The sequence below is a fragment of the Enhydra lutris genome, unplaced genomic scaffold, assembly GCF_002288905.1.
Source record: "Enhydra lutris kenyoni isolate GAN:26980312 unplaced genomic scaffold, ASM228890v2 scaffoldscaffold34, whole genome shotgun sequence".
Taxonomy (NCBI): domain Eukaryota; kingdom Metazoa; phylum Chordata; class Mammalia; order Carnivora; family Mustelidae; genus Enhydra; species Enhydra lutris.
In genome coordinates, this window is record NW_019154118.1 from 24,592,933 (window position 1) to 24,665,021 (window position 72,089).

A 72,089-nucleotide genomic window follows, 5' to 3' on the forward strand; every position below is an offset into this window, starting at 1 on the left:
CTCTGCCTTCGGCTTAGGTCATGATCTCAGGGTCCTGGGATTGAGCCCCGCATCAGGCTCTCTGCTCAGCAGGGAGCCTGCTTCCCCTTCTCTGCCTACTTGTGATCTCTCTTTCTCTGTCAAATAAATAAATAAAATCTTTAAAAAAAAAATACACAGATAAACTATACTTCATTTCTTTTCTACCTCCTAGCCAAAAAGAGTACCTCAAAATACTATCCTTTGACACAAATTAGCAAATGTTTTAACCCACTGAGCCACCTAGGTGCCCCAAATTAGCAAATGTTTTAAGCCCCAAATATCATTCCTTACTATCAGTTATCTATAAATTGTGAGAATAAATGTTCAGTTACATCAGTTTTTAAATCAGAGTAATGCCCATGGATAGTGCCTTTTTTTTTTCATTTTATTTCTTTTCAGTGTTCCAGCATTCATTGTTTATGCCCCACACCCAGTGCTCCATGCAATACATGCCTGCCTTAATACCCACTGAATCATGGAACATACATCAATAGCTAATGATATACTGTATGGTGACTAACAAAACTAAAAAAGAGTTACAATTTATTGAGTAGTTACAGTCCTAAATGCTTCTCCTGTAGTACCTAATTTAATCCTAATTCTGTGAGATACAGATACTATGAGTCCCCATATTTCACAGATGAGGAACTGAAGCTGGAATAAGTTAAATAACTTACATAAAATCACACAGTGAAGTATGAGGTAGAATTTTTTAAAGATTTAAACCCCCATATTGCACCTCTGTGGCTCAGTGGTTAACCATCTGCCTTCAACTCAGGTCATAATCCCAGGGTCCTGGGATTAAGCCCTGCGTCAGGCTCCCCCACTCAACGGAGAGTCTCCTCCTCCTGACCCTCCCCCCACCACGTGCTTTCTCTCTCTTGTTGTCTCTCAAATAAATACAATCTAAAAAAAAAAGATTTAACCCCCCATGTATCTCACTTCAGACCCACAGACTTAACCTATATCCCCATGCCTCCTATATTATTAAAACTATTTGATAGGTTTTTATAGACACTTTCTCCCTATTAAAAATGTTAATTTTTAAAACTCAACAATAAATACAGTTAGGAAGAAAACATTAATTTTAAGCCTAAAATAAACATCAAAAGAAAACAACAAAACATTTTTTCTTTAATTTTTCCTATAAATGGCATATCCTATAGAGAATTTTTCTCTTTGGTCTTTGTCTCTCTAAATTAAATGCACGTATTAGTCAATGTCTGTTATATATTTCATTACTTCAGGGATTTGGGATTTATAAGTTTCACATTTTGAAATAACAGTTCAGGATTTTTAAGTTGAGCACAATTTATTCACTTAGTTTGGACTATGGTAAAGCATCTCAGAACCATATTGCTGGTATAAATGTAATGAATAACATTAGTTATACTGGGAAGTATTAGTAACAGAGATTAAGTAAAACCCATGGTTCTCCCTGTGTTCATTGCAGGACCCTCCCCCCACACACTTTTTTTTATTTAACTCTCGGAGCACTGTGTTCTTTATAATGTAACCTCACAGAATTGTGACACTGAAAGTGCCTTTGCAGTTAATTTATTGCAGTGCTTTATTTTACAGCTAATGAAACTGAAGGCTAAAGATGTTGAGCCCTTTGTCTCCCATCCAAATACTAACCAGGCCTGACCCTGCTTAGCTTCCGAGATCAGACGAGATCGTGCGCGTTCAGGGTGGTATGGCTGTAGAGGAGCCCTTTGTCTAAAGTTACAATAACTAGCGGTGTGAACTAAAACTGAACCGCATGGGCCGTCTCTTAGTTCAATAGTCTTCCTTCTATAGTTCCGTGTACAAAAACTTTTGCAAACAGTGGGTTACTTACGAAGCTTATGTATAATTTGTATTTCTTCTCCTTATGTATACTGACAACAAAGAGAATTGTTGTACATAATTTATACAACCTAGAGAAACAAAATTCTTGCAGTACACTTTTCTGATAACACTGGAGCAATATTGGAACAGTTTCATTATTTGACCTAATCAATCATTTAATTTTGAATGACATCCTTTTTTAAGATAACAAATGCTTAAGCAGTATAAGAATTGAACTTCCTACAAATTTTTTATGTATGGTAAAACACGCAAAAAGCAATATTAACCATCTTAACCACTCGTGAGCATACAGTTCATTGGTATTAAATACATTCATAATATTGTGCAGCCATCACCACCATCAACCTCCATAACTCTTTTCATCTTGTAGAACTGAAACCCCATACCCATTAAACCGTAACCACCCTGTACCCCCACCATGACACTGGCAACTACCATTCTGCTTTCTGTATCTATGGTTTTGACTACTGTAACTATCTCATATAGGTAAAATCATGTTATTTGTCTGACTGGTTTATTTCAATTAGCATAATATCCTCAAGGTTTATCCATGTTGTAGTGTATGTAAGATTTCCATTCTTTCAATGACTGAATAATCTATTGTATGTCTGTATCACAGTTTGTTTATTCATCCATTAATGGACACTTGGGCTGCTTTTATGTTTAGCTATTGGGAATAATGCTGCAATGAACTTGGGTATACAAATTTCTCTTTGAAATCCTGCTTTCACTTTTTCATATACACCTAGAAATGAAATTGCTAATTCACATGGTATTTTTATTTTTAGTTCTTTTAGGAATTGCCATATCCTTTTCCATAGTGGTTTTACGATTTTATATTCTTACCATCACAGTGCACAAAACTGCCAATTAGTCCACATCTTTGCCAACATTTCTTATTTTCCATTGTTTTTTTTTTTGTTTTTTAAATAGTAACCATCCTAATGGGTATGAGGTGGTATCTCATTATAGTTTTGATGTGCATTTCCCTAATAAGTAGTGATGTAGAGCATGTTTTGTCTGATTATTGGCTGTTGGTATATCTTCTTTGGAGAAACATATATATTGTCCATTATTAAAATCAGGTTGTTTGGTTTTTGTTGAGTTTGGGGAGTTCTCTGTTCTGGAGGTAAACCCTTCTCAGATACATTATTTGTAAATATTCTCTCCTACTCTGTGAGTTTCTTTTTTATTTTGCTAGTATCTATTGATGCATAGAATTTTATTTTATCATGAAGTCTCATTTGTCTATTTTCACTTTTGTTGCTTATTCCTTCGGTGTCATAGCCAAGAAGTCATCACCAAATCCAATGTTGTAAAACTTTTGACTTGTTTTCTTCTAAGCATTTTATGGTTATATAGTCTTATAGTCAATAATTTGATCCATTTTGAGTTAATTTTTGTATGTAGTGCTAGAAAAGAGGCTTTCTTCATTCTTTTGCATGTGTATATCCAATTTTCTCAACACTCTTGAGAAGATTATTCTTCGCCCATTGAATGGTCTTGGCACCTGTCAAAAATCATTTGGCATGTATATGTAAGGGTTTATTTCTGAAGTGTTTATTCAGTTAGTCTGTGTGTTTGTCTTTATGCCAATGCCACACTGTTTTGAGTTCTGTGGCTGTATAGTAAGTTTTGAAATTGGAAGTGAGTCCTCCAGCTTTTTTTTTTTTTAATTTAATTTTTTCAGTGTTCCAAGATTCAGTGTTTATGCACCATACCCAGTGCTCCATGCAATCCATGCCCTCCTTAATACCCATCACCAGGCTCACCCAACCCCCCACCACCCTCCTCCAAAACCCTCAGTTTGTTTCTCCGAGTCCACAGTCTTTCATGGTTCATCTCCCCCTCCAATTTCCCCCAATTCACTTTTCCTTTCTTTCTCCTAATGTCCTCCATATTACTCCTTATGCTCCAGAGGTAAGTGAAACTGTATGATAATTGACTCTCTCTGCTTGACTTATTTTACTCAGCGTCACTGAGCTTCTTTCTTTATCAAAGTTGTTTTGGCTATTCTGGGTCTCTGGAGATTCCATATAAACTTTGAAGTGGGCTATTGTGTTTCTGGAAAACAATGTCATTGGAATTTTGTTAGGGATTGCATTCAAACTGTAGATCATTTTAGGTGGTATTGACATCTTAAAAAATATTAAGTCTTTCAATCTGTGAACATGGAATGGCATTTTCATTTATTAATGTCTCTTTAATTTCATTGTTTTGTAGTTTTCATTTTACAAATCTTTCACTTCCTTGATGAAAATAATTCCTAAGTATTTTATTCTAGTTGATGCTAATATGTATAATTATTTTTGTAATTAGTATCTCAGACTGTTCATTGTTATTGTAGAGAAATGCAACTGATTTTCATTTGGTGGCTTCATATCCTACTACCTTGTTGAGTTCATTTTTTAGTTCTAAAAGTTTTTGTGTGGAATAATTAGGTTTTCTATTTTTAAGATCATCTTATCCAGAATAGAGATGATTTTACTTCTTCCTTTCCCATTTGAGTCCCATTTATTTGTTTTTCTTGCCTTATTTCTCTGGCTAGAACTTCCAGTACTATGCTGAACACAACCAGTGAAAGTAGACTACCTTGCCCTGTTCTGGATGTCAGAGGCAAAATTTTTAGTCTTTCACCACTGAATATCAGGTTCACTATGGGATTTTCATATATAGTTTTTATTACATTGAGGCATTTTCCTTTTATTTCTAGTTTGTTAAGGGTTTTCATGAAAGGGTGTTCAATTTTGTCAAATGGTGGGGGTTTTTTGTTTTGTTTTGTTTTGTTTGCAGTGGAGATGATCATGTGGGCTTTTTCTTTTACTCTGTTAATGTGGTGTATTACATTGATCAGTATTTGTATATTTAATCACCCTTGCATTCCAGGAATAAATCCAATTTGTTCATTGTGTGTAATTCACTTACATGCTGCCAAGTTTGTGTGCTAGTATTTTGTTGAGGATTTTTGCATCGATGTTAATAGGAATGTTGATGTGTAGTTTTCTTACGGTGTCTTTGTCTGGCTTTGGTATCAGGGTAATGCTAGCCTCATAGAATCAAGGTGTTCTCTTCAGTTTTTTTGAAAAGTTGAGAAGGATTGGTATTAGTTCCTTAAATGTTTGTTAGAATTCACAGTGAAGTCAAGTTTAGGGCATTTTTAGTTGGGAGATTTTTTATCTGATTTATTAGTTGGGAGATTTTTTATCTGATTTAATCTCCTTATTCTAGTTATAGGTTTAATCAGATGTTCTATTTCTTTGTGTTTTAGTCTTGGTAGGTTTTGTGTTTTTAGGAATTTGTCAGTTTCATCAGGTTATCAAACATGACTATGAACTATGATTCATTGTTCATAGTACTGTAGAACCAGTAGTAATAGCCTCATCTCATTTCTAAATTACCAAAAGTAATTTTTTTTAAAGATTTTATTTATTTGATAGACAGAGATCACAAGTAGGCAGAGAGGCAGGCAGAGAGAGAAGGAAGCAGGCTCCCTGCTGAGCAGAGAGAATCTGATGTGGGGCTCAATCCCAGGACCCTGGGACCACGACCTGAGCCGAAAGCAGAGGCTTTAACCCACTGAGCCACCCAGGCGCCCCCAAAAGTAATTTTTTTCTCTATCCATCGAACTAAAGATTTGTCAATTTGAGTGATCTTTTCAAAGAATCCATTTTGGTTTCATTGATTTACTCTATTGTTTTTCTGTTCTCTATTTCTTTTATGTCTGTTCTAATCTTCTCCTAGCTCTGGGTTTAGTTTTTTGTTTCTTTACTAGTTCTGTAAGTTGTAGATACTGATTTGAGATCTTTCTTGTTTAATGTGTGTATAGTTCTAAGTTTCCCTCTTAACATTGCTTTTACTGCTTTCTATAAGTTTTGATATGTTGTGTTTTAGTTTTCATTTTCCTAATTTCCTGTGTAATTTCTTCTTTGATCCACAGTTTTATTTCCACAAATGTGTAAATTTACTTGTTGCTGGTTTCTAACTTCATCCTATTATACTTTGATAAGATACTTTGTTTGATAACTATCTTTCCAGAATACATTAAGACATAAATTTGTGGGGGCGCCTGGGTGGCTCAGTGGGTTAAAGCCTCCGCCTTCAGCTTGGGTCATGATCCCAGGGTCCTGGGATGGAACCCCGCATCGGGCTCTCTGCTCTGCAGGGAGCCTGCTTCCTTCCTCTCTCTCTGCCTGCCTCTCTGCCTACTTGTGATCTCTGTCAAATAAATAAATAAAATCTTAAAAAAAAAAAGACATAAATTTGTGGCCTAATACATAGTCTGTCCTGGAAAGTTTCCCTTGTGCACTTGAGAAGAATATTCTGCATTTGTTTGATCAAATTGATAGATTGTGTTGTTCAAGTCCTCTGTTTCCTTATTTATTTCTGTCTGGTTATTCTATCTATTGTTGAGAATGAGGTATTGAAATCTACAACCATTATAGTAAAGCTATATATGTCTATGGCATATATATGTCTATTCCTCCCTTCGATTCTGTCATTTTTTTGCTTCATATATTTTTGCTGGTCTATTATTAGATGCATAAATGTTTGTTATATTTTCTTACTTCGTTGAACCTTTTATTAATGCATAATGTCCTTTGTCTATTTTAAACTTTTTTGATTTAAAGTCTATTTTGTCTGACAGAAGATAGCCACCACTCCTTTCTTTTGGTTACTATTTGCATGGAATATATTTTTCCATCTTTTCACTTTCAGTCTGTTTGTATCTTTGAATCTAATATGAGTCAATTTTACATAGCATATAGTTGGATTTTGTGTTTTTATTCATGCTGCAAATCTCTGTATTTTGATTGGAGAGTTTAAACCATTTACATTTAAAGTAATTAGTGATAAGGAGGGCTTTACTTCTGTCTTTGCTGTTTGTTTTCTTTATGCTTTTTAACTTTTTTTTTTTAATATTTTGTTTATTTGACAAAGATCACAAGTAGGCAGAGAGAAGGGGGAAGCAGGCTCCCTGCTGCGCAGAGAGCCCGATGCAGGGCTCAATCCCAGGACTCTGGGATCATGACCTGAGCCAAAGGCAGAGGCTTAACCCACTGAGCGACCCAGGCGCCCCTATGCTTTGTAACTTTTTAAAAAAAGATTTTATGTATTTATTTGTCAGAGACAGAAAATGAGTGAGCACTAGCAGGGGGAGTGGCAGGCAGAGGGAGAAGCAGGGTAAGCAGGGAGCTTGAAGTGGAATGTGAACCCAGGACGCAGCAATCGTGACCTGAGCTGAAGGCAGACACTTAACCAACTGAGTCACCCAGACGTCCCTGCTTTATAACTTTTTAATCATTTCCTGCATTACTATCTTCTTTTGTGTTTAGTTGATTTTTTGGCGAAACATTTAAATTCATTTCTCATTTCCCTTTGTGTATACTCTATAGCTGTTTCCTTTGTGGTTACCATAGGGATTACATTTAACATCCTAAAGTTATAACACTCCATTGTGGATTTATGCCAGTTTAACTTCATTAACATAGAAAATTCCTCTTTTATAGCTCCATCCCAACTCCTTTCAATTGTTGATGTTACAGATTACATCTTTATGCATTGTGTGCCCCAAAACACAATCTAATATTTTAATTATATTTGTCTTTTAAATTAAACAGTATGTGGAATTACAAACCAAAGTTACAATAATACTAGTTTTTAGAATAATAATTTTTAAAAATACATTGTTCTCTTAAATTATGTTAAAAAATAGAGTTACAAATTATAGTTACAATAATATTAGCTTCTATAACTACCTGTGTATTTACTTTTCCTGGAATTTCTATTTCTTCATATAACTTTGAGTTACTGTCAAGTGTCCTTTCATTTTTCCCTGCAGCATTCTCTTGAAGATTTTTTGCAGGGCAAGTCTAGTAGCTGTGAACTCTTAGAGCTTTTGTTCACCTGGGAATGTCTTAATTTCTCCCTTACTCTCAAAGGACAGTTTGCTAGATGGTCTTGGGTTACACTTTTTTTGTTGTTAAACATTTTGAATATATTAACCCACTGCCTTCTGGCCTCCAAAGTTTCTGATGAGAAATCTGTTAATGTATTAAAAATTCCTTGTATGTCATGAATCACTTTTCTCTTGCTGTTTTCAATAGTTTATCTTTCACTTTCAAGAGTTTAATTATAATATGTCTTGTTGTGGATATATCTTTGCATTGATCTTACTTGGAGTCTGTTGAGGTTCTGGGATGTTGATATTCATATATTTCATCAAATTTGGCATTTTTCAGCCATTATTTCTTGAGATACCTTCTCTTTCCCTTTCTTTTCCTCATCTCCTTCTGGGACTCCCACAATGTGCATGTTGATCTCCTTACTGGGGTGCCATAGGTCTCTTAGGTTCTATTCACTTTCATTCAATCTTTTTTTCTATTTTTCAGATTTGACAGTTTCCTTTGGTTTATTTTCAGGTTTGCTGATTGTTTCTTCTACCTGTTCAACTGTGCCTTTGATTTCCACTAATAAATTGTTCCTTTCAGTTATTCTACTTTTCAGCTTCAGAGTTTCTATTTGGTCTCTTTTTAGGTTTCATCTCTGTATTGATATTTCCATTTTGTGCATCATTTCTTGACTTTCTCCATGTCTTCCTTTAATTTTTTGAGCATTTTTAAGACAGTTGTTTTAAGGTCTTTGTCTAGTAGATCTGCCATCAGGTCTTTTTCAGGTTACGTTTCTTTTGATTTATTTTTTTCTAGAATGAGCCATCATTTCGTGTTTCTTTATATGCCTTGTTTTTGTTGTTGTTGAAAGCTGGAAATTCAAATTTAATAATACAAGAACTCTGGAAATCAGCTTTCTTTCCTTTCCTCAGAGTTTACTATGTTTGGTATTTTTTTTTTTAATTGCTATAGTCTGTTTCTGCAGCTTACAAGGATCAGACAAGAATCAGCCTGAATTTTAAACCTAAGATCTTCTCAGTTTTCTGAGTCTGTGCCTTTCCCTGGAATGACTGGTCACTTTCTAATTTTCTCCATATATGTAGTTATTTTTGAATGTCCTAGTTTTGAATGCCTGCCTTCCAAAGAGGGGAAGGGGAACAACATAGCAGGAAGGAAAAACCCTTTAAATTCCCTGGAACTTGCTAGATGGGAAGGGCTTGCAACAATGGTAGAGGGTGGACATACAGCACCAATGACTGCCCTCCTGTTTGTCTGCACCTTTGTGATCAGAAGCAGCAACCAACAACCCCAACACAGATCTCCTATATTTCCTGGACAGAGTCCTTTCTCTCCACCCCCACTCCCACAAGCTGTGTGCAAGTTGTTCCAGGAATATGTACACAGCTGCTGCTGCTAGGGCTGAGGTGAGGGAGTGGATAGCTAGGACTGGGCTAAGAGCCAATATTGACCCGAGTTAACCACAGTTTACCCCCCAAGCCTTCCAAGCCTTCAGTAGCTTCCAGAGTTCCAAAATAGTTAAATTAGATTTTGCCAGTGTAGTTGTCTAGGTGGGGAAAGAGATCCCTGGCACTTCCTATTCCACTTTCTTCCTGGAATCCTCTGTCTACTGCAACTTTTTAAAGGACTCATAAGCTATGATTTTCTGACTTCTCCCATTACTTATTTCTTCACAGTATTGATAAAAACTATGGATAGAACTAGTGGTTTTGTTTTGCTTCTTAGTGGTCAGGCTTCATCTCTTTTTCTGACAATTTAATGCATGATTTATTAACTTGTCAACACATTTATGAGTTACACAGTAAGAAAAATTCTATAGCATCTGTAATTCTAGGTTAGAAGCCTGGATGAATTTGGAATGAAGCTGTGCATGTTGATTAAGAAAAGTTTTTTGGGGGGCACCTGGGCGGCTCAGTTGGCTAAGCATTTGCCTTTGCCTCAGGACACGATCTTGGGATCAAGCCCCATGTTGGGCTCCCTTCTTAGCCTGCTTCTCCCCTTCCCTCGGCTTCTCTGCCTGCTTGTGCTCTCTCTCTCTCTCTTTCTTTGTCAAATAAATAAATCTTAAAAAAATATTTGAAGTCATTGAATGGGGGACATGAAAGGTCATGGATTCGAGAGAAACTGACCTGGATTTAATACTGGCTTAGTCAATCACTATTTGACCTTCGGCCTTGAAGTGCAGTCTCCTCATCTCTAACACAAGCAAATTGGCAAAAATCTGCTATGCAAGATTGTTGTTTAAATTAGAAAAGAGAAATTGGAACATATAGGCAATCAATAGTAGGTAACAATTTTTATAAAATACATAAAATAAAAAGTAGGTAATAATTTTTATAAAATTATTTTGATACCAAATCTCATCTGTATTATTTCCTTTATTAATCTTCTGTTTTTCTTGAGTTCTAATGAGTTTCATAATGGAGTTCATAAAAAAATTTTGAGCATACGTTTTTTGCTTCTTTTAGGTCTTTCAAATGCCTTGGGAAGAGGAGTCAGAACTTACAGAGAGGGATGAAGCTGCCAGAGTCATTCAGAAGGCCTGGAAGTGTTTCCTTGTGAGTTTATTTCATTTTTTGCAATTTGATTACAATATAATTTATATATCATAAGGTTCAGCTGTTCAATAGTTTTTAGTATACTTATGGATTTGTGTACTACCCTTTGCTTTCAAAGCACACATTTTTTTAGAAGGTCAAAAAGTTAACAATCATCTTGTTAACCTCACAAATCCTTACTAGCTCCATATCAGGGCCAGGCCTTTTGATAATGGCTATGATCAATGTAAGTATCACTAATAAGGTTATTTGGCTTTCACCTTTAAAACTTTATTTCTTGACTCAGGAATCAGGTTTTTGAGCAGGTGTTAGGGATACATTCACTCATTAAATATTTACTGAGTACCTACTTTTGAAGACAATGTTTAAATAATGAACTGTGTCTGAATTAATACATTTATTCATCATGCTTTAGTATGGGCATAGCTGGTCACATTGGTGTAAGGATTATTCCAAGTTGATTTACCTGGTTGGGTGAGAGCCAACAGCTGAAATGACTCTGCTCTTTCCTCTGTGACAGCAGCAACATTGTCTGTGTTTGATAATTTTGTGTGAAGTGGTATGACTCTGTTTCTGGCACACAAGAATACCTTTGTATTCTTTGTATTGGCTCATCAAATCTTGCAAAATAGCTTCCATTAGTTGTTTCTTTTGCCTCTTTCAAAGCCATAAAATCCATAAGTATTGATTTCTAATATAAAAACAATTTGCTTTCAAAATCTATCCCTTTGATGGTTTCTACTTGTTAGCTCGGCTTAAGCTTTTCTGTTATTTGTAACTTCCTTTATCCCACATCCAAATCCAACCAACATTACCTTGTATACTTTTTATATTCCTAGCGAAGAACTTTACAATACCTCCTTGCCCTTAAGGAGTTTTAGTAGAGAAGCCATGTATATAAACAGACAAGCATGTGTATATATGTATCTTAACAAGATGGTGGACTGAGCACACATCTTTACTTTTTGTCCGTGCAGAACCCTATTAAAATGACAATACACAAAAAGTTAACCCACACCAGAGAGAAGGGACTTCATGAGCAGATTAATTTTATCTCATTTTTGGAAAACCAAAAATAGATAGTTACATCCATTTGGACAGAACTGTGTAGAAGACTTGCCTCGCTCCAGTGAGAGAGCTGGTTTGTCACTGGGACCCTAGAAAGCCTATCCATTCGGAGTTAGCAATTTGAAAGAACTGGAAGGAGAATGACCGTAGGCAAGGGGGTTAAGTGTATGTAGGACAGCTGTGACAGTTGTCTGCCCTGTCACTTCAATCCCCAAAGCAGCAGGTAGATGGATATTTACCATAGGTCAAAAAATTTGCTCATAGATGGATATGTACTCTAAGGGGGAAAAACCCTGATGACTTATCTCTTTTTTAAAAAATTAAATGAACTATTTGGAAAAGCTAATTCTTTTGCAGATTTGGCGCTCCACAGTAAAAGTCTCTTAATTTTAGTATTTGAAAGACACCCTGCTTGATTGCTGGCTACCTAACCATACCCCCGCCAAAAGTCTGTTGATTATCTAATTCCACACACATTACAAAGCTCCAGACCATCTTCCCATTCATGTGTGAGAACAATGGCGAAATAAGAGACTTTTAAAAAGCCCAGGATACTCCCAACTAGTTCCCCTGAAGAATTGACACAGACCTTCATTCTTTTTTTTTTTTTTAAAGATTTTATTTATTTATTTGACAGACAGAAATCACAAGCAGGCAGAGGCAGGCAGAGAGAGAGGAGGAAGCGACTCCCGCTGAGCAGAGAGCCCGATGCAATGCGGGGCTGGATCCCAGGACCCTGGGATCATGACCTGAGCTGAAAGCAGAGGCTTTAACCCACTGAGCCACCCAGATGCCCGCAGACCTTCATTCTTAAGTATTAATGCACAAGCAGGGATCAACTGATATTTAAGAGAAATAAATGATGTTTAAAAAAAAAAGAGAGCAAATGAGAAAGGAAAAAATGAAGGAAATAAAAATGGTGATCAATTTAGATAAGATCAGTATGTTGAATGGCTCTAAGAGGGTGTATTTGGAGATAAAATGGTACCTCCTGCAACAGAAGGTATGACTGCACAGTTACATTTGAAAAGTGGTTAGAAACTGAAAAGAAGCTAACCATGGAAGCCATGGTTCAAATATAAGGATAATTAAAATAGTTCTGAGATTCAAAGAGAACACATAAGTCTAGATCTTAAGTCTAGAAACATTCTGTTTCAGGTGGTTTAGAGGATGACTTCTAAATAAGGAAGCGTCATTTTAACATATTACATGGCCCTATAAATGAATAAACTGCAGAGTCAAACTAATGTAAATGAAGGTATTTTCTTACATTTGAATATTTTAACCCACTGATCCACCCAGGCACCCCAACATTTGAATATTCTACATCAAAATAATGTATTTTTAAGTAAAATAGTGTAGAAGAACTTACAAATAAAAGCACTTCTTTTAGCCCCTCCTAGTCTTCTCTACCCTCATATCCTTAAGGCAACCACTTTTAACCATTTTTTGTTTTAGATCTTTAGTAGTAATTTCTGTGTTTCTGCATAATATGCTTGGATAATTATCTTTTATTTACCAACTTTAGAAGTGACCTGTTGACCTTCTGCAAAGAAAATTGAGAGCTTATCTCGCTTATCCCTTACACAGTACCATGTGGGATTATTTTTTTAGTTCCTCTATTTGTTACCTTCTTTCTTTCTTATTTTTGTTGTTGTTACCTTCTTTCTTTAAAGGATATTTAAGCCTTTGTTTCTTGTTCCATCATGCTAACATAACATTATGTGACTTCTAATTATATATGATGAGGATATAAATATCCCTACCCCACTCTTTTTAACCTATGCTCCCAATCTTCAAATCCACAAATCCCATCACATCTACTATTACACTGCCGATATTCACTTGGAGGAGTCTCTCAGATATCCTGAACAGAAGTCCTTTATTGAATATGTGTGTTGCAGATATTTTCTTCAGACTGGCCTCATTTCATTCTTTTTTTTTTTTTAAAGATTTTATTTATTTATTTGTCAGAGAGAGTGAGCACAGGCAGACAGAGTGGCAGGCAGAGGCAGAGGGAGAAGCAGGCTCCCTGCCAAGCAAGGAGCCCGATGTGGGACTCAATCCCAGGATGCTGGGATCATGACCTGAGCTGAAGGCAGCCGCTCAACCAACTGAGCCACCCAGGCATCTCGCCTCATTTCATTCTTAAAGGTGTTTTTTGATAATGAGAAGTCTTGAGTTTTCATTAAATCCAATTTATCACTTGTTCTTTATGGTTAGTGTTTTCTGAGCCCTGTTTAAGCAATATTTGCCTAGGGGGACCTGGGTGGCTGTCAGTTAAGTGTCCAACTCTTGATTTCGGCTTAGGTCGTGATTTCCGTGTAGTGAAATCAAGCCTCATGTCGGGCTCCACACTCAAAGTGGAGACTGCTTGAGATGCGCTCTCTCCCTCTGCCCTCCCCTCTTCGTGCTGTCCTTCTCTCTCTAAAATAAGTAAATAAAACTTAAAAAAAAAAAAAAAGAAATGTTTGCCTAAAGATGTGACATTGCCTCATAAGAAGACCAACTAGCCACTATCCATAGAAAGCATTCTTATGAAAATCCCAGAACCAAGGACCAGAGAGACAAGGACCACATTAGAAGGATAAGAGGAGGGTTTTCACTTTGATCACATCACTTGGCACAAGGCAGCCCTAAGGAGCCCACTGGGCCTTTCCTTTCCCCAGTGGGGAATGAGATCCCAAGGTGGACACCTGACTCACCCAGCACAATATTACATGTCAAATATTTGAAATAAATCTGAGGGGAGTGTTTATGTAACCTGAAGCCAGAAGATATCCTTCTGTTTTTTTGTTTTTGTTTTTGTTTATGTTTTCCTAGAGGCTTAGTTGCTTTAGTTGTAGATTGAGATCCAGTATCCATCTCAAATTAATGTTTGTGTATGATAGGAGGTATGGACAAAGTTCCTTTTTTTTTTGAAAGATTTTATTTATTTATTTGACAGAGATCACAAGCAGGCAGAGAGGCAGGCAGAGAGAGAGAGGGAAGCAGGCTCCCCACTGAGCAGAGAGCCCGATATAGGGCTCGATCCCAGAACCCTGGGATCATGACCTGAGCTGAAGGCAGAGGCTTTAACCCACTGAGCCACCCAGGAGCCCCACAAAGTTCATTTTTGTCTTTATGGATAACCAAATAATCATTTGATTATTATAGGTTCACCTTTACTGAAAATGCCATCCTTTCCATAGTAAATCACAGTGGTGCCTTTGTTTAAATCATGTAATCATATGTGTGAAGTGTTTCTATAGTCTCTGTTTAGTTGTGTTGGTCTATTTGTCTTTATTTGAGTCAATACCACACTGTCTTAGTAACTGTAGCTTTATCAGAAGTATGGGTATATGGCAGTACAGTCCTCCAACTTTGATGTTCTTCATGATTGTCATAGTTATTCTAGAGCTTTTGCATTTCCATGTAAATTGTAGAATCAATTCATTAATTAAAAAGAATTATTATGGAGATTATATAATTAGAATTAAATTGAATCAGTAGATCAGTTTGGGACAAAACTGAATTTTTCTACACTGAGTTTTCATGAACATGGTACATATCTTTATTTATTAGATCTTTAAAATTTTTTCTCCCAGGGATGCCTGGGTGGCTTAATTGGTTAAGTGTCTGCTTTCCGCTCAGGTCATGATCCTGGAGTCGTGGGATCAAGTCCTGCATTGGGCTCCCTGCTCAGTGGGAAATCTGCTTCTCCCTCTGCCTGCTGCTCTTTCTCTTTCTCTCTCTCTCTGACAAATAAATAAAAATCTTCAAAAAAAATTTTTTTTTTCCTCCAGGATGTTTTGTAGTTCGCAGTGTAGAAATCTTAAACATCTTTCATTTTACTTCTGGGTATTTGACATTTCTTGACACCACTGTAAGTGGTATTATTTTTAAATTCTATTTTCTGATTGTTCATTTCTAGTTTATAGAAATGTAGTTTATTTTTACCTGCTGACCTAATATGCACTTATTTCTAATTGCTTTTTTATAGATTCCTTTGGATTTTCCACTTAAGTATGTCATCCTTGGATGATAACTTTTACTTTTTTCTTTGCAAACTTTATACCTTTTGTTTCTTTATTGCACTGATTAGACCCTCCAGTGCAAGATGGAATAGAAGCAGTAATTATGGACATTCTTGCCCTTTTGTTGAATGCAGAAAGCATGTAATATTCCACCATTAGTTAAGATGTTACTTGTAGTTTTTTTGTAAAAACTTACCATCAGTTTGGGGAATTTAACTTTATTCCTAGTTTACTTTTTATTCTTGTTGTTATGAAAACTCTGAGTGTTGAATTTTATCAAATGCTTTTGCTGTGTTTACTGTATGATCATTTTGTCTGTTTTCTTCATTCTTTTTATGTGGTGAATTTCATTGATTGATATTCAAATGTTAAACCAGCCTTGCATTCCTGGAAAAAATTCTACTTCACTGATGTTTTATTACCCTTTTGATATATCCTGGATTTGATCTGATAAATGTTATTGACACAAATGAACAAACCTGTTAGAATTTCTAGGAAAAAAAGAGTTTCATTCAAACCCAAGTTAGAACAGCTGTCCTGGATACAATCTTCACAAAGAAGAGAGTGCTTTGATAAGGGAGAACATTTGGTGTAAGGCTATATTCATTTTATACATAAAGAGTTACAAATTATTAGACAAAGAACATTTTAGGAAGTTGCAGACCTTAAGTTTCCTGTATATGCAGGGCTTAGACTTCAGTTTTAGAGGAATCAGGGAAGTTCCTTCTTTCTCTTTCATGTTCAGAATGTTCCTTTCTGGTTATTTTCTTTAACAAAGCAGATATACAGTGTGTACTCAGGGAAGAAATAGAATCCATGCTTTGAAGTTTTGCCTAGTTACTTTCACCTTGGTAAATGTTAAGGTGTAGCCTCCCCGGAGTCCAGGAACAGGACCCATAGGCATTAAAAATAGAAAATTTCTTTTATCAACTTTCATTTAGGATTTTTGCATATTTGCTCATGAATGTAATTTTTCTTTTTTGTCATATCCTTCTCAGCTGTTGATATCAAGATTATGCTGGCCTAATAAAGAGAGTTGGGAAATACTTCTGTTATATTATCTGAAAGAATTTGTGTGATTAATGCTATTTCTCCTATAAAGAGGAGAATACGTTGGCAAAATATTGTGTGTAGGAGTTTTCTTTATGAAAAATTTCTAATTAGGGATTCTATTTCTTTAATAATACAGGACTATTCAAAACTGTATTTCTTCTTATGCCCATTTTGATGTTTCTTTTCAAGGAATCTGTCCATTTTCTTAAAATTGTCAAATTTATTTGCCCAAAATTGTTTATAGTCTCCTCTCACTATACTTTTAATGTCTATAAGATCTGGGGTGATATTGCTCATATGTGTTTTCTCCTTATTTTTCTATATCTGTCTTAATCTTTAATAAAAGAAAAAAACCTGGTTTTGGCTTTGTTGGCTTTCTGTTTTAACTCTACATTTCATTAACTGATTATCTTTATTGTGTTTTCCTTCATTTTTTGAGGGAGTTTGATTTGCTGTTCTGTTTCACACTTCTTGAGAGGGAACATTAGATCTTAGATTTACACATTTATTCTTTTTTTTAAAAGATTATTTATTTGACAGAGATCTCAAGTAGGCAGAGAGGCAGGCAGAGAGAGAGGGAAGCAGACTCCCTGCTGATCAGAGAGCCCGATGCGGGGCTCAATTCCAGGACCCTGAGATCATGACCTGAGCTGAAGGAAGAGGCTTAACCCACTGAGCCACCCAGGCGCCCCCATTTATTCTTTTTTAATAATATATGTATTTAAAGCTATCAAGTTCTCCCTGAGCATTCCCTTAGGTATATCCCACAGGTTTTGATACGTCATATATTTATTACATTTCAGTTTAAAATATTTTATAATTTCCATTGTGATTTTTTTTGATCCATGATTGATTGATTGATTTTAAGGATTTTATATTTAAGTAATCCTTCCACCCAACATGGGGCTCAAACTCACAACCCCAAGATCAAGAGTGCATGTTCTACCAAATGAGCCAGCCAGGCGTCCTGACCTGTGAGTTATTTAAAAGTGTGTTGTTTATGGGTTCCTGGGTGGCTCAGTGGGTTAAGTCACTGCCTTTGGCTCAAGTCATGATCTCAGGGTCCTGGGATAGAGCCCCACATTGGGCTCCTCACTGGGTGGGGAGTCTGCTTCTCTCTCTCCCCTTCCCCTTGCTTGTGCTTTATCTCTCAGATAAATAAATGATTTTTTGGAAAAGTATGTTGCTTAATTACCAAATATTTAGGAGTTTTCTAATTACCTTTCTGTTATTGGTTTTCAGATTTAATTCCACTGAAGTCAGTTATTTATATGATTTCAATAACTTGAAATTTTTTGAAACTTGCCTGGCCTAGAAAAAGTCTATTTTTGGAAATGTTCCATGTGAACGTGAGAAAAAAAGTGTATACTGACATATTTAGGTCAAATTAGTTAATCATTTTATTCACATCTTTGGTAGCTGTGTTAATCCATTTGGGCTATTATCACAAAGTACAATAGACTGGGTAGATTATAAATAACAGAAATCTATTCCTTACAGTTCTGGATTCTGGAAAGTCTAAAATCATGGCACCAGCAGATTTGGTGTCTGGTAAGGATCCGCTTTCTAGTTCATAGGTGAACAGTTGTCTTCTTGCCACGTCCTCATGTAATGGGAGGGGTCAGGGATCTCTCTGAGGCCTTTTTTTTTTTTTTTTTTTCTTTAAGAGAAAAGGGAGGGCTAAAGGGAGAGGGAAAGAGAGAATCTTAAGGAGGCTCCATGCTCAGCATGGAGCCCAACATAGGGCTTGATCTCACAACCCTGAGATCATGACCTGAGCTGAAATCAAGGGATGCTTAACCAACTGAGCCACTGAGGGGCCACTGAAACGATCATATGGTTTTTATCCTCTCTCTTGTTGATGTGATGTTTCACATTGATTTTTGAATGTTGAATCACCTTTGCAACCCAGGAATAAGTCCCACTTAATTGTTGTGAATTATTTTTTTAATTTATACTTGGACTTAGTTTGCTAATATTTTGTTGAGGGGATTTGCATCTGTGTTCATCAGAGATATTATCCTATAGTTCTCTTTTTTAGCAATATCTGTTTGGTCTTGATATTAAGGTAATGCTGGCCTCATAGAATGAATTTGGAAGATTTCTTTCCTCTTCTTTTTGGAATAGTTTAAGAAAAATAGGTATTAACTCTTCTTTAAATATTTGGTAGAATTTGCCTGTGAAGCCGTCTGGCCCCGGACTTCTGTTTTTTGGGAGTTTTTGATTACTGATTCAGTTTCTTTGCTGGTTATCAGTCTGTTCACATTTTTTGTTTCTTCTTGTTTCAGTTTTGGGAGCATATATGTTTCTAAGAATTTCTCTATTTCTTCTAGGTTGTCCAATTTGTTGGCATATAGTTTTTCACAATATTCTCTTCTAATCCTTTGTATTTCTGTGGTGTAAGCTGTTATTTCTCCTCTTTCATTTCTGATTTTGAGTCTTCTCTCTCTCCCTCTCTTTATTTATTCCTTCCTTCCTTCCTTCCCTTCTTTCTTTCTTTCCCTTTTTCTTTCTTTCTCTCTTTTTCTTTCTTTTTTATGAGTCTGGCTAAAGGTTTATCAATTTTATTGCTCTTTTCAAGGAACCAGCTCCTGATTTCATTGATCTATCTACTGGGGGTTTTCCCCCCAGGTTTTAAAACTTTTATTTGCATATTTAAAAATTGTGCATTCCAATAATTAAAATCATTTGAACAAAAAAAAAAAAAGGCACTTCACAGCTTCTAGGACACGTTGGACCAGCTTTCACTGTTGCCCTACTCAGCTTCTTTGTTCACCAGCGTACAGGTTCTTTTCCTTCCCTGACAGCCAGATAGGCAGATGGGAACGGCAGGTGTCTTCCTTGTGGGTAGTTATGTTTTGATGTGAGCTGCACCATTGCCACAGGCAGTTGCCTTGGGGCTTCACATTGTCATACTGGTGTTGTGGGTTACTTCTGTTAGAATTGATCTGAGTTGATGTAAGCATAGTGAGGCAGGGCGGACTTTTACCGGGAGTTACTGAGGGTTTGGGGGTGCATAGGGCATAAGGAGAGTGTTACCAAAGAAATAGTTTTCTGAGATAGAATTGTTTGGAGTAGTCTGCCTAAATATTATGCTAACACGAATAGTAGATTGGGTTTGTAAGTCAGTGGCATTACTATAGGAACGAGGTTCTGTAATGATAGTAAGATAATAATTATTTAGTGGTTTTTTGTGCCAGAAATTATTCTAGGAGCTTTACAAATATTAACTCATCAATTCTTCACCATAGCTGTATGAGATACCCACTATCATTCTGGTCGTTCAGCTGCTTAGCTTGTCCACGGTCACATGGTTAATGGGAACCCAGATAATACTGTGCCAAACTCCACGTTCTTAACCAGCAGGCTGTTTTGTCTTTCTCCCGGTTTACTCTGGCAGCATAGAAGTGACTCCACCAGCATTCTGGGTATTTGATTTATAGTTGCTAATGTAGTTCCACAATTAAGGGTAAAACTCTTTGTGAGAATAAAACCAGTATTGCCTAGCTTGCCAGAGCAAACCCTGAGTGGATAAGATTTCTAAAATCTAGTTTATATACATAAAGGCTATTTTTACGGTTTTTACTTATTTTGCCCTAGTTAGGCACAAAGCTTTAATTAGAGGTAGAAAATCCAGTTTTGACAATAGAATCTTATGTGCTTGAACCTTTAGAATGTCGCTGTATTCCAACACTATAAAGGACTGATTGATATCAGAAGACAAGGGGAGCCACGTCAGATAGTGAAATATATTGATCCTAAAGAGGTGAGCATGGTATTTATTCATGCGGCAACTGTTTTTTCCCTGCAAAATGTGTGAGTGCTCTATAAATGTGTTTGTGTTTCTTTTTAAAAACTTTTTCTTGAAGTGTGACCCACACATGGAAAAGTTCTTAAAACACAAATGTGCAGCTCGGTGGGTCATCACAAGCCCCCCGTGCAGTGATCACCCAGATCAGAGTCTCAGATGTCAGACCCCTGGCTTGTGGCACTCTGCACACCTCTGCATGTCACAGCCAACTCCCTGCTCCCAAAAGGCAACCACTAGGTTGAATTGAAGTTTTTTTGTTGTTTTTTTTCAGTCTTCTCTATTCTTGAACCACGTGTAAATAGAATCCTCTGGTGCGCTTCGCTGTCTTATTCAACCTTGTGTTCATGTCGCTGAATTCTATTCATTTTCTAAAAAATAATGATGGTTATTTAATTTTATGAATATACTACTGTGTATTCATTCTACGGTTGATTGACATTTGTGTTGTTTTTCCAGTTTGAGTCTGCTACAAAGACTGCTTTTGGGAAAATATTCTTACTCATCTGTCCTGTGCACGTGTGCACGGATTTCTGCTCCACCCAGAAATGGAATTTCAAATTCTTTTCCAAAGTGACTGTACAATTTGTATTAACCATCATCAGTCTTTTGGAATTCTTGGTGCTCTGCATCCTTACCAATGCTTAATATTATAAGCTTTTTAAGAACAGTCCTCCCTTTAGACATACTTAAAGTTTTGGTCCCAGCGCCTGCCTTCTTAGTTCTCTATCTGAGGCTTTGGGCTGAGGTCTTCAGGCCCCTGTGCAGTCCCACTCTGAGTGAGTCCACTCACACTCTCCTTCCTACTGCCCTCCCCACCCCTTCACACCTTGGGGTCCATACAACTGCTGGAGCCTGTTGAAAGTCAGGCAGTAGTTTTCTGAGATAGAATTGTTTGGAGTAGTCTGCCTAAATATTATGCTAACACGAATAGTAGATTGGGTTTGTAAGTCAGTGGCATTACTCAGCAGTGAGAGGACTCCCATATCTGTGCTGCTCGGCCTCATTCTCAACACTGCAGGGCAGAGGGTGGGGGATGGACCAGGGGGAATCGTTGCCTCCTCCACTGTTCAGGGCTCCAACTCTTACGTATTACCACTACAGTAAGTAATTAAAAGCTTTCTTTCCCTTTCGGCTTGTTTCCTTCATTGGCTCTTCTGACACCCGACACCTCAACAACTGTTCTCCCAGGTCAGCTGAGCTCCTGACATTTTTTTTTTTTTCATGTCTTTTATGTGTATATTGTCTCTTACTCTTCCGGGCTTTAAGCAGTTCTTTATGTGTTCTTCATACAAACCCTTTGTTGGTTTTCTGTGCTGCACATGATATTTTTCATTCTGTGATTTGACTTGTCACTTTTATGGTCTTCCCACCTTTTTTTTTTTTTAATCGTGAAAATTATCAAACATATACAGAAGTAGAAAGAGTAAAGTAATAAACCACATGTACCCATCCCCTAACTTCAGCAATTAGTAATTTATAGCCAGTCCTGCCTCATCTCCATTTCCTCCCTCTTTCCCCACCTAGGTTAATATTTTGAAACGAGACTTCATTATTGTGGTGAACAGTGTTTTGGTGAACAGAGTTCTTAATTTTAAAGTAGTTTAAATTATCAACCTTTTTGTATATGGTTGGTGCTTTTTATAAACTGCACTAATCCTGAAGTCATAAAAGTATTTTCCTATATTATATATAAACTTTACCAATTTGCCTTTTCATATTTAGATCAGCAGTACATGTGGGGTTGATTATTTTGTATACGGTATAAAGTAGAAGTCACTTTCATATTCTTCCCTATATATATCCAAATGATGAAACACTATTTTTTTTAGAGATTTTATTTATTTATTTGACAGACAGAGATCACAAGTAGGGAAGCACAGAGAGAGAGGGGAAGCAGGCACCCTGCTGAGCAGAGAGCCTGATGCGGGGCTCCATCCCAGGACCCTGAGTCCATGACCTGAGCCTAAGGCAGAGGCTTAACCCACTGAGCCACCCAGGCGCCCCAGAAACACTATTTTTTAAAAACATAGTCCTTTCTCTACTGCTCTCCATGCCACTTTTATCATAAATCAAGTAACCATTTTTGTATGGGTCTGTTGATGCATTTTCTATTCTCTTCCATTGTCTATTTTCTACCCTTGTCATAATTATTATAGGTTTGTATTAGTATAGGTTTAAAACAAGTGTTTTTTATGGTAGAAGAGTACTCCCATTTTGTAATTCTTCAAAAAGACACTTCCAAGCTATTGTTAGGTGCTTTGTATTTCCATGTAAATTTTAGAATTAAGTTGTCAGTTTATACACATAAAATCCTCCACCATCGGGAAAATAGTGGACTAGGGAGCTCTTCAAGTAACTGTTAGAATCACCTTTATTGGAATTCTGGAATCCAATAAAGGAAACATAGGGCCACTAGGAGAGTGCTTCATGAAGAAAAAGGCTGCTAAATTCATGAGGAAGCTTTGTCGTGTTTATGTTCACCCACCCAGCATGCCTCCTGCCTCAGCTTGTTGGTAGCTACGGAGACAAACATTTACATTCTTGGTGTGGCTTTCTAGGGCCAAGGGGTCAACTAGAGATCTTATTCTCAAAAATTGTTGTTGTGGACTTTGACCTCTCTGGCAGTTGCTTTAGGGACCTGCACAGAGGCTTGCCTTTGTTTCTGCTCACCGCCAGGCACCCCCAGGGCTGGGCCAGCTCCCTGCCCACAGACAAGATACAGGAGGTGCCAGACAGGTCAAGAACAGGCAGACCCAGAGCCTGGGAAGGACAAGACTGAGGATGAACATACAGGGTGTCTGAATAAATAGAGAGTATATTAAAAAATAAGTTAGTGATTGTCAGGTGCTGGCTGGGGAGGGAGAGTATGGGGAAATGGGGAGTGACTGCTTAATGGGTATGTGGGTATGGGGTTTCCTTTGGAGTAAAAAAAATATTCTGGAAATAGACAGTGGCTAAACAATGTTGTGAATGTATCAGATGCACTAATGGTAAATTTGTGTTGTGTGTATTTGACACAATTTTATTTTATTTTATTTTTTAGAGAGAAAGAGTGGCAGGAGAGGGGCAGAGGGAGAGAGAGAAAATCTTAAGCAGACTTCATGCCCATTGTGGAGCCTGATGTGGGGTGCAATCTCACAACCTTGAGATCATGACCAGAGCCAAAACTGAGAGTCAGATGCCTAACTGACTGAGCCACCCAGGTGCCCCTAACAAAATTTTTAAAAATGTTTTAAAAAATATTTTAGAATTTTAATTGGGATTTTATTGAATATTTATATCAGTTTGAGGAAAATGGACTTCTCAACTCTTTTGAGAGCTCCGGTCCATGAACATTTGTAGGAAACATGGTGATGTACTGCCCAGATTCCTCTTCACAAGGAGAGTTAGTACGCAGTTCAATCCCAGGGGCTGTGATGAGCAGAGAGCCTCCAGCTCTGAGCATCTTGTTTCTACCTTATCTGGGGAGAACTGCCTCAAGGTCAGTCAGGTATTTCCAGGGCAGTTCATATCCAGTAACCAAGCAGTGTAGGGTAGAGTAGGGAAGGGGGCATAAAGTCTGACCTGAGGTAGTCCAGTTTGGCAATATTCACTCTAGAAGCCCCGGGCTTGGATTGCTCTGCATAGTAACACAAACTCATCCTTCCTCTTCTTTTCTAGGTGTTGATCCCTTATTAACATGGGGCACCCAAATGTCGTTTCAGTATCTTCTTCTGGAAATCCCAATCCATAACATTATTTAGTTGTTCTATAATTTCTTTCAACAATGCTTTATAGTTTTCTGTGTAGAGAATTTGCACATTCTTTCTTAGATTTAGACCTTGCTTTTTCAAACTCTTTTTAAATAGTAATTAGAAAATTTTTACTAACTTTGGGGCACCTGAGTGGCTCAGTTGCTTGAGCATCCCACTCTTAGTTTTGGCTCACGTCATGATCTAATGGTTAATGGGGTTGAGCTCCACTTCATCGCTGGGCTCCATGCTCTGTGGAGAGTCTCCTTGAAGATTCTTTGTCTCTGCCCCTCCTCCCACTCATGAACATTCTCTCACTAAAATAAGTAAATCTTTAAAACAAAAATTTTTTTTACTGATTTTTGTTGCAAATACATAGGGAGACAAGTAATTTTTGTTTCTTAGCTTTGTTTCAGCAAGTTTGCTCCCTCATTTATTAATTCCAATAATTGGTACATAGATTCTTTTGGATTTTCTACATGAACAAGCATGCCAAATTCAAATAATGAGTTTAGTTTTTCCCTTTCCAAATATACAATTTATTTACTTTTCTTATACTTGCGCATTAACTAGAGCCTTCAGTAAATTGGTGAATACAAGTGGTAACCACTGCCATTCATGATTTCAAAAGGAGAAGGCTCAACAATCCATCAAGTATATGGTATGCTATAGGTTTTTGTGTAGAAAACTTATCTTAGAAAGTTCCCTTCTCTCTTTGAGCAAAAACAAGTTTTTCCCCCAATCCAAAAAATGGATGTTAAATTTTATGACATTTCTCTGCTCTTATTGAGATATTATTATTTTACTTCAATGTTAAACTACTTAGCATTTCTGGAATATATACATTTTGGTCAAAATGTCTTATCCTTTTCAAATATCACTGAACTTAGTTTGCTAGTACTTTGCTTAAATTTTTGTACCTACATTCAGGCAGACCATGTAATTTACTTTCTTATATTGTTTCTGTCAGATTTTGGTATCACATTTAGTTGGCATAGTAGCACAAGCTGAGAAATGTTCCTTCTCGTATTGTGTGTTCTTTCTTCTGTAAATGGAAGGATTTACCAGGGAAGCCAGAAGTTTACTTGGTGGAAAGATTCTAAATTACAGAATCAGTTTATAGTTATAGATCTATTCCTATCTTATATTTATTTTTGTGCTAGATTTGATAAGTTGTACTTTTCTGGAAGTTGCCCATTTCACTTAAATTTTCAAGTTTATTTACTAGGATTATTTATAATATTCTTGAATGATCTTTATAATGATTCTTTAATGGTCTATTATAGTTTCTCCTTATTTTCTGCCTATTCACTTTCTTTCTTTCTTCCCTCTTAACTGTATTTATTGAAGTATAATTAACATACACTGTTACATTACTTTCAAATTTACAACATACTGATTCCACAATTTTATATATTAGTCAGTGCTCATCAAGATAAGTGTAGTGTAGTCACCATACTATGTCATTACAGTGTTACTATGTTCCCTATGCTGTAGTTTTCATCTCCATGACTTATTTATTTTAAAACTAGAAGTTGTACCTCTTAATTCCCTTCATCTATTTCACTCATCCCTTCATACATCTCCCCTCTGGAAACTACCAGTTGGTTCTCTGTATTTAAGAGTCTTGAGAGAGCAGGAAGATGGCAATGGAGTAGAAGGACCCTAGGCTGGTCTCATACCACCAATACAAGTAGATGACTATCAAAACATCCTCAATGCCCTAGAAATCGACCTGAAGAGCAACATAACAAATTCCACAATTAAAGGAAGAGAAGAAGCCACATTGAAGAAGGTAGGAAGTGCAGAGACATGGTTTAGAGGAAAAATAGTTCACAGGTGCTGTGAAGTGAGCCGTGGTCATGGAGAAGGGCAAGAGCATACAGGGGAACACACAAGGAAATGTTTCCCCAAAGCTATTGGCTTGGAAAATGAGAGGGACTGAATTTTGTGTGTTCCTGTAACCACCAGGGCTTAAAGTCGACTTTTAAAGGTCAGCAGGCTTGGCTGGGGTAGAGCCTGGAAGGCACTGCTACTCCTGGAGAAAAGGCAGGCAGACAACCCAGGAGCAGACAACTTGGAAACAGCAATCTTAAGAATACCTAGGGCACTCAAGGGCTGATTATTTGGTCTTCTCAGAGTGTGTCCCTCAGAGGCAGCATTCACAGAGATACCTCTCTGGGAACAAAGGAGCTGGCCAACACCATTTCCCAACCCTGCCCCTCAGCATAAACACAGAGCCACCTTTGGGAAGTAGTGCAGCACTGATACTGGCTGCCTAACTTGCATACACCAAGTCCTACACCACTCCTCACCCCCTGGCCCTGGTGGAGCTGTCCTTCTCAGTCACACTTGTCTCAGTCCCAGTGTGGTGGACCTCTCCCCAAAAAGACCAGCACAAACTCCTGCTCATACAATGTCTTCCTACCAGAGTTTTGCAGGGCTTCAGTTGTGGTGGAGGTGATAATGGGTTTCATTTCAGAAGCAGACCTAGAGCACACCTAGTTAAAACTCTCCACATTCAGGCCAGGGACCAAACCCTTCCCATAGCAAGCAAGGAGAGCCTCTTGCCTAAAGGACAGAGCAGAGAACATGACAGCAGAATGCATAAAACACACACTGGAGATATTCCCTGAAGTACCAGACCCTGGATACTATAGAGCCTCTTCTTCATAAGGCCATTACTTTTAGGAGCAGGAGACATAACTGGCTTTTCTAACACAGCAAATAAGGCAGAGACTTAGACAAAATGTGAAGACAGAGGAACTTATCCCAAATGAAGGAACAAGGTAAGGCCACTGCCAGAGATCTAACTAAAACAGATATAAGTAACATGCTTGATGGAGAATTTAAAAGTAATGATCATAAGGATACCCCCTAGGCTTGAAAAAAATAATTTAAGACCTCAGTGAGACCCTTACCACAGAGAAAAGAGTTAAAAAAGAATCGAAGATGAAGAGTGCAATACACAAGATTAGAAACACACTTGATGCCATGAACAGTAAGCTGGAAGAAGCAGAAGAATGAATTAATGACCTAGAAGACAAAGTAATGGAGAGCAATAAAGTTGAACAAGAGAGGACAATTATGCAACATGAGAATAGACTCAGGGAACTGAATGACTCCAATAAACATAATAACATTTGTATTATTGGAATACAAAAGGAAGAAGAGAGAGAAAGGGGGCAGAAAATTTATTTGGAAAAATAATAGCTGAAAACTTCCCTAATATGGAGAAGGAAACTGACATCCAGATATAGGAGGCACAGAGAACTCCCATCAAAATCAACAAAAGCAGGCCAACACCAAGACATATTATAATTAATTTGCAAAATATAATGATAAGGAAAAAAAAAAGCTTAAAAAACAGCAAGACAAAAGAAGTCCTTAACTTCCTATAAAGGAAATAAAGGAAAACCCATAAGGATAGCGGGAGATTTTTCAACAGAAGCTCGGCAAGCGAGAAGAGAATGGCATGATGTATTCAAAGTGCTGAATGGGAAGAATCTACAGCCAAGAATACTCGATGCAGCAAGGCTGTCATTCAGAATAGAAGGAGAGATGAAGAGTTTTTCAGACAAACAAAAACCAGTGGAGTTCATTACCACTGCAAGAAATATTAAAGCAATTCTTTGAGTGGAAAGTGGAGACCAAAAGTGATGGTATAAAGGCAGGAAACACAAAAGCAGTAAAAATTAATATTTCTCTAAAAAAATCAAAGAACTCACATAAAAAGGATATAAAATATAATAACATATACCTAAAATGTGGGAAGGAGAGGGGAAATGAATGGGTTCCAATTTAAGTGGCCACCAACTTAATATAGGTTGCTGTCTGAAGAAGTTATATACAAATCTAATTGTAACCATGTATTGAAAACCACTAATAAACACCCAACGAATATAAAGATAGAGAAAGAAATCCAAATATCTTACTGAAGAAAATCAGCAAAACATGAAAGAGAGGAAGATAAAAAGGATCAGAGAAAATTTCCAAAAACAACCACAAAACAAATAATAAAATGGCTGTGTGTGTGTGTGTCAGAATGGTTAAAATAAGACCCATCTTATTGCTGTATACAAGAGATTCATTTCAAACCTAATGATGTCTGCAGATTGAAAGTGAGAGGATGGAGAAACATCTATTGTGCAAATGGGTGTCAAAAGAAAGAGGGAGGAGCAATATTTATATTAGACAAATAGACTTTAAAACAAAGACTGTAACCAGAGGTAAAAGAAGGACACTATATTCTAATAAAGGGGATAATCCAGCAAGAAAAACAATTGTAAATATTTATGCCCCCAACATGGGAGCACCTAATATATGAAACAGTAACAAACATAAAGGAACTCATTGTTAATGTAGTGGATAATAGTAGAGAACATTAACACCCCATGTACATCAATGGACAAATCATCTAAAAAGAAAATAAACAGGGAAACAATAGCTTTGAATGACCAACTGGACCAGATGAACTTAACAGATATATTCAGAACATTCCATCCTAAAATAGCAGAATATACATTTTTCTCAAGTGCACGTGGAATATTCTCCAGAGTGGATCACATTTTAGGTCACAAAACAGGCATCAACAAATACAGAAAGATTGAAGTCATGCCACACACCTTTTCTGATCACAATGCTATGAAACTAGAAGTCAGCCACAGGAAAAATGAAACAACCACAAATACATGGAATTTAAACAACACACTACTAAGTCATGAATGGGTCAAACAGGAAATTAAAGAAGGTTGGGGGAACCAGGTGGTGGGTATTAGAGAGGGCACGGATTGCATGGAGCACTGGGTGTGGCACAAAAACAATGAATACTGTTATGCTGAAGATAAATTAAAAAAAATTAAAAAAATGTTGAATCACTAAATTTTACAACTGAATCTAATATTACACTGTATGTTAACTAACTGGAATTGGAATTAAACTTTTGCTTGTGGATGTCCAGTTTTTCCAGCACTGTTTAAAACTATCCTTTCCCTGTTGAATTGGCTTTGGTCTTTCGTCAAAGACAAGTTGACTGTATACAAGTTGATTGTTTGTTGCTGGTATATAAGAGAGCAATTGGCTTTTGCATGTTAATGTAGTATCCCCCAACATTATTGTAGTTGCTTTTTTGTGCCAGGAATTTCTTCATTGATTCATTGGAATTTTTAATATAGACAGTTATGTTATCTGTGAACAAAGACAGATTTTTTTTTTCCATTTCAATTTGTATACCTTTTATTTCTTATTGAATTAGCTATGACTTCCAATATGACGTTGAATAGAAGGGGTGAAGGGATATCTTTGCCTTGTTCCTGCTCTTAGCAGGAAAGCATGCAGTTTAAAATATGATAGGTGTGTTTATTGTAGATACCCTTTGTCAAGTTGAGGAAGCTTGTCTCTATTCCTAGTTTGTCAAAATTTTTATCATGAATTGGTATTGAATTTTATCAAATACTTCTTCTGCATTGTTGATATGATCATACAATTTTTCTTCTTTAGCCTTTTGTAATTTGATAATGACCTTGCGTACCTGGAATGAATCCCACTTGCTCATATAATTCCTTTGTTGAATTTGACTTGCTAATATTTTCTTGAGGATTTTTGCATCTATGTTCCTGAGAGATAATGGTCTGTAATTTTCCTTTCTTGTGTCTCCCTCTGGTTTGGGTATTAGGATAATGCTGGCCTCATAGAATGTGTTAGGGAGTATTCCCTTTGCTCCTGTTTTCTGGAATAGATTTCAGAGAATTGGTACAATTCTTTCCTTAAATGGTAGTGTTCATGACTGAACCTATTGAAGCTTGGTGCTTTCTTTTTTGAAAGGTTTATTATTGATTCAGTTTCTTTAATAGGTCTATTCAGATTTTCTGTATCTGCTTGTGTGAGTTTTGTCAGGTTGTGTCTTTCAGGGATTTGAACCATTTCATATAGGCTATCAAATTTGTAGGCATAGAGTTTTTCTTAATATTTGTTAATTATCCTTTTAGCATCCCTGGAATCAGTAGTGATAGCCCCTCTTTTCTGATTTTAGTCATTTGTGTCTTCCCTCTCTCTCTTTTTTCTTCTTCGTTTTCCTGGTCAGAAGCTTACTGATTTTATTGATCTTTTCAAAGAACTAGCTTTTAATTTCTTTTATTTTTCGTATTGGTTTCCTATTTTGATTTCACTGATTTCTGCTTTAGCTTTTATTATTTCTTTTCTTTTGCTTACTTTTGATTTAATTTTCTTTTCCTAGAGTCTTAAGATGGAAGTCTTGAATATTGATTTCAGGTCTTTCTTGTTTTCAAATATATTTATTCAGTGTTATAAATTTTCCTCTAAGCACCATTGCCTCTGCATGTCATGAATTTTGATAAGCTGTATTTTCATTTTCCCTTAAGTCAAAATATTTGGAAATTTCTCTTGAGACTTCTTATTTGATCTATTTGTTACTAAGAGTGTATTGTTGAATTTCCAAGTTCTGGCCTTTTCAGCTATCCTTCTGTTCCTGATTTCTAATTTAATTCCATTGGCAACTGAGATCATACTTTGTATAATTTCTATTATTTTACAGTTGTTAAGGTGTGTTTTATGGTCCATAACATGTTCTATCTCAGTAAATGTTCCATATGAGCTTGAGAAGAATGTGTATTTGCTATTGTTGGATAATGTGTTTTAGAAATGTCAGGTCTAGGTGGTTACAACAAGTGTTGTTCAGTTTCATAATGGATTTAATGATTTTTCTGTCTACTGAATATGTCAGTTACTGATAGAGAGGTGTTGAAATTCTCCAACTATAATAGTGGATTTCTCCAGTTCTTATAGTGCCTTGCATATTTGGATATTCTCTTGTCAGGCATAAATACTTTAGGAATTGTTATATCTTCAAAGAGAATTGGCCACTTTATCATCATGTAATCCTCCTCTTTATCACTAAGAATTTTCCTTGCTCTGAATTCAGCTTTTTCTGAAATTAATATAGCTCTTCAGTTTTCATTTAGTTGGTGTTAGTGAATATGTTATGTTTCTCCATAACTTTGCTTTTAACCTGTCTGTGTCTTTATATTTAAAATATTTTTTATAGACAACATACAGTTAGATCTTATTTTTTTAATCTATGTTTATAGTCTCTGCCTTTCACCTTGTATATTTAGACCATTGATATTTAATATAGTGATTGATATCTAACATATTTGTTAATGTTTTCAGCAATGGAAAGCAATAAATTTCTTGCCCTTGTTCTTTGTTTCTTTTTTCATATTCTTTTTCTGCCTTCTCTGGCTTTAATTGAGCATTTTATATGATTATATTTTCTTTCAGTATATCAATTATACCTCTTTTTTACTAATTTTTGGTTTCCCTAGAGTTTGCTGTGAGTATTTACAACTAGTATAAGTCCACTTTAAATAATGCTATTCCACTAAATAAAATTTCCAATGGGGTTAGGAGACAAAGTCATGCTAAAAAGAAGGGAAGTGCCTCAAATACCCAGCCAGCTCTCATCCCCATCTGAGTTTGTAAATGGTCAAAGGATAAAGAAGTAAACTCAAATCTTCCCAAAAGTACACCTGGATTTCCCATAGGCTTTAGTAGTTGAGTGGATAGAGACTTGCCAGGACCACCTCTGAGAAGTAGGGAAAAACTAGAAATGGACAGACCAGATATGAATTACTAAAGCAATAATCCATGCTTGACCCACTTCAATTTCTGATTGGATTGACATGATAATCCTCTCACCCTAACTGACTAAAAGAGGAAAGAAAAAAATCCATGAAGCTGTACACTTAGGATTTGCCTACTTTAGTGGAGATAAAAGTATATATATAGTGAATTTTGTTTAAAAATTATATACAGTGGACCCTTGAACAATTTTGGGATGGGACAGTGACCCCCCCACCCCTGCCATGCAGTGGAAAGTCCGTATGTAACTTGTGACTCTCCAAAAAGTCAACTACAAATAACATAGTGTTGACCAGAAGCCTTACTAATAACATAAGTAGTCAATTAACACATATTTTATGAGTTATATGTATTACATACTTTATTCTTACATTCAAGTAAGCTAAAGTAACATGTTAAGAAAATCTTAAGGAGGAGAAATTACTTTTACAGTACTGTACTATAGAACATCTTCATATAAATTGACCTGCATACTTCAAACCCATGTTGTTCAAGCATCACCTGCATAAATTTTATGAATTTTATAAATAAAAGTTTTAGATCCTGTTATAAAATGTATTTTTCATGTTTGAATTGTGATCCTATATATGTATACATGTGTATATACATTCTTTAGTCAGGAGAAAATTGTGCAAAACTTCGTGTGGTCTTTCAGGCTTTACATGAATGATTTAGGATAACATGTATTTTCTCATCTAATTTAATATTATCAGGAGGTAAGATCAAATTGTCTTCTGATTGAGGACCCAAAATTGTTTTCTCTACTTTGCATTTGGTACAGGGCACTAAAATTTAGAAGACCAGTAATATACAATTCTTATAAAATTTAAACATGTATTTTTGACCTAACAAAAGCTAGTTGGGAAAGGTCATTTGGTGTTAAATTAGCCAACCATAATTTTTTCCCTGAATTTACCAATAAAGTAATATTTAATATGTAAATCATGTATTTGAGGACTTATGTAAAATTTCTGTCTTGTGAATAACATATCAGTTGGTTTTTATACTTAAATGTTGCACAGAAAATAAACACAATTTGGTATCATTTTTCCAGTTTTCATGGAAGATGTTTTATTTATTGGATGCTGTAAGAAATTAAATCTTAAAATATTTTTTAATTTAAAAATAATTATTTGAGGTTTATTTGATCTATTTCATAAATAATATATGTTCAGCAACTATTTTAACATGATAGAGTCAGAAGTAGTGAACTAATATATACAGTGTTGAAGAGTAATACATTTTTTTATAGGCAGAGCTTCTAGATGCTGCTGCTGGCGTTCATGTACGATTCAGATTAGGTGGTGTAAGTATGGATGAATTCTTATTTGATAGTTTTAAAGCATATTTATGTGAAATTTAAAAGATGTAATTTTAAAAATGTAAACCATTTTTTTGGTAATTAGATTACAATGGTCCTTTGAACTTCTTCATATACAGGTTAAATTTCCACCTGATATATACTATAAAATTTTCACTCATAGACATATTGAAGATCTGTGTGCTAATAGCCCTAGAAATTATACAAAACTTCCATCAAAATATACATCTCATATTAAAAGTGATGATCTTCAGGAAGAGAATCATAGTGGCTGGTATCGTCGTGTAGAAAACAATGGCTGGAGGCCTGTCACCGATACAGTAAGAAAAGAGAAATATTAATAATTTTGACTCTTATATATTTAGAAACTCATTTGTCTTCTTGAAAATTAATTTTAAAACAATAAATTTTGATAATTTGATAAAAAGTGATGACATTAACTACCAGATTACTAATAATACTTCAAGATCAGCAGTATATCTTTTTTTTCTGTACCTCTGCTTTTAGTAATCAGCTTTGATCTGGGTCATCTTTAGACCCAGATAACAAAGCAAATTTGAAAATGTTGTTGAATCTATATTAATTAATCCTTGGACTAGAGCTGGGAATTCTTGAGAAAAATATAATGTTTTCTCTTATAGAGCTTGTAACAGCAGGGACTAGTGGGAAGTAATTTGGGTCGTCATGGTGTTTGGAACTTTAATATGTCCTCATTAACTGAATGGAATGATTTTAACTGTACATGGTTCTGATTTAGGGACTTTTCCATAGGCACCCAGGTTTAATGTCATTTCTGTGGAGATTCTAAGGATGTTTGTAAGCTTACATTTTGCAGGTTAATATAATCAGGTTCTACAGCTCTAGATGTCTCTTTGGGCTCATATCTTCATTCAGGTCCTTAGTCTCTGGTATGCAGATTATAGAATTGATATATTAAGTATACTAAAAAGTGAAAATGATCAAGGTGTGAGTTCATACATTCATTCAACAAACCTTATTGCATACCAACTGTATGTCAGGCATTGTACTAGATGCTAGGGATACAATGGTAGATAAAATAGTCTCTCCCCTCAAGTGTTTTTCCTTTTTAATTTAGGAGAGAGTCAAGTAAAAAGAATATTTCAGTACAGTGCTGTAAGTCTGTGCTTTAAGAGGGACAGATACACAGTGTTACAGGGGATAGCAAACTCTCCTCCTTTTTCTTTAATGTGTATGTGGTAAAGAAGAGGAAATGACTTCAAAGTAAGAAAACAGACAACTGGTTAGGATAGCAGGTCACACAGGGAAACCACAAAGTTTTGGAGCGTAATGATGAGACTGTTCTTGAAGGGTGCCTGTACTCCTTGAGAATTAGAGTCTTCAGAAGTCAACAGCACAAATAGTAGGTAAGGTCTGTTATGAAAAACAAAAAGAGTACTGGAGTATGTCTATGCATTTATCTGTTCAACCAGTAGTTCTTATGTACCTCAAGTTACGAGTGCTTTGTTAGTCTTTCTGTAACATGTGCCTTTGAAAGTGCAATGTGCAACTCACCCATGGTATCATAAGAAGTACCTTAAAAGGGGTGTATTCACTCCTCTGTTTCTACCTTGACATATTCCTACTGAACTCACAGAAATTCTTCTCTGTAACCAGATAACCTCACAATCAGTATCTCAGCACTTTGTGTACTCATTTTTCATTTCCTCAATAGTTTTGGATGTCTACTGAAAATGCAGAGGTAGGAGAAGAAAAAGAAATCGAATTCCATTTCTCTAAACTGAAGAGAAGGCAAGATATGGAAAAGAAAAGAAAAATTAGAAAGATAGAATGGATGAGGAAAATGTAAGTTGAAAAGTTGATGAAATAGTTAGACTTACTAAATATATCCTATTTTAAGTTCTTTTAAAAAATGCTATCACTATTAAAATGACTACATGCTATTTTTCAAAGAAAATGTAAGATTACAGTTCTGTTTTTAAAAATGCATAGAAAGCAAACATTTAACAAATGTGTGCTATGTGTGAGATACTGTTAATCTCTAGGATATAAATGGGGAAAGACATGTTGTCTTTGACCTCAAGGAAATTACAGCCTATTGGAATATCAGATACGAAAATAAGCATTTACTCTTATATACCAAATAACTTTTATTTGGCCCTCCAGATCCACTCTGTACCCTTCTTAACCCTTCTTTTTGCCCTAAGACCCTGACCTGTATGGATTACACTAAAAGTCATTCTGTACATGTCTAACAAATGTTAATAGCAAGCGAAAACATCAAATTGTTTACAAGTTTACTTCACTCCATACACAGAACAAATCCCCCAGATATTTAAAGTAATACAAAAACTCCAGGATCCCAAATTATGTAAAATTCACAAGATATTCACGAGATACAAGGTGGTCATGGGTCAGAAGACTCCATATTGTTAACATGTCCATTGTCTCCGGATTGATTTGTACATTTAGTTCAGTCACAATAAAAATGTTACAGCAAGATTTGGGGGAAAATTGGCAAGTTGATTTGAAAATTTTTATGGAAATGCATAGGAACTAGTTTAGCCAAAAACAATTTTGGAAACATAAATTTGGAGAATTTATACTACTTGATTCCAAGACTTACTCCAAAGCTACTATACTCAAGAGATTATATTATCAGCATAAATATAGACATAGGTTAATAGTACAGAATCAAGAGTTGAGAAAAATGGATACACATGTACACTGATGAGTTTTAACACAGGTGCTAAGGCAATATAATTGGAAAATGATATTCTTTTCAATGGATTGGATATTTAAATACAGAAAAATGAACGTTGACCCTTATCTCTCACACCATATATGTAAAGTTTTATATCTCAAAAGAGATCACAGATCTTAATATAAAAGCTAAGGTCATAAAATACCTACAAGTAGGCAAAGGAGAAAATCTTAGTAACCTTAGTTCTGGCAAAAATTTCTTATGTAGGACACAGAAGGCATGACATATAAAAAAGTTGTCAAATTACACTTCATCAAAGTTAAAAGCTTTTGCTCTCTGAAAGACACTTAAAAAAATAAAAAGACAAGCTACATGTATATTAGCTAACTGGAATTTGAATAAAATCTTGAGGAAAAAAAAGACAAGCCATAGACAGGAAGAAACCATTAGCGAGATATATATACATACATATATATGTATGTATATATACTTATATATATATATATATATATATATATATATATATATATATAAAACTACTCATGTATATATATGTGAATAGTTGTCAGTAGTTGTCTGGAGATAGGGGTTTAGGGGAATGAAGGGAGGAAAGGATGAGAAAGGGACACAAGGAACTTGGGGGGGTGATGGAAATGTTCATTTTTTACTATAGTGATGGAGTCACAGGTGTATACTTATGTCAAAACTCTTCATGTTCTGTTTAAAGATATGTTACTGTACATCAGCTATACCTCAGTAAAGTTGTAAAAACTTTTGTGACCCCCCCACCCATTTTGTCCACCCCCCCAACCTTTGACAGTCACCAATCTATTCTATTTATTTATTATTTATTCTATTCTATTTATCTGTGAGCTTGTGTATTTTTAGATTCCATATGTAAGTGAGACCGTAGGGCATTTTATCTTTCTCTGTCTGACTTGCTTCACTTAGATAATGCTCTCAAGCTCCATTTGTGTTACTGCAAATGGCCAGATTTCATTTTTTTATGGCTGGATAATATTCTTGTGTGTGTATCACATTTTCTTTATCCGTTCATCCATTGATTTTTATAAGAACATGTGCAGACATTCAGAAAACCTTGATAAAGTAGTTCTTCATCTCTCGTTCCTGCAGGGTGAGTTGGGGGCAGCCCAGTTGTAAGGGTCGTAGGGTTACAGTGCTTACAATGCAAGCAAGTACTTAATGCTCTCAGGTCCTGGGCACTAAGGTAAGGGCATGAGTGGTGAGGAAGTGGAACCCAGAGACCTGGGATGGGGGCATATGGGCAGGCATGGACAAGGCTGAGAACTTTGAACTTAAAACTCCCCTGTTGGTGGTGGAAATTCTTCCTGCCTGTTCTGTGGGACCCAGGCCTTCTCTGCATAAAAGCGTTCCAGCCCCTGCACCTGGCATAGTTGCTGCATGTGCTCATGCTGCTTCTCCTCAGCATTCTCCCACGAACATTGCACGTTGCCTCCAGCCCACGGGGAGAGTTCTGTCTCAGAACAGCCCAGACACAGAGGTCAAGGTCTAGTCCAGGAGCAGATTGCTTATTAATCAAAAGGCTTACAAGAATTTACCAACCTTTCATAGGAGCCTTGGAAACATGTGAGAGTGGATTTTCAGGTTGTGAGATCAGAAGATGATTGGGTTAAATTTACTGATAATGATCACATTCATTTAGGATTATGAATTCAATGTGTTGGCTTGAGATGCAGAAATGATGTTAAATTGTCTGGTTGATTAATCAAAGCCTGAACTCAGCCGAAGCTCTACCATTGCAAATGCCTGCCCTCCTCTGGTGTACTGTAGAGAAAAGGATTTCTGGTCTCAGGAATGCATGTCTTTGTTCCTCTCATGTGCAGTCTACTCAGCTACCCACTAGCTATAACCCCAGGCCCTAGAAGACAGTTCTCATCAAGTCACTAATACATGAGAGGAGCTGCAGAGTTCTAGATGAACTCCATGGTAGCTGTTTTTATAGACCGGTGGGGAGAGCGGTCTATAAAAATGACAGTGGGGAGAGCTGTAGTGGAATTGGTACCTTTAGTTTGCTGGGAATAATGGAACTCTGAAGTGGTAGGGGTCGCAGCTAAGCTTCCAGAAGCGTTTCCTCTAATGCAGCAAGTCAGGACAGCCCCTGGCCCCTGGGATGCTGCTATTGGCCTGACGCATGTTCTTTCCCATCCCAGCCAGCAAGCAGAAAGAGAGGCAGTTTGCATTTACATGGAAAGAAGAGGATGTGCCTTTCCTTCTTATTCTCAGAGCTGTGTCTGCTCTCCTGCTGTTTTCCCTAGGGGCTCATACATCTCCATTCCCACAGACCATCATGCCTGTCCTTGCACTGGTGACCTTACACTAATCAGATGCAGTGAGCAGAAATAACTCCCCGGATGACTTCATAGGACAAATGCACACCAGAGGGAGAGAGAGAATTTTGCAAAATGCTAAGGGTTTGCCACATGACTAAAGCTTATGGACATTTTGGGATATCCTTTCTAAAGTGAGAGACAAGTTTCAGTACGTTGGCATGTCTGTCTTGAAGGCACACAGCACTTACAGGGCGTCTCTGGATTTAGGAAGCTAAACGTGCCGCATTGGGGTGTGCTGCTCCAGCCTGTTTTCGTGGTAACCTAATGAGGCTGCTGGGCTCCAGTGGGACAAGGTGTAAGAACGAACATGGTAGCAGGTCCACAGCGTGGTCACGGTCCTCCCACTTGGCCTTTAGGGCCAAGCAGTCCCAACAGTATTGGACATACAGTGAAATACTATATGGGGCTTTTTGTAATAAGAGGATCTCAGCACAGAGGGTTTAGGAGTAACATAATGCCCTCTTCTGCCAACCTCTATTTTAAATTTGAAAATCAGTTCCAGTTCTGCTACTGGGCTGTGGGAGAGACTGGATGCTTGGCAGTAGGACTCTAAGTGCTCTGTGATTATGAGCTGACCTGGGTTTTATCTAATCCAGTGAACCATAAAGCTGAGAGTATACAGCATCATCTCAGTACAAAGTAGATGAAGTGCAAAAGAGAATGGGTCTGAGAAGGTCCGGAGGGCTGTGGTAAGCTGTATGAGCAGGCGGCCCGGAGTCCTTCCACACCCACTTAAGCCGTATGGGTGCTGCTTTTCTGCGTGCCTTCGGCTTCATGGGGAGTCCCCTGCGGCCAGCTAACAGAGGAGAATATATTAGGTCTAATTCACCAGGGATCAGCACAGGATTCTGGCAACATCCAATATGGACAGTCACTAGATTACAGCCCCCCAGTAGGCTCAGAGAATGGTCAAAGGTTGTCCTCCCAGTGAGCACAACCGGTTTTCTACTTCATATATAAAGGAGAAACAGCTTGAGACAGGAACCTTATTGTCTGTGGGCAGTAACTGAGAGCTTCTCCGCTGATTAGGCACTTAGGTGGGATTAAATGGGGAAATTGGAATTAGATCTGGGGCAGGTATACTCATAATGGGCATAGCGTATGTTTGTGTCCTTGTGAGTGCCCTCCCAAGGGCCCAAGAGGCAGAAAGCGCTAAGTATTCAGATGGACAAGGTGACCCAGCCTGTGGATGTCCGTTTCTCACTGACCACCTCAGTGGCTGCCCAGTGGAGCCGTGCACAAGGCGGCCGTGGGTGCAGGGATGGAGGCTGCATACAGACTCCTAAACTTGGTCTTTTCCTCACTGAGGTTGTTACCACTACATAGTCTCAGCTGACTGGACAGCAAAAGCCATTGCTCTGCCTCCGACAGCGTGCTGGCTGCCTGGTGGCAGGCTGACTAGTCCCTTCACCGTCAGGTGGCATCTCTTCGTGTTCGCAGTGATAGACAAGCATTCTGGATGTGTGTTTGATTTCTCTGCTTGCGTTACTTCGGTCAGCAGTACCATTTATCACAGAAGCCTTATCCATCATCATTTTGTTCCATTCAACATTGCCTCTAACCAGGGGCCCATGTACAGTACAGGAAGTGTAGTACTAGACTCAGAACAACAAAATACATGCACCGTGTGTACCATCACTGGAAGCAGCTGGCATTGACGGAACATTTGTATGATTTGCTGAAGCCCAGGCATAGCATGGGGTGGGGTGGGGGGTGGTGGGGTGGGGTGGGGAGGACACCTGGTAATAAGCCAATGCACATGAACAATAATCTTTCTTTTTTTTTCCTTTCCTCTGTTTACTCTCAAAACAATCCTCATCCATAACTGAGCTCTGTATTTCTAATTACACAGACATTTCTATCTCAAACTCAGCTGGTCTAACACTGAATTTCTTATATTTCTCATCATAAAAATTGTTTCTATTACATATTCCTCTTGGCCTCAGGTTATGATACCATCATTTACCCAGTCATCCAAGCCAGAAATGTAGGGGTTTGCCTTGACTTCTTACCTTTCAAAAGCTCCCATGTGTCATCTGTCATAAAGTCTTATCAGTTCTACTTCTAAACACTCTCCCAAGTCTGGCATGCCTGTCCCTCCCCGACTGGAGCTCTCAGTGCTCTCGTCTCTACTTCACAGGCAGAGTCCTTCTGCTTGCTCTCTTTGTCTCTAGTCTTTTGCCATCTCTGTGTAAACATTAATGCCATGTCTCAAAAACAGATTAAATCCCTTCCTTACCTGAAACATATTAGGGGCTCACTGTCCCTACATCCCACATGATAGTCCCTCTCCCCAGGTTGCTCTTTTCTGGCTCGATTCCATGGCAACAAGGCTTTCACCTTTTTTTTTTTTTTTTTTTTAAGATTTGATTTATTTGACAGAGATCACAAGTAGGCAGAGAGGCAGGCAGAGAGAGAGAGGAAGGGAAGCAGGCTCCCTGCTGAGCAGAGAGGCCGATGCGGGGCTCCATGCGGGGCTCGATTCCAGGACCCTGAGATCATGACCTGAGCCGAAGGCAGAGGCTTTAACCCACTGAGCCACCCAGGCGCTCCAGCTTTCACCTTTTGATATGTGGCTCAAACATCTCCTTCTGAAGCCTGCCCTGACTTAGCTAGGCACTGGCACTTTTTTTGGAGGTGCCTTCACAGATATATAAATACTCAGTTGTCACACTTTTGCAAATCTCCTCATATTGGTCTGCCGTTTCCACACTTTGAGCTCCTGAAGAACAGGGACTCTGATCTATTTGTCAGCACAGGGCTGTAGACATAGTAGATGCTTAACGAATACGTGTTTTTTGTTGAATGAATTGAGTGAGCGAGCGACCGAGTCAGGCATTCAGTCCTTATGGCTGGATGTGGTTGTAATGTTTCCTTTATGTAAGGTTGCAGGGGGTGAAGGAGAAACGTTACTTGGTGTGCTTTGTTCACTGATGGCATCCTCTACCGACCTTTGCTGAGAATCCGCAGTGAACAAAATAAACAAAATCTTCGTATTTTTTAATCTCTCTCTTAAGTAAAAAAAAAAGTGTGTTTTTTATATTCCTTTCCTGTGTCCTACAGATCTTAGCTCTTCTTGACTTCTTTTCCAGTTTAAACTTTGATTCTTAGTAGGTCTTTTGCATTTTAACTTCTCTCCCTGTTGGTATATTCAGAAAGACATTTTTATAATTTTTTTCTCTTTAAAATTTCTATCTTAGAATAAGAGATCATTTTAAAATGGATATATTGCAACATTACCTTTACAGCCAAATTTTATATTGTTTTTGTTTTAAATACCATTTTTTATAAAACAAGTTAAGGTTATAAAGTGATCTGTATTTCTGGTTACTATTATATTTGAAGTTCTGTTCTACTTGCTAGCCTATCGTTGTTTGATTACTGTTCTAGCCCCCTTAACTATAAATAGTGACTAATGTTTAAAACAGAATTAAATTCTTGGAATAAGTATTATAATTCTCTTTAAAATTCATCCTTTTCCTGTATATCCTTGATGAGAACAAAAATTGATACCTGAACTTTTAAATCACTGTTGCCAAAGAAAAAAGAAATATCATCCAGGTGTCTGAATCTAATCACAAGTGTATATTTGGGAATATAAAACATGAAAGAACTCATAAAAAATGTGCTCACCTCTAGCCTTCCAGAAGTTTCTGATTTCTAAATACATTTTTGTTGTGGCATCAGCATTTGTTAATAAACCTGGGCCATTGGGTACCATCATTCATTCATTTAGTATATATTTTTTTGAGTGCCTATTATGTTCAGGAAATATAGAGTAGAAGATTGCAAGTTCCACGGAGGAATCCCACCTCTGTACACAATGCTTTGCAAATGGTAGACAGTCGATAAATATTTATTACATGAGTAAGTGAATGAAGAACTATAGAAAAATTGTGAAATATACTTTCTTAAAATTTGTGCTCTTGCTAACTAATATAAATCAAGAGGCATGTTTCTCCTTCTATGAAAGTAGCTCTCATGGATTGTTAACTATTTGAAAAAGTTAGAAACTTCATGAAGGCAGAGACATACCTTGTTACTGTCAGACCCCTTACCATCCAGGAACTTGTAAGCCTTCTTTTATTGAATATTTCCTATGTGCCAGTCATAGTTTTGAATGCCTCATAAAGATTCACACTTCTAAACGCTTCTGGAATGCTGAGAAGAGGATATGATGATTACCATTTTAAGGTAATCTGAAGCCCAAGAAGACTAGGTTATTTGGAAAGGTCAGAGAGCTAGTAAATAAATCACAGAAGCAAGACTCAAGGCCAAATGGCTGGATATCAGAGCCACCTAGCCCTACATGACCACCGTGCCGCTTCCTGCTCTGTGTTGATTTAATAAATGAAAACAGTTTCAGCATAGGTTAACTTTAAAATGGAATGCCAATATAGATCCTAAAATGAAAAACAAAAGAATAAATGCTATTTTCTAATATTCTTGGTAAAGACTGCTGACTTGTCTCTACTCACTCAGCTCACGTGTGTTAGATGTACTCACTGATGCATGAGACAGGACATGAGACAGAACAGTGCCATCGAAGAAGTCTTAGCTTGGAGTCACATTCGAATACGGGCTCTGACATCTGTTTACTGCTTACATGATCTTGAGCAATTTCTTAACTTCTCCACCTCCCCATTTGCTCACCCATAAAATGGGAGTAAAAACAGCTGTCACAAATGGCTGTGTCTTTTTAGAATTAAACAAGATAATGTATGAAAAGTACCTGACACAAAAGAGGGTGTTACCATCTCTCTTCCCTTTGCCTCTCCCTCTCTCTCCTGTTCCCCTCCACTTTCCCAGCCCTTACCAGCCTTTAGCCACATGACCTTGTCTTCTAGGACTTAATCTCTCTCCTGAAAGACGAGAAGGTTACTCATCTGATCTCCAAGATCCTTTGACTCCAATTTTGTGATTCAGTGATTTAATTGGTTTTTCATTGTATCATAGCAATGCAGTGTGCTGAGGGGTGGTTTTGAAATGAGGCTTTACCGGGTAATGTGGTTGATTCAGTTGCTTACTTTCTCTTTCTTTTGATTCTTTTTTACCCCCAAAACATCCCATCACATTGAATTGGTTTGGATGTATTTAAGTAAATCGGGTGAAAATGTGGTTTAATATGTAAATGGCTTCACAGCAACAATATATCTATTAACTGCATCTACTAGTAATGACCGGGTTCACAAGATCGATGTCTCCCTTCCTTTCTCCGTTTAGGTACTATGCAGGAAACCTAGAGGCTAAGTCAACAAATCGTAAAACTCTAGATTTAATTCACACAGCAACCAAGGGGCTCATGAGAGCTGTCGAAAGCGGTGGACTAGATTCAGTGATGGAATGGGAAGTGGATGAAGTGCTGAACTGGACAAATGCCCTGAACTTCGATGAGTAAATGCTTTCTGCTTTTCCTGGGGAGCAAGGGCAGGCCCCATGTGTGTTTCTGATGTTCCCACCTCTGCTTCGAATCTTGGGCCCACAAACATAGTCTTAAAAAAAAAGAAAAAAAGAAAGAGTATTGTTTGTCTAGGAAAAAAGAAGAGATGAGGGAAGAATATAAAAAGATGATATAAAAGTAGAAAAAAATTAGACTTAGGTATTCTTTTTTTTAAATTGAAGTATAATTAACATACAATGTTATATGAGTTGTAGGTCTATAAATAGTGATTCAACAATTCTGTGTATAGCTCAGTGTTCACCATGATAAATACAATCACCATCTGTCACCACACAACTTTACTATGTGTATTACCAACTGTATTCCCAGTGCTGTACTTCTCATCTCTGTGACTTGTATCTTTTAATCCCCTTTATCTGTTTTACCTATTCTGCCACCCACCTCCCTTTGACAAACATCTGTGCTCTATATTTAGAGTCTGGTGGTTTTTTTGTTCATTTGCTTTTTAGAAACAAAATCTAGTTCTTAGATTCCACACAAAGTGAAATTCTTTGGTATTTGTCTTTCTCTGTCTGACTTATTTCACCTAGCATTATACCCTCTATCTCTATCCATATTTTCACTAATGTCAAGAGTTCATTTTTTATGGCCAAGTAATATTCCACCGTGTGTGTGTGTGTGTGTGTGTGTGTGTGTGTGTGTGTGTGTGTGTGTGTATCTACCACATCTTTTTTTTCTCCACATCCTCTCCAACACATGTTGTTTCCTGTCTTGCTAATTTTGGCCATTCTAAGTGGTGTAAGGTGGTATCTCCATGTAGTTTTAATTTGAATCTCCCTGATGGCTAGTGATGATGAACATTTTTTCATGTGTCTGTTAGCCATTTGTGTGTCTTCATTGGAGAAGTGTCTGTTCATGTCTTCTGCTCATTTTTTGACATGATTATCTGTTTTGTGTGTGTTGAGTTTGAGAAGTTCTTTATAGATCCTGGATATCAGCCTTTTGTCTGTACTGTCATTTGCAAATATCTTCTCCCATTCCATGGGTTGCCTCTTTGTTTTCTTGACTGTTTCCTTTGCTGTGCAGAAGCTTTTGATCTTGATGAAGTTCCAAAAGTTCATTTTTGCTTTTGTTTCCTTTGCCTTTGGAGACATATCTTGAAAGAAGTTGCTGTGGCTAATATCGAAGAGGTTACTACCTATGTTCTCCTCTAGGATTCTGATGGATTCCTGTCTCACGTTGAGGTCTTTTATCCATTTCGGGTTTATTTTTGTGTATGGTGTAAGAGAATGGTCGAGTTTCATTCTTCTACATATAGCTGTCCAATTTTCCCAGCACCATTTATTGAAGAGACTGTCTTTTTTCCACTGTATATTTTTTCCTGCTTTGTCGAAGATTATTTGACCATAGAGTTGAGGGTCCATATCTGGGCTCTCTACTCTGTTCCACTGGTCTATGTGTCTTTTTTTATGCCAATACCATTCTGTCTTGGTGATCACAGCTTTTGTAGTAAAGCTTGAAATCAGGTAATGTGGTGCCATCAGTTTTGTTTTTCTTTTTTCAACGTCTCCTAAGCAATTCGGGGTCTCTTCTGATTCCATACAAATTTTAGGATTATTTGCGCCAGCTCTTTGAAAAATACTGGTGGAATTTTGATCGGAATGGCATTAAAAGTATAGATTGCTCTAGGCAGTATAGACATCTTAACAATGTTTATTCTACCGAGCATTGGAAGAGCATGGAATGGTATTCCATCTTTTTGTGTCTTCTTCAATTTCATTCATGAGTGTTCTGTAGTTCCTCAAGTACAGATTCTTTTTATCCCTTTTTTCTAGGCTCCTGAGTATGGAGCCCAACATGAAGCTCAAGCTCATGACCCCTGAGATCATGAGTCAGTTGCTGAGGGGCCCCCGGGTGGCCCAGTTGGTTAAACGTTTGCCTTCATTTCAGGTCATGATCCTGGGGTCCTGAGATTGAGCCCTGTGTTTGGCTCCCTGCAGGGAGGGAGCCTGCTTCTCCCTCTGCCCCTTTCCCTGCACTCGTGCTTGTGCTTATGCTCCTGTTTGTGCTCGCTTGCTCTCAAATAGATAAATCTTTAAAAAAAAAAAAGAGTCAGATGCCTAACCGACTAAGCCACCCAGGGACCTCACTTATGAGTTCTGATAGCTTTTTGGTGGAGTCTTTCAGGTTTTCTATATGTAGTATCATGTCAACTGCAAATAATGACAGTTTTACTTTTTCCTTACCAATTTAGATGCTTTTTATTTCTTGTTTGATTGCTGTGGCTAGGACTTCCAGTACTATGTTGAATAAAAGTGGTGAGAGTGAACATTATTACTTTGTTCCTGATTTTATCAGAAAAGCTCAGTTTTCACCATTGTTAGCTATGTGTTTTTCATATATACGCTTTTTTATATTGAGGTATGTTCCCTCTAAACCTACTTTGTTTAGAGTTTTTATCATGAACAATATTGTATTTTGTCAAATGCATTTTTACCATCTATTGAGAGGATCATATGGTTTTCTTCCTTCTTAGTGTTAATGTGATGTATCACATTGATTGTTTTGCAAATATTGAGCCACCCTTGCATCCCTGAACTAAATCCCACTCGATTGTGGTGGATGATCCTCTTAATATTATTGCCTTCAGTGTGTTAATATATTGTTGAGGATTTTTGCACCTGTGTCATCAGATAAATTGGCCCATAGTTTTGTTTTGTTTTGTTTTTCTGTGGTGTCTGACTGGTTTTGGCATCAGTGTAATGCTGACCTAATGGAATGAATTTGGAAGCTTTCTTTTCTGTTTTTTGGAACAGTTTGATAAGAATCAGTATTAAATCTTCTTTCTTTACTTTTTAAATGTTTTAATTTAAATTCAATTTAATTAACATACACTGCATTGTTAGTTTCAGAGGTACAGTTTAGTGATTCATCAGTTGCATATAACACCCAGTGCTCATTACTTCAAGTGACCTCCTTAATGCCCATCACCCAGTTACCCCATCCCCCCACCTTCCTCCCCTCCAGCAACCCTCAGTTTGTTCCATGTGTTAAGAGTCTCTTATGGTTTGTCTCCCTCTCTGTTTTCATCTTATTTTATTTTTCCTTCCCTTCCCTTCCCCTGTGTTCATCTGTTTTCTTAAATTCCACATATGAGTGAAATCATATGGTATTTGTCTTTCTTTGACTGACTTTGCTTAGAATAATACCTTCTAGTTCCATCCATGTCATTGCAAATGGCAATATTTCATTCTTTTTCATGGCTGAGTAGTATTCTTGTGCGCGCGCGTGTGTGTGTGTGTGTGTGTGTACACACACACTATATTTTTGTTAAACATTCATATGTCAATGGACATCTGGGCTCTTTCTGTATTTTGGCTACTGTGGACTTTGCTGCTATAAACATTGGGGTTCATGTGCCCCTTCAAATCACTATGGTTGTATCCTTTGGATAAATACCTAGTAGTGCAATAGTGCTATTGCTAGGTCGTAGGGTAGCTCTATTTGTAACTTTTTGAGAAACCTCCATGCTGTTTTCCAGAGTGACTATACCAGTTTATCACCAAGAGTATAAGAGGGTTCCTTCCTCTTTCTCCGCATCCTTGGCAACATCTGTCGTTTCCTGAGTTGTTAGCCATTTTGACTGGTGTGCGATGGTATCTCATTGTAGTTTTTATTTCTAGTTCCTTGAGGAGGAGTGATGTGGAGCATTTCTTCATGTGTCTCTTGGCCATTTGGATGTCTTCTTTGGAGAAATGTCTGTTCATGTCATCTGCCCATTTCTTGACTGGATTTTTTTTGGTTTTTTTTGGGTGTGGAGTTTGATAAGCTCTTTATAGATCTTGGATACTAGCCCTTTATCTGTTCCGCCATTTGCAAATATCTTCCATAGGTTGCCTTTTAGTTTTGTTGACTGTTAACCTTTGCTGTGCAAAGCTTTTTATCTTGAAGTTCCAATAGGTATTTTTGCTTTTGTTTCTCTTATCTTTGGAGACATGTCTAGCAAGAATTTGCTGTGACCGAGGTCAAAGAGGTTGCTGCCTGTGTTCTCCTCTACACTTTTAATGGATTTCTGTCTCACATTTAGGTGTTTCATCCATTTTGAGCTATTTTTGGTATGGTGTAAGAAAGTGGTCCAGTTTCATTCTTCTGCATGTGGCTGTCCAATTTTCCCAATACCATTTGTTAAAGAGAATGTCTTTTCTTCACTGGATGTTCTTTCCTGCCTTGTTGAAGATTAGTTGACCATAGAGTTGAGGGTCAATTTCTGGGTTCTCTGTTCTGTTTCAGTGATCTACTTGTCTGTTTTTGTTGCCTCACTATATTATCATGATGATGAGAGCTTTGTAATACAGCTTGACATCTGGAATTGGGATGCCACCAGTTTTGGTTTTCTTTTTCAACATTCCTTTGGCTATTCAGGGTCTTCTCTGGTTCCATACAAATTTTAGAATTGTTTGTCCAGCTCTATGAAAAATGTTAATGGTATTTTAATAGGAATTGCATTGAACGTGTTGATTGCTTTGGGTAACGTAGACATTTTAGCAATATTTGTTCTTCCAGTACATGAGCATGGAATGTTTTTCCATTTCTTTGTGTCTTCCTCAATTTCTCTCACAGGTGTTCTATAGTTTTCAGAGTACAGATCCTTTACTTCTTTGGTTACATTTATTTCTAGGTATCTTGTAGTTTAAATGTTTGGTAGAATTCATTTGTAAAGCCATCTGATCGTGGATTTTTTTTTTAAAAGATTTTATTTATTTATTTATTTGACAGAGATCACAAGTAGGCAGAGAGGCAGGCAGAGAGAGAGGAGGGGAAGCAGGCTCCCTGCTGAGCAGAGAGCCTGACATGGGCCGGTCCCCAAGCCAAAGGCAGAGGCTTTAACCCACTGAGCCACCCAGGTGCCCCGATCCTGGATTTTTGTTGGGGTTTTTTTGAATACTGATTCAGTTTCATTAAGAGTGATTGACCTGTTCAATTTTTTGTATTTCTTCGTCATTTAGTTTTAGAAGCTCATGTGTTTCTAGGAATTTATTCATTTCTTCTCAGGTGTCCAATTTGTTGGTATATAATCTTTTGTATTTCTTTGGTGTCAGTTGTAATTTCTCCAATTTTGTTTCTAATTTTATTCTTTTTTTCTTGATGAGACTGGCTAAAGGTTTATCAATTTTATTGATTCTTTTCAAAGAGCCACCTCTTGGTTTTATGGATCCTTTCTATTGTTCTTTTAATTTCTATGTAATTTATTTCCTCTCTTATCCTTATTTTTTTCCTTCTACTAGCTTCGGACTAATTTTTTTCTTTTTTTAGTTCCTTAGGTGTAAGTTTGGGTTATGTGAGATTTTTTCTTGTTTCTTGAGTTTGGTGTGTATCATTACAAACTTTCCCTCTTAGAACTGCTTTTGCATCGCATCGATTCTGGACTGTTGTGGAATCATTTTCATTTATCTCCATGTATTTTTTTTGAAGATTTTATTTATTTATTTGATAGAGAGATAGTGAGAGAGGGAACACAAGCAGGGGGAGTGTGAGAAGGAGAAACAGGCCTCCTACTGAGCAGGGAGGCTGATGTGGGCTCGATCCCAGGACCCTGGGATCAGGACCTGAGCCAACGGCAAATGCTTATTGGCTGAACCACTCAGGCAACCCATCTCCATATTTTTTATTTCTTCTTTGATTTCTTTGTTGACCCATTGGTTATTAAGTAGCATATTGTTTAGCCTCCATGCGTTTGTGAATTTTTTGTTGTTGTTTTGGTGGGGGTTTTTGGTAATTGATTTCTAGTTGCATACTGATGTGGTCAGAAAAGATGCTTGATATGATTTCAGTCTTAAATTTATTGAGATTTATTTTCTGGCCTGGTTTTTTGGCCTAACGTGATCTGTCTTAGAGAATATTCCATCTACACTCGAATATGTGTTCTGCTGTGTTTGGATGGAATTTTCTATATAAATCTGTTAGATTCATCTGATCTAATATGTTGCTCAAAGCCACTGTTTTCTTATTGATTTTCTATCTGGGTAATCTGTCCATTGACACAGATGCAATGTTAAAATCCCCTAGTATAATTATATAAGTGTCGGTTTCTCCCTTAATATCTGTTAACATTTGCCAGATGCTTCTTTGTTGTGTGCAGAGATATTTTCAATTGTTATATCCTCCTGTAGGATTGATCCCTTCATCATTATGTAATGCCATTCTTTGTCTCTGGCTACTGTCTTTGTTTTAAAGTCTGTTTTGTCTGATATAAATATTGCTACTCTGGCTTTTTTTCGGCTTCCATTTGCATTACTCCATGCCTTCACCAGCAGTCTGTATGTGTCTTTATTTTGAAGTGATCTCTTTTAAACAGAATATAGATGGTTCTTGTTTTTTTATCCATTCTGTCACCCTCTATCTTTTGATTGGAGTATTTAGCTGATTTGCATTTAAAGTAATTATTGATAGGTGTGCATTTATTGCCATTTTGCTAATTTTTTCCTGGTTGTTTTTGTAGTTCTTTTCTGTTCTTGTTCTCTTGCTTTCTCCCTTTGTGGTTTGTTTTCTTTAGTGGTATTCATCTGTTCTAACTTTTTCTGTGGAATCCTGGACAACAAATTTTCAAAGGAATCCAGCATGATTATTTGGAATATTTCAGTAACATGACTGAACTCAGGCTACTGATTATCTCAGGGAAGACCAAACTTGCAAACACCTTTCCCTACTAATGGCAGGAGTTAGGTATAAGCACCATTTTCGCAATGTATTTATGGTCTCCACAGTGTACTCTCTGTTAGACCTTCATAGTCATCTAGATATTTGTAGTTGTCTTGATAACACCTTGTTTGTTAAGAAGTTCAGCGTCTGACATTTTTCCCTTCAATAAAATTGATAGTGGAAATCTGTGGACACCTTTCAATAGACCATTAGAATGACATAAATGTGTTGAATGTTGATGTTCAGTGATACAAACCAATTTCTTCCCAGAAATGTTGTGTGCTAGCCCCTTGTGTGACAGATGGACACTCCCCTGGAAACCATCATGGACATCTTCTGGTTGCAGCAGTATCATCTGAGAATAATATTGTTACTGCGTTGAAGAATAGATAGAGTCAACTTAACTGTAGGACTCAAGGTTACTGAGGAGTGCTGTTGCCCTTCTGCAGTATCCAGAGATACGTCGCTATAGGCACTTAGAATGTAAAACAGTCCTTGTATTGTCATGATTAAATCACCCACATGATGGCTACTGTGCCTGCTGCTGGCATTTATCCTGGTGGGTTTCAGGGTCATATTCTCTATCAAGATGGTTGTTCCTCTTCCAGAGTCTTCATATTTTTCAGACCGCAAGTGAATTTTGACGTAACTTGTTCAGTGGTCAGCTGCTGGGTTATCTTAGTCTTCTGATATTCTGGGCATCCTGTTGGTGAAAGCTCTTTGCCTTTGTGTGTTATGGGTAGTTTCTATATCTGAAGCTGCTCCTTTGATATCTAAGACATGGTTTTTGGCTTCTCTGGTCAGGGAGTTTTCCTGGGCCATTAAGGTGTTAAATTTATACTTTTGAGGGGTTCACTATAGATTCCACATACACTTTATTCTGTAAAAATTTCCAAAAGTATCTTAGTGAGAAAGACAGATCAGCATGGTAATACTCTCATTACATTGTTGCTTCTGTTTGTAAAACTTAAATTTTTTCTTGGTTACAGCTGTTATGTACATTATGAGAAAAAAAATTTATGCAACTAAATAAATTCATGTCCTAATCTCAGGTAGAGCAGGGTTAGTGATCAGCCTTAAATACGGTATATGTTCGTGCCCCAGACTGTCAGGTCGTAGCAAACAATTGATTGGAGGTTATCTTGGTTTCTTGAAAGTAGAATGAAAACCCTTTGGTATATAAATCCAAGGAAGCAGGATAATGGACATCCAACATTTCATAGTGCTCCTCTGAGGAGGGTGACCACTGAAGACAGTATTTGCCTAAATTTAAAATGAAGCCAGATTGAATTGTCTACTAAAAGATCCTGGAGGGGGTTACACTGCCTGCTGTTTTCCTGAATCTTTTTCATGTGGCAGTGACTCAGCAGCATCCTGGTGAAGATCATGGAACAAAGTTCTTGGAGCAGCAATAGGTAGTAGTGACAAGGAGGAGCCAACTTAGAAACAATGCTTTGTTATAATTAACTACTGTTGGATAGTATATACTTTCCTATAACAAAACGGACAAACACATAGTCAACAAAAGTATAAAAACAATTCAAAAGGAACAAATAAATACTTGAAAAAATCACAGCGTTTTTCTGAATTACATAATTCAGAATTCTCATTTTTTTCTCTGCCAGGTCCCTTGTCAGCAACTGTTGGGACCTCCTCCGTACTTGATTTTTTGGGTGCAACCAACTGCTTACCTGATTTCAGAGGCTTGGGAAAAGGGATGAAATAGGATAAGTCACAGGAAACCTGCCTCTTTAAAGCTCTGCCTCATCTCTGTAGCTCATTGTGCCTTATCCTTCCCTATCCATGTCTTCTTGGGCTGCCTTTGTCTCCCTAATTCAGTCTCTCTGTTTAGGGAAGAGAGGTGGCAGCCCAAAAATTGTGCTTGACTTTAACGTAATTTCTTATGTTCACCAGACATGCAAAGATAGCACCCTTACTCTATCTAATAAGATCATAAAGCACACACTTTAGATTTCCGCTGACATGACAGAGACCGTAAGTCTGACAGTCCAGAACCAAGGAGAAAGTTTTTTGTTGTTGTTCTTTTCCCCCTTTTTTCCTCCCAAAGAATTTTCTTTCGGTACTTTTAGAAGTTAACTGAGGACATGACGTTGCAGGAGTGGAACGGGATAGAATGAGAAAAGTTGTGCTGGAGGCAGATCAGAGGGCATGACTATGGTAGAGGGTAGATGCACCATTTTTATTCCTCCTCCAACACCTTGTTTTAGGGGTTGTCTTACATACGGGGAGGTAGCTAGAGATGGAACAGTCATGAGAATTAAACATTTGAACCTGTGCATTTGTCACCATCAATCCAATATTTCATAGAGAAAGTGAAATTTTAGAAGTAATCTAACAGGTACTAATAGATCAATTTATTACTAATACATCGATTTAATTTAATGAATGCCCATATAATGTGCTTAGGTATATTGCCAACTGGAAGGAAATTGCTACAAGCAACTCTTCAGATAACTTCAAAAGTAGGTGATTTTTAGCAATACTTTTATGGGGAATTCTTGTGAACAGAATGACACATTCCACACACACACACACATTTCTAAGCACCTACATCTCAGCACCTTGCACAGTATATAGACAGAGATGAATTTGCTAAGTCCTTTTTACCTTTACATGTAAGCTTATTATTTGGGAATAGAAGAAAATTTTCATCTTATTTAGGTTGGATAAAATGGTTTAAAAAAATGAATCCTCCTTTTGAAAAGTTGCTTCTCTCATGGTAATTACTTTTAACGAGCAGACTTCACTTGGCAAAACAAATGCCTCAAAATGTTAGAAATAGGGGTGCCTGCCTGGCTCAGTTGTTAGAGCGTGTGCCTCTTGATCTCGAGGTCACGAGTTCAAGCCCCACGTTGGGCATGGAGCCTACTTAAAAAAATTTTTTTTTAACGTTAGAAATATTTTTTAGGTTCTATGCCACTTGTCCTGCCAGTGGTCCACAGTGCTGAGAAGCTGAAAGTGATAGCCTATGAGGAAGCATATTCTCATGTCCTAGAAATATCAGGAATTCTAACATAGCTCAAGCCTAATTGTGGGTATTGTATAATCTGAATGTATGGATTCTGTCCTGCGATCATCAGCGAGAGGCAGTAGGTTACAGTTGTGGAACGTTGATTCAGACTGCCTGGTTCTGATTCTTGGTTCTGCCGTTTGATGTCTGTGTGGTACTGGGGAAGTTACTGACTCAGTTTCCTCATCTGTAAAATGAGAAGAACAGCAGTACCTAGCTCATCGGTTGTTGTGAGGTAATGAGAGATAACACCTGTGAAGAGTTAGAATAGTGCCTGGCACACGTACGTGCTCTGTAAATGTTAGCCGCTGTTCATCTTAACCTACCTATTCCCAACTCACGGCCACCAACCAACGGCCTCCGAACTGACAACCCCCCGGGGCACTGCCCACACTATAGTGATCTTTTACAGATTTAAGTCAGTACAGTTAAAACATTTATTTAACAAACTCTTCTTTAGCAGTGACTATGTGGAAGTGCTGTCTTAAAGTGCTTTATAAAATTAACTCATTTAATTTTCAGAACAGCTCAACGAGACAAGGTTCATTTTACAGATAAGCAAGATACGAAGTTACTTGCTCAAGTCACACAGTCAGTTCCTGTGAGGGCGAGGATTTGAACGGAGGCAGGCTGGCTTTAGAAACCACACTCCTAACGATGAGCACCTCTGCTGTTTCATACTTTCCCACTGTGCTTGGAATACAGTCGTAACTTTGTCATGGCCTTCTGGCCCTGACTTGCCTTCCACCCTTCTCATGTCCTGCTCTGCCCCTCCCCCACACCCTGCATCACCAGCCTCTTGCCTGGTCCTCAGAAATGCTCTGTGGTTTCCACTTGAGAGGTTTAATCAGTCCATGGCCTGCTAGAGAGCAGTTTTTGGTAACGACCTTCACTTGACAGCAGGGATTTGTCTGTTTGATATGAATCCCCAACCTGTAGCACCTGGTAGGTTCTCAGTGGTAGATAAAAGAATATCGAGGAATGACAAATAAGAAGTTGAAGCAGAGAATATAAATACTGAGTTAAAAGAGTTTACTGTGAAAAGAAGGAAAGTTATAACATGGCAATTGGAAGGAGCATAAAATCAAGTGAAAATTAAGTAGGGGGACTTGCCCTGTCAGTGCAGTCAGTGGAAGGTGACACACTGAAGCTGTTGGCGTGGAAGAAGAGGAGACACTGTGTGCCCTTTCTCCAAGAAGCACAAGGAAATCAAATCCAGAGAAGATAAGAAACTTCTAGCTCTAGGGAGAGAAAAGGCTTCTCTTCATTTATTGGCTAATAGTTAATTATGGAGCATCAGCCGAATGCCCAACTAACTATTATGTTCTTTACATGCGCCCTCACACTTAATTCTCGTAGAAATTTTGAGCTACGTATGTGCCATTGCTCTTCCCATTTTACAGATGAGGTTAAGTAACCTGCCCCAAATTATACCGCTACTTAGTAGTAGATCAAACCTCACACCCAGATCCTGCAGAGCCTGTAGTAGAGATGGACAACGATGGTGTCGGAAGTAGATGAACTGGGAAATTTGAGACATTTCTGGCTTAGTAAGATACAGAGGTATCTGCTCTAAGAGTGGTGAGAAAGACTGTGAAAGAGACCTGGTCTGGTGGATAGAGACATATTGAATGAGTCTACACCTTGTCATATCTGACATCCTTCTAAACGTTTGTCATTTCTCTTTAGGTTACACACTTGAGCAACCATGGAAAAAAAGATATGACTATGCAGATATATCAGAGGAGAAAATGGGAACACCAGAAGATAATTTAGATGGAAATATTTATAAAAAGTCAAATTCTACTAGACTAACACCTGATTCTACTTATGGAATATAAAAATGAAGTACTCTGCTTTTCTGAGCTATAGCCCTTCAAGCCCGGATTCTATTGGTTATAGTCAAGAGAGAGTTTATTCTGTCCGGGATGACTTGCATTTTTTTGGGCACAGAATCTGTGTAGCTCAATTAAGTAAGGAAGCCTAAAGAGAAATAGGACATCAGACTGAATCCAATGGTCATGAAAATGTAGAAATTACTCCTTGTATTCTAACAATCCCACTTAAATAAATACATTTAGGTGCAAAAAAATCTTCAGATTGATTTTCTTCTTTACCTCAAGCATTCTTTATTTGTGCATTCATGTCAGGCAGAGCTCTTTTTCCACTTAAAAAAAGGAAATGGGACAATGTGATAAGTTCTCCTATTGTCAGGAAAACCAAAGCCCTACCAGAAACCCCAGCCCTTGACACCTAAGGCATCCTTGAAATGAAACTGGGCCACAGGGGCACCCTTAGCTAAAGAAGCTAGAAAGCAAAATCTGTCTTTCAGCTTCCACAGGAGAGGAGTAAAGGAGTGGAGGTACCTGCTGGGTCTCCCACATCCTCCAAGTCTGAATTACTCTGTGTTCTCAGAAGCAACCTTTCCTACTACTCATCATCCCACTTTCCACACTGTATCTTTACAAATCTGTCTATAATCCAACTGACTAGAGGCTTGTGTCCTTGAGTACTGAAACAAAAACAAAAACAAAAACAAAAACCAGCATTCAGAGGATCTACTCTATATTTAAGAAAAAAAATCAGATTTATTGTGATATAATTTTTTGAGATAGAGTTTCCCATATTGAGTGTTCCATTGGAGTTTAGACAAATGTATACATTCATGTAAATATAACATTCAAGACATAAAGCATTTCCATCACCCCCAAATTGTGCATCCTTGCAGTCGGTCCACTCACCTCACCCTAAGCCGCTGGAAACCACTGATCTCCTTTGAATCACTACAGTTCTTCCTTTGCTAGAACGTCACATAAACGGAATGATTCCATCAGTAGTCTTTTTTTGGTTCGCTTCTTTCATTTAGCATAATGCTTTTGAGATTCATCCTTCTTGACACATATCCATAGTTCATTCCTTTTTTAGTGACTAATGTTCCGTTGTACGGCTATCCCACAATTTGGGATTCACCAATTGATGGACATTTGGTTGTTTCCGGTTTGGGGTCATTATGAATGAAGCTGCTTTGGACATTCTTGTGTGAGTCTTTGTGGGTACATATGGTTTCATTTCTCTTGGGAAATACCTGGGAGGGTAATAGCTAAGGCAAACTATAATTTATAAGAAACTGTTTTTTCTCTTTTTTCATATTTATATAAAATAAAATGTAAAATATAAATGTATTTTAAAATTAGAAATGTATTACTGACATATAATTGACATACAGCGTTATATTGGTTTCAGGAACACAAGATACTCATTTGACAACTCTATGACCATTGCTCACTATGATAACTATAGTCACCACACAACATTATTTTATGAGATCATTAACTATATTTCCTATGCTGTACTTTCCATCTCCTTGAGTTATTTAATAACTGGAAGTCTGTGCCCCTTAATCCCCTTCATGTATCTTTTGTTTGTTTGTTTGTTTAAAAGATTTTATTTATTTATTTGACAGAGAGATCACAAGTAGGCAGAGAGTTAGGCAGAGAGAGAGGAGGAAGCAGGCTCCCCGAGGAGCAGAGAGCCCGACATGGGGCTTGATCACAGGACCCTGGGATCATGACCTGAGCCAAAGGCAGAGACTTTAACCCACTGAGCCACCCAGGCACACCCCCCTTCATGTATTTTAACCAAACCCCCATTCACGTGTCCTCTGGCAACCACCCGTTTGTTCTCTGTATTTAAACTTTTATTTTTTTGTTTGTTTTACAGTTTTTGGATACCTCATATAAATTAAATCATATAGTGTTTGTCTTTGATTTATTTCACTTAGCATAATACTCTCAACATCCTTCTATGTTGTCACAAAAGCCAGTCTTTTTTATGCCCAAGTAATATTAGTATGTATCTGTTTATCACATTTTGTTATTATAGATAATGCTACAGTAAACATTGGGGTTTAGGCACCTGGGTGGCTCAGTCAGTTAAGTGGCTGCCTTCAGCTCAGGTCATTATCTCAGGGTCCTGAGGTCAAGCCCCACATCAGGCTCCCTGCTCAGTGGGGGGTCTGCTTCTCCCGCTGCCTCTGTTGCTCTCCCTGCTTGTGCTCTCGCATTTGCATGTGCTCTCCCTCAAATAAATAAATAAAATCTTTTTAAAAATAGAGGTGCATATATCTTTTCAAATTAATGTTTTTGTTTTGAGTGAATAGTAGTGAAATTACTGGATCATATGATAATTCTATTTTTAATTTTTCGAGAAACTTTCATACTGTTTCCTACAGTGTCTGTACCAGTTGAAACTCCCACTAAGAATGCACGAGAGTTCCCTTTTCTCCACATCCTTGTCAATACATTATTTCTTACCTTTTTGATCCTAGCCATTCTGATGGGTGTAAGGTGGTATCTCGTGGTTTTGATTTACATTTCCCTGATGATTAGTAATGTTGAACATCTTTTTTTTTTTAAAGATTTTCTTTATTTATTTGACAGAGAGAGATCACAAGTAGACAGAGAGGCAGACAGACAGAGAGAGAGAGAGAGAGAGAGAGAGAGAGAGAAGCAGGCCCCCTGCTGAGCAGAGAGCCCAATATGGGACTCGATCCCAGGACCCTGAGATCATGACCTGAGCCGAAGGCAGCGGCTTAACCCACTGAGCCACCCAGGCGCCCCATTGAACATCTTTTTATATGTTTGTTAGCCATCTGTATGCCTTTGGGAAAATGCCTTTCAGGTCTTGTGTCCATTTTAAAATCAGATTATTTGGGGTTTTTGGTGTCAGGTTGTATAAATTCTTCATATATTTTGGGTATTAATCCTTTATCATATCATTTGCAAATATATTCTTCCATCCAGTAGGTTTGCCTTTTTGTTTTGTTGATAGTGTCCATTGCTGTGCTTTTTATTTTGCTGTAATCCCAGTAGTTAATTCTTGCTTTTGTTTCCTTTGCCTGAGAAGACCTATCCGTAAATACACTGCTAACGCTGATGTCTAAGAGATTACTACCTATGTTTTCTTCTAAGAATATTATAGTTTCAGGTCTCACATAAAGGTCTATAATCCATTTGAGCTTATTTTTGTGTATGGTGTAGAAACACAGTCATTTCACTCTTTCGCATGTAGTTGTCCAGCATGTAGTTTCTCCAGCACCATTTATTGAAGAAACTGTCTTTTCCCTGTTATATATTCTTAGTTCCTTTGCCATAAATTAATTGTCCATATAACCATGGGTTTATTTCTGGGCTGTGTGTCCTGTTCCATTGATCTATGAGTTCGTTTTTGTGCCATTACCGTACTGTTCTCGTTTCTGCACCTCTGGAGTCTGGGATTGTGATACGTCCAGCTTAGTTCTTTTTCAGGATTACTTTGGCTATTCAGGGTCTTTCGAGTTCCATACAAATTTTAGGATTATATGTTCTAGTTTTGTGGAAAAATGCTGTTGGTATGTTGATAGGGGTTGCATTAAATCTGTAGATTGCTCTGGGTAGTATGGACATTTTAACAATGTTAATTCTTATAATCTGTGAGCATGGTGTATCTTTCTGTTTGTTTGTAGTGTTCTCAGTTTCTTTCCTCAGTACCGTACAGTTTTCAGAATATAGGTTGAGTTTGTTCCTAGGTATTTTATTATATTTAGTGTAATTATGAATTCGGTTGACTTCTTCATTTCTCTTTCTGGTTCTTTGTTATTAGTGCATAGAAACACAACACATTTCTTCTGTATGTTAATTTTGTATCCTCTAAGTTTACTGATTTCACTTATGAGTTCTAATACTTTTTTGGTGGAGTCTTTCAGGTTTTCTATATGTAGTATCATGTCATCTACATATAGTGATAGTTTTACTTCTTCCTCACAGTTTTGATGCGTTTTATTTCTTTTTCCTGTCTGGTTGCTACAGCTAGGACTTCCCAGTACTATGTCGAATGCAAGTGGTGAGAGTGGACATTCTTGTCTTTTTCCTGAGCCTGGAAGAAAAGTTCCGTTTTCACCATCAAATATGATGTTAGCTGTGGGGTTTTCATCATAAGAACTTTTTAAGGTATGTTCCCACTATACCTGTGTCATTGAGAGTTTTATCATGAAAGAGGTTGTATTTTGCCAAATGCTTTACCTGTATCTTTTGAGGGGATAATGTGGTTTTGTCCTTCCTCTTGTTAATGTATCACATTGATTGCTTTGTGAATATTGAACTACCTTTGTATCCCTGGAACAAATCCTATTTGATTGTGGTGAATGAATCTTTTAATGTTTTGTTGGATTCAGTTTGCTGATGTTCTGGTGAGGATTTCTGCTCACACATTCATCAGAAATACTGGCCTATAGTTTTCTTTTTTTGTAGTGTCTTTGTCTGGTTTTGGGATCAAGGTAATGCTGGCCTCCTAAAATGAATTTGGGAGTTTTCCTTTCTCTGTCTTTTTTTGGAGTAGTTTGAGAAGAATAAGTATTAACTCTTCTTTAATGTTTTGTAGAATTCACCTATGAAGTCATCTAATCCAAGACTTTTGTTTGTTGGGAATTTTTTGATTACTGATTCAGTTTAATTACTGGTAATGATTTGATCAGATTTTCTGTTTCTTTCTGATTTAGATCAGAAAGTTGTATGTTTCTAAGAATTTAATCATTTCTTCTAGGTTGTCCAGTTTGTTGGTGTATAATTTTCCATGATGTTCTCTTGATGTGGTGTCAGTTATTATTTTTCCTCCTTCATTTTTCATTTTAGAGTTCTCACTGAGATTTATTTATTTTCACTCTGATCTCTTTGTTTTCCTTCTACTGGCTTCGGGCTTGGTTTATTCCTCTTTTTTTTTTTAGTTCCTTTAGGTGTAAGGTTAAGTTGTTTGATAATTTTTCTTGTTTCTTGGGTTATGCCTGTATCATTATAAACTTCCCACTTAGAACTGTTTTTGCTCTGTCTCAAAGGTTTTGGACCATTGTGGTTTCATTTTCATTTGTGTCCATGTATTTTTTTATTTCCTCTTGATTTCTTTGTTGACCCATTGGTTGTTTAGTAGCATGTTGTTTAGCCTCCATGTCTAATTTTTTCCAATTTTTTTCTTGTAATTGATTTCTAGTTTCATTCCACTGTGGTCAGAAAAGATGCTTGATATGACTTCATATTCTTATATTTATTGAGACTTGTTTTGTGGCCTAATATATGATCTATCTTAGAGAATGTTTCATATACACTTGAAAAGAATGTTTATCGTGCTGTGTTTGGATGGAATGTTCTGTACACGTCTGTTAGATCCATTCAGTCTAATGTGTTACTTAAAGCCATGGTTTCTTTGTTGATTTTTCTGCTGAATGACCTATTTCTTGACTTAGTGGGGTGTTTAAGTACTCTAATATTACTGCTTCTTTTTGTCTATTATTCGCTTTATGTATTCAGGTGCTTCTGTGTTGGGTACATAGATATTTGTAGTTGTTACATAATCTCATTGGATTGATCCCTTTATCATTATGCAATGCCCTTCTTTATCTCTTGTTAAAGTCTTTGTTTTAAAATTTATATTCTCTAGTGTAAGTATTGTTAACCCAGTTTTTGTTCCACTTCTATTTGCATAGAATAACTTTTTTTTTCCCCATGCCTTTCCTTTCAGTCTGTATGTATCTTGAGGTTTGAAGTGATGTCTTATAGGCAGTATGTAGACAGGTCTTATTTTGGGGTGGGGGGGGTGCCTTGTTTTTATCCATTCTGCTGTCCTGTGTCTTTTGATTAGAGCATTTAGCCCATTTACATTTAAAGTAATTTTTCCCCCCAAGACTTTATTTATTTATTTGACAGAGAGAGAGAGGGAATATAAGCAGGGGGAGAGTCAGAGGGAGAGGCAGACTCTCCGCTGAGCAGGGAGGCCAATGTGAGGCTCAGTCCCAGGCCCTTGGAATCATGACCTGAGCCAAAGGTAGATGCTTAGCTGACTGAGCCACCCAGTGCCCCTACATTTAAAGTAGTTATTGATAGATACACACTTAGTGCATTTTGTTGATTGTTTTACGGTTATTTTTGTAGTTCTCTGTTTCTTGTTCTTTTGCTTGCTTCCCATGCGGTTTGATGCTTCTCTAGTGTATGTTTTGTGTATCTATTATAGTTTTTTGATTTGTGGTTACCATTAGTTTTGTATATAACATCCTATGTACATAGCAGTCTATATTAAGTTGATGGTCACTTAAGTTCGAACACACTGTTAAAGCACTCAATTTTTATTCCTTCCTCCATGTTTTATGTCTATGAAGCCATAGTTTACATGTTTTTATTTTCTATATCCCTTGATTAATTTTTGTAGACAGAATTGATTTTACTATTTTTGTGTTTCAGCCTCCATACTGGCTATATGAGTGATCAATCTATCATTTGGTTTTTACCTGTAACATTTTTCCTTTCATAATTTTCTTCTAGTTACAGCCTTTGCTTTTCACATAGAGAATTCTTATTAACATTTCTTATAAGGGTAGTTTAATGTGATGAACTTATTTTTACTTTGTTTTTTGGGGGAAAATCATTATTTCTCCTTTGGTTCTGAATGATAACCTTACCGGGTAGGGTATTCATAGTTGTAGGTTCTTTTCCTTTCAGCACTTCAAATATATCATGCCACTCGCTTCTGGCCTGCGGAGTGTCTGCTGAAGGATCAGCAGCAAGCCTTTTGGGATTTCTCTTGTAGATAATTGTTCTCTTTTTCTCTTGCTGCTTTCAAGAGTCTCTCTTTATCATTATTTTTATTTTCCATTTTAATTATTATGTGTCCTGGTGTGGACCTCCTTGGGTTGTTTTAGGGGCTCTCTGTGCCTCCTGGACCTTCATGTCTGTATCCTTCCGCTAATTATTAGGAAAGTTTTCAGCTATTATCTCTTCAAATTACTTTTTGTCCCCTTCTCTCATTTCTCCTTCTGGGATCCCTATAATGTGAATGTTATTATGCCTGATGATATCCAGAATTCCCCTAACCTATTCTCTTTTTTTATTATTCCTTTTTCTTTTGCTGCTCAGCTGGTTTTCTTTCCTTTATCTTGTCTTCCAGATTGCTGATCTATTCTTCTGCATCCTCTAATCTACTATTAATTCCCTCTAGTGTATCTTTCATTTCTGTTAAAAAGTCTTCAGCTCTGACTGGTTCTTTTTTATATTTACTGTTTCCTGGTTGAAGTTCTCACTGAGTTCATTTACTCTTTTCTCAAGTCCAACAAATATCTGTGTGACCAGTACTTTGAATTCTTTATCAGAGATATTGCTTCTCTCTATTTCATTGAGCTGCTTTACTGACATTCTGACTTGTTTTTTCATTTGGGACCTATTTCTCTGTCTCCTCATTTTGTCTGACTCTGTATTTGTTTCTACGTCAGGTGTGTCCTCTGATCTTGGAGGGGGTGACCTTATGTAGAAGAGGTCTTGTGGTGCGTTAAAGTACAATCTCCTAGAGTCACCAGGATTAGGTGCTTCAGGGGTGTCCCCTGTGTGGGCTGCATGCACCTTCCCATTATGGCTGAAGCACAGTTGCCTCTAGCCCAGCCTGCTGCAATGACCCACTTTGCCTGCTGTGGGTACACTGGGCAGCATTTGCTTCTAGTGTTGCTGGGAGGCCCAGCTGTGATCACCAGAGGTTCACTGCTGTGTGGAGCCAGCAGTCAGCCAGCTGTCTGCAGTTAGCCTCTGTCACAGCTGCAAGTGCACTGGAGGTCAGGGCTTGCTCCCTTCACACCCGGCCAAGGAGCCAGGCTGCTGTAACGGGGGCACACTGGTCTGTGTGGTTATCTGCTTTACTGTCCAGGGCAGGGGTCACTTTGGAGTGATGCTTGTCCCGGCCAGGGCTGCCTGCAGGGTGTGGTGGAGCCAAAGCTGCTCTGGGTAGACAGGGTGGGGTAGGTCCGCAGGGGGAGGCACAAAAGCAGGGCATACTTTGTAAGCCAGGTAGGTAGAGAGTGTTAGTGTTGGCTCCTATAAGCTTGTGGCTACCTAGGCTGGGGAAGGAGAGAAAAATGACACCCATAAGCATTTTTGTTCCTGGAGAAGTCTACAGATCCCTGCCCCTTTGGCACATGTTCTCCCTCATGTATGTCTTAGGCACTTTTCAAACTGCTGCTGCTGTGCTGTGTCTTGGGCAGAGTTATTTAGATGTTGGCTCTTTAAGGGTAAGGACTGTTTCTTGTTGCCCTCACACTCTCCCACCGCGAAGCCTGCTGGTATTTAAAACTTCTGAAGTTGAGATCCACTGATTTTTAAACTTACCAGAGTTAAGTTCCACTGGTTTTCAAGCCAGCTATCATGGGAACTAATCTTCCTCATCGCAGGTTCCCATTGCCAGGGATGCCCAGTGTGGGGGCTGATTCTCCCACTTCTCCTTGCTTGTGATGTCCCTCCTGTTTTTAATTAATTGCTTGGGGTGGGGGTGTGGGGTGGGGAGTAGTTCCCACCCTTTTCTCCATCACTCCTTCCTTTTTCTGTGTGGCCTTCTGTCCAAGAGTAGCTTTAATAAACCTGTTCTGCCAGTCCTTGGGCCATTCTCAGAGTTAGTTGCAATACATGTAGCTGTTACCTTGGCGTGTCTATGGGATGAGTTGAGTCTAGATCCTCCTACTTGGCCATCCTCCCTCCTGTCAAACTCAAAAATCTGTTTTTTAAAGTGCCTGTACCATTCTGTATTTCTATCAGCAATGAACAAGTTTGGGTTGTTCCACTCATATTTTGTTGCTTTGTGTTGTCAGATGTTTTAATTTAAGTATTCTAGTGCATGTATACTGAATGGCATCTCATTGTGATTTTAGTTTTTGTATTTCATGAATGACTTAAGATGTGAGGGTCTTTAATGTGCTTATTTCCCAATCGGATGTTTTTCTTGGTAAGGTAGCTTTTAAAGTCTTTTGCCAATTTCAAATTAGATTGTTTATTTCCTTATTGGGTTAAAAGGTTTCAAAAGATATGTTCTAAAAGCAAATCCTTTATCTGATACTGGCTTGGCAGGCAAGGATGGTGTTTTCATTCTCCTAATGTCTTTTAAGAAGAAAAAGGTTTTCATTTTAATAAAGTCCAGATTACCATTGTTTTTCTTTTATGGCCAGTGCTTTAGTGAATCCTCTATGAAATCTTTTGTATATAGTGGGAGAGAAGATTTGAAATTTGGGAGGGGAGAGGGATGCATATGGATATGTTTTTTGGTTTGGGGGGTTGTTTTGTTTTTGTTGTTTGTTTTGTTTTGTTGTTTTTTGTTTTGTAAATACTATCCTTTCCCAGTTAAATTACCTTGAAGACTTTGCTGAAAATCACTTAGTCATATATGAGGGTCTGTTCCCGGATTCTTTATCCTGCTCTATTAATCTGTGTGTCTCATCTTTACGACAATGCCACCCTGTATTTGTTACTATGGCTTTATTTTAAGTCTTTCAACATGTTTTTTGTTGTTGTTTTCCTTTCTAAAATTGTTTTTGCTTTTTATTTCCTTTGCATTTCTACATAGATTTTAAGCTCCAAAAGAAAAAAGAGAAAAAGAAAAAAGCTTGCTTGCATTTTGATAGGATTGCATTGATCCCATGCATGTATCAATTCAGGGAGAATTGCTATCTTAACAATACTGAGTCTCCCAATCCATGAACACAGTACATTTCTCAGTATATATTCAGGCCTTTGCTTTCTCATTAATGTTTTATAAATTTCAGCATACAGATACTTCACATATCTTATTAAAATTATGCCCAGCTATTTCATGTTTTTGATAATGGTTTTTAAATTTTAATTATTGTTTTTTAATTTCTTTTTCAAACTGTTCATTACTGGTGATAAAGGAAAATTTTACAGATATTTTATTTCCTGATATAATTGACTTTCACTTAGCAATTGATGAATCGGGACGCATCCAGTCTAGAAAATAGAAAGGAGCTTCTTACAAAGCAAGAGATTTCATAGACCAAGGTGAACATGAGCAAGGAAGTTACATTGGGCACTTAATTGGTTAAAATAGGATTAATTTTCATATGGAGAAAAGGGAAGACTTGGACCTTGGTTAAGTAACTTAGGCTGAGGAAGCAAGTGCTAGTTGGTTGGTCTGGGCATTCCTTTTCTGGGAGAGCTGAGCATAGAAACTGGGATGTTTTGGTTTGCTGATGTGGGATGTAGAATAAGTGACTCCATCTTGGGCCTAGTCTGGACACTGACACTGGTATACAGAAATATTGTTGATGTTTTGTATATTGACCTTTATCATGTGATCTTGTTAAACTCACTAGTTTACAAAAATTAAAAGACTTTTTAATATATAGAATCTTGAGGATTTTCTACATAGATAATCATGTCATCTGCAAATGGAAGATAATTATACTTCCTTTCAAACTGTCCTTTCTTTCTTTTTTCTTTGCTCTACTGCGTGGGTACAAACTCCAGTACATTACTGAATAGAACTAGTAAGAGCGGCATCCTTACCGTGTTCCTCCTCCTAGGGGGAAAACATTTAGTCTTTCACCGTTAAGTATGACACGAGCTGTGAGTTTCCATAGATGGCCTTTATCAAGTTGAAAATGTTCCTTTTATTCCTAATTTGATGAATTATCACAAATGTTGAATTTTGTCACAGTTTTTTCTGCCTCTATTGACATGATCATCTGGTTTTTCTTTGTTAGTTCATTAACGTTGATTTTTCAAATACTAAGCCACCCTGGTATTTCTGGAATAATGTGATTTGGTCATGATGTACTGTCTTTTTTTCCCCCATATTGATGGAATTGATTTACTAATATGTGCCTCGTGTTCATGATATTGGTCTTCAGTTTCCTTGTTAACTCTTGTAATTTTTGATATAAGGGTAATTTGAGTAGTACTGGTGTTACTTCTTCCTTAGAAGTAGAAGGCATTGATTCATCAGGGTTATTTTCATTGTGTTTCATGTGATGAATATGTTTGAGAGTCATATGAAATCCACTTTCCATGTTGGGTTTACACCACAAGGACCTTAAACAAATTTGTAACCAGTTGACTGATTACCCATTTTTCTCTTAAAATATTTACAACTCTTATAACCATGCACACCTAAAAAAAAGTTGTTTTAAAAATATTAAGTTTAGGAGCAGCAGTGTGGCTCAGTTCGTTAATTATCTGACCCTTGACTTTGGCTTAGGTCATACTGGGGTTGTGAGATCGAGCCACATATCAGGATCCACACTCAGCATGGAGTCTGCTTGATTCTCTCTCTCCCTTCTCCATCTGCCCCTCTCCCGCTCGTGTTTGTCCACTCTGTCTAAAATAAGTCTTTTTAAAAATATTAAGTTCAGGGGTGCTTGGGTGGCTCTGTGGGGTAAAGCCTCTGCCTTCGGCTCGGGTCATGATCCCAGGGTCCTGGGATCAAGCCCCACATCGGGCTTTCTGCTCTGCAGGGAGCCTGCCTCCTCCTCTCTCTCTGCCTACTTGTGATCTCTGTCAAATAAATAAATAAAATCTTAAAAAAAATATTAAGTTCAGCATTATTTACAAAGATTTATAAGTCTGCAGTGCATATTCAAATACTGTATATACCACCAGGGAACATTTGGGGTAGTTTTCAAGTAAGCTAACATTAAAATCTACTAGCAAAGCTAACAACAGTACTCAGAATCTGGTTTCAAAATTGTTGAGTTGGAAAATATATTTTGCTTCTAAAACTTTTTTTCTCAGCTCTAGGGTCAGAGTTAGGGTATGTACCTGGTATTTTGCAGTTTAGAGATCTCTCCTGAGGGTTAGGGTTATGGGTAGTGTTAGAGTAGGGTGAGGGATTAGGTTATGTACCTGGTATCCTGCATTTCAGAGATCTCTCCAGAGAATAAAATCCCAGACTTCTGCTGGCACGAGAATAAACGTAGCAGCCATCCACTGAGCTGAGGCAAGGAGGGATTTGGGGCTCTAACTACTCTTTAAATACATATTCAGTTGGTCCTTTTGACTTCTACCTTCCGAACCATTTTAAGAAATACTACCGATACTTAAATGTTTGGGCTCTTCTCCAGGATAACTAGGCTGCTTCTCAGCTCTTCTTATTGTGTGTTCAGGAAGCCACTGTCTTCAGGTCTAGGGTTAGAATCAGGGTGTGTGCCTGGTGTTTTGCAGTTCAGACTTCTCCAGAGGGTAAGGGTTAGCGTTAGAGTTAAATTTAGGGGTTAGAGTTAGGTGTTAGGGTATGTGCCTGGTAATTGGTAGTTGAGTCCTCTGCATATAATAAAACCCCTGACTTCTGCTGGGGTTAGGGTTAGGGGCCAGCGGTAGGGGGTTAGGGTTTCTGCCTGTATTCCTGCAGAGAACTTGTTAGTTCTTGCATTGGCACTCATTGGATTTGTATAAAGTATACAGTACTTCTGTTACTTGTAAGAATGACTCACAGCCATACCCATTAGGATGGCTACTATAAAAACAAAAACAAACGAGGCGTTGATGAAGATGTGGATATTGGAACCCTTGTGCACTGGTGGTAAGCACGTAAAATGGTGTAGCTGCTATGGAAAGTAGTATGATAGTTCCTCAAAAAATAAAAAATATAATTACCACAGGATCCAGAAGTCCCACTTTTGGTATATTAAGAGAGGTTTGTACAGCTATATTCATAGCATTATTCATCATAGCCAAAAGGGGAAAGCAGCCCACATGTCCATTGATGGATAAATGGGTAGAAGAAACGGTGGTACATACATACAATGGAATATTCAGTCTTGAAAAAGGAAGGAAATTCTGACATACATGAATGAAACTTAAGGTCATTATGTTCATGAAATAAGCCAGTCAGAAAAACACAAATATTGTATGATTTTACTCATAGGAGGTAGCTAGGGACAGAAATTAGAATGGTGGTTGCCAACGGCCACCCAGAGGGGAGATATACTGGGAAGTTGTGGACTGGTCGTACAGTTTCCGTTGTGCAGGGGGGAAGGGCACGGGAGACGAGCTGCACGACACCGAATGCACTTGGCACTACTGAGCTGCACACTTAAGAAACAGTAAGGCTGGTCAAGTTATGCGTATTTTACCACAGTTAAAAAATAGCCACACGTTATTTGTAGACCAGCAGTGAACACACACCACATGGCAAGAGCCAAGGAAAATCATGACCATTTGTCTCCTACACGTTTCTGTCCCAGTTTGGAAACACTGATCTTCACTTTCAATACTGTGTGTCAGTGTTTCATGCTCTCACCATGCCGGTGACAACAAAACATCCCTCAGACACTGTGAAATGTCTTCTGCGAGGGTGCGGAGTCAGGAAGCAAAATCACCCCCAAGAAACACTGCTTTAGAATCACAAACTGTGCCTAAGTGCACAAAGTACACATTTTTACATATTGCTGCATTAGAAATCTTATGCATGCTGTATCTTATGGGCAAGTTACAGAATTTTTTAGGAAATACTTTTCAGTGTATAAGATCTTCACCCTCCTCACCAAATTCTAAATCTAAATTTTGTAAAAATCTGACTCTATGGTATTTATACAAAATTCATTTTTACAGAAATGAGAGCCTGAAACTCTGAAGGACTGAATTTATTTAAGAAATGATAAATACTATGGAATGTTTACTTCACATTCAGAGTATCAGGACCTTTGTATCTGTCATATCCCAGAAGGTATCTTTCAGACTTTAGAAATGTCAACTAGATCACTCTCTGGGCCCAAACAAGGAACATTTATTTGCCTTTTTGTGATGGGGTAGGTAAGAGAGACCAGCAGGCGAGTTAGGCTGAGACGCAGCCCACGAGGCTGGTTGTGGGTAGCAGCTTCGCAGCCGACACGGGCCTGGAAGTGGCGGGTCTGCCCCAAACTGCAAACTCTTCAAGGGTCGACTGCTCCTGCCTTGCTCACCGCTGCCTCCCTGGGAACCAGCCTGGGCCGGGCACACACAACACTCAAACATCCGAATAAAATAAATGAGGCTTAGCACATATTTTCTTTTACAATTATTTATTCAAAAACAGGGAATAGTGTAACCAGATTCTGGTAATAGTGTAGTAAAGAAATATATTCAATGGTACTAAAATCAATCTACAGAAAATATATAATTTCATTAAAGTGCAAACAATATATTTGAAATGGCACGTTTTTCTATATTTCAAGTCCGTATACTTTCTTACTTTTTAAAAGAACTGCCTATTGCAAATAAGAAATCCAGACTTTTTTCCTCTCTGCTTTGACTTCCTTTATACCATATTTAAATCGTCAGCATTTCTAAGTGCCTATATTTTCTAAATGTGTACTGGAAGGAGACACCGTGCGGTGGTATGACCAGCAGAGAGAGAGGTGTCAGGGCGATGATCTCCCTTAATCCAGACAACACTGTTCTCGGTCTACGATGTATTAGCTTATCCGGTAGCTGCTTTACTTGGTTCGCACTGAACTGACTGGTGAAGCCTAGATTCTTTTCCTTATTACCCGTGTACCTTCAGTGTACTATATTCTGGTCTTGGACAAGTTACTTATTTCTCTAAACTTCACTTCCTCCAGCTGCAAGCTAGAATAACCTCACTAACGCGCCGCGATATGCTACAGAGAAGGTATGGGAGGCACCCAGCATACAACACATTGTGTAATTAATACTTTAAAAAACTATCCATCTGTCAAAATCTTTAATTCTATCACCTGTGATTAGCTATTCCTCCTAGATTTGTTATCTGCAAATTTGGCCAACATTTCAGAACTACTATTAAGAATATTTGAAATAGGACAGGAAACTTACGGCATACCTCGAGGCTGATGAGAAGATTAATGTTACAGAATTGCATACATCAACTAACAAGAATCAGCTACAAATTCATATACCTGTATCGTCATCTAACTAGTAATTTCTTATTCCACCTACAAAGATTTCAAGGCTTTCTTAAAGAATTTATGTTTACTACAATCCCCTGATTTACTATAGTAATAAAACTTCCTGTACATACCAAATCTTCATTTAGGCAGTGTACAAGAAAAAGATACACCAGGATAGGTTTATAATTTGAAATGCAAAATAATTTTAGGAAGAGTTCTCCAGAAAACTTCTCTGGAATGAATTCTTAACCCAGGTCACTCAAGATTTCCACAGAGAAAGTCTTGCTGAAGCTCACCCTCCAAAATTACAAAATACATGGATAAACATTCCACCAAATACAAGATTCGACAGATACAAACAATAGGAATTTGATTTAATGTAGGGCTCTTAGAGAGAAAAACAATTTTTTAAGAAGAATTTATTTCTCTCTCAAGAGAGAAACCATGAGCGGGGGGAGAGGGAGGAACCCAATGTGGGGCTCGATCCCAAGACCCCAGGATCATGACCACAGACGCTTACCTGACTGAGCCATGCAGGCAGGCGCCCTGAAATGAAAAATCCATTTTTGAAAAAAGAAACATGTGAACAGTCTAAAAAGATTATACACAGCTGACAAGAGAATTCATAAACTAGAAGAGATATAAAGTCATCAGAGAGAAAGCACAGAAGGCTTTAAAAGAACAGAATGAGAAGACCCAATATACATTTTTAAGAAGAGAAACCATACCACGTCTTAGAAATGTGTTCTCCGTAATGTAACAGCTGCATTATTCAGTAACAATGGGTGATCTTCCAAGTGAAAATCCAGACATATTTCTTAACTACTAATTTGCTTTCAACATTGTCTATTTTTAATGTGGCTTTACCATGAAATATAGATGGTTACAATTTTAAATTTTTCTTCCTTTTATAAATTAATATCAAATAATTTATCATTCATATACAATATCTGGAAAACAAGTGTTAATTAAAAGCTATCTCAGTCCAGCAGTTTCTGTATTCGAATTCACACTCAAGCAAACACTGTCAGTGATGCTCCGCCCTCCAGTGGCTTCCGTTTTTGGCTAAAGCCTCTGTCAGGGATTTTACTGTGAATAATACAAGCATGTACTTGAGAAGAAAAAACAAATGCTTAGCCTAGAAGTAGAGCAGGAATGCCACTTATTTCTAAAATTTGAGAGAGGAGATTTTCCTTGAGACTTTCAAGTCCTCTTTATGTGACTGAGTCAAGTATTAAACATTTTTTTAAAAACACAGTAAATAGTTCACTTGGTTAAATATTAAGACCTACTCAAAGTCTGTTGGTTGGGTTAAAAAAGAAAGCCACAGTATAATTTGGAAAGATTGAGTGGAAAGAAAATTCATATGCTGGATCACACCCAAGCTTTCCATCCTGGGAAGAGCCGGCTGAGATTTTTGGGGTCCATGGCTTGCTGTATGAGCAGGTTCACTTGGCCCCCGACACTGAGCACCGTTCCTTCCTCCACTCCTTTCAGTTTCTCTTGCAGTCTCATCAGGACGCGTTCCGCTACTTTGTTGAAACTCTGGTCAGTGTCACTAAGGACAAACACACAGGTTGTGGTGAGGTGAGACAGGTCAAGGGCTTTGGGGACAGGAAGGACAGCAGGCCCTCGTTGGTAACAGACGGCTCACCTGAGATTGCGTTTGCATTCCTGGTCCTCTCCGGCGGGAGTGGACTGCAGCTCAGTGTCGTCCTCCGGCCTCTGCTGCAAATACAGAGCCTTCAGCGGGTTCATGGTCCAGTCAAACAGGGGGTCGTAGAGGAGAACCTGGACAGAATGTATCAGAAGACCAGTGTGCTTTCCAATGACAGAGACAGAGGAACCAGTGTGATAAAAAAGCACGGGCTAGTCGAATGGTAGGTGACTGGGGGGATCGGGATGACCCAACGAGGTACTTTGTTTCCTTGTGGAGGACACTGGGCTAGCATAATGCTCTGGGATGCTTCTCCCTTTCCGAATCCATTCCCCTCCTTGAGTGGAGGTGGTGACCTCCCTTGACCGCAGTTTCCTGACTAGTCTATTAAAAAGAGCTAAGGACTAGTCCTTTCCTTCTCTCCTCCTTTTCACCACTAGGGTCCTGCACAAGGGTAGGCTGTGCCAACTGAGAGATCAGCTGTGGGAGCTGGACAGCACCAGCAAGCCTAGGCCTAGGCCATCTTCACCCATCATTTTACCAGTAATAAAGCTAACA

The 72,089-nt window shown here is 37.7% G+C and overlaps 2 protein-coding genes across 4 annotated transcripts in view; one reads left to right on the forward strand and one right to left on the reverse strand.

Moving 5' to 3' along the window:
- Positions 1–10,255: 10,255 nt before the first annotated feature.
- Positions 10,256–55,022, forward strand: LOC111153969 (chromosome unknown C11orf65 homolog). The gene is made up of 8 exons (XM_022513326.1): positions 10,256–10,336; positions 20,147–20,239; positions 32,927–32,980; positions 33,115–33,315; positions 34,689–34,819; positions 43,274–43,444; positions 52,578–52,633; positions 54,871–55,022. The coding sequence occupies exons 1-8, from the start codon at positions 10,256–10,258 to the stop codon at positions 55,020–55,022; spliced, it is 939 nt and encodes a 312-aa protein (XP_022369034.1).
- A 15,361-nt stretch (positions 55,023–70,383) lies between these two features.
- LOC111153730 (ATM serine/threonine kinase) overlaps positions 70,384–72,089 on the reverse strand; it is a 125,724-nt gene continuing 124,018 nt past the window's right edge. For 2 of the 3 annotated variants that reach the window (XM_022512915.1, XM_022512913.1), the window contains exons 64-65: positions 71,529–71,665; positions 70,384–71,432 (exon numbers count right to left, since the gene is read on the reverse strand). In XM_022512915.1, the coding sequence (XP_022368623.1) occupies positions 71,249–71,432; positions 71,529–71,665 (321 nt within the window). In that variant the 3' untranslated portion in view covers positions 70,384–71,248. The remainder of the gene's footprint in view (positions 71,433–71,528; positions 71,666–72,089) is intronic. The other variant, XM_022512916.1, reaches the window with a different exon arrangement.

What these genes read in the sequence shown, in the direction of transcription:
- LOC111153969 (XM_022513326.1), top strand. Translation starts at nt 10,256, where the DNA reads ATGCCTTGGGAAGAGGAGTCAGAACTTACAGAGAGGGATGAAGCTGCC. An exon ending in AATATATTGATCCTAAAGAG is followed by an intron (nt 20,240 to 32,926) that starts GTGAGCATGGTA and finishes ATTTTTTTATAG; the next exon opens with GCAGAGCTTCTAGATGCTGC. An exon ending in GGAGGCCTGTCACCGATACA is followed by an intron (nt 33,316 to 34,688) that starts GTAAGAAAAGAG and finishes TTTCCTCAATAG; the next exon opens with TTTTGGATGTCTACTGAAAA.